General features: G+C 35.6%; 5 protein-coding genes across 15 annotated transcripts; 3 read left to right on the forward strand and 2 right to left on the reverse strand.

Moving 5' to 3' along the window:
• The first annotated feature begins 288 nt into the window (after window positions 1-288).
• Window positions 289-5,718, forward strand: LOC121319891 (U6 snRNA-associated Sm-like protein LSm8). The gene is made up of 4 exons (XM_041257830.1): window positions 289-463; window positions 1,803-1,843; window positions 4,839-4,966; window positions 5,163-5,718. Exons 1-4 carry the CDS (start codon window positions 433-435, stop codon window positions 5,251-5,253), a joined length of 291 nt encoding a protein of 96 aa, XP_041113764.1. The 5' UTR covers window positions 289-432; the 3' UTR covers window positions 5,254-5,718.
• A 103-nt stretch (window positions 5,719-5,821) lies between these two features.
• LOC121319890 (ankyrin repeat domain-containing protein 26-like) lies at window positions 5,822-40,619 on the reverse strand. Of its 8 annotated transcripts, none has more exons than XM_041257823.1 (44): window positions 40,387-40,619; window positions 39,784-39,923; window positions 39,182-39,552; window positions 37,657-37,771; window positions 37,215-37,388; window positions 36,952-37,058; window positions 35,394-35,531; window positions 34,105-34,265; window positions 33,189-33,239; window positions 32,846-32,882; window positions 32,681-32,756; window positions 32,510-32,570; window positions 32,190-32,410; window positions 30,184-30,340; window positions 29,597-29,637; window positions 29,295-29,394; window positions 28,285-28,389; window positions 27,813-27,932; window positions 27,624-27,668; window positions 27,254-27,274; window positions 26,693-26,998; window positions 26,240-26,341; window positions 25,570-25,646; window positions 23,873-24,751; window positions 22,338-22,597; window positions 21,872-22,021; window positions 21,496-21,526; window positions 21,228-21,369; window positions 20,814-21,027; window positions 20,048-20,231; window positions 19,007-19,153; window positions 17,953-18,921; window positions 14,552-14,704; window positions 14,214-14,389; window positions 13,840-13,933; window positions 12,759-12,836; window positions 11,950-12,084; window positions 11,565-11,677; window positions 11,289-11,424; window positions 10,353-10,625; window positions 9,426-9,661; window positions 8,141-8,399; window positions 6,834-6,879; window positions 5,822-6,609 (listed from the first exon to the last, which is right to left on the reverse strand). In XM_041257823.1, the coding sequence occupies exons 3-44, from the start codon at window positions 39,382-39,384 to the stop codon at window positions 6,461-6,463; spliced, it is 7,242 nt and encodes a 2,413-aa protein (XP_041113757.1). In that variant the 5' UTR covers window positions 39,385-39,552; window positions 39,784-39,923; window positions 40,387-40,619; the 3' UTR covers window positions 5,822-6,460. The 8 variants fall into 8 exon arrangements, with proteins under 8 accessions (XP_041113757.1, XP_041113759.1, XP_041113756.1 ...); XM_041257825.1 differs by having other exon boundaries at window positions 23,873-24,718; window positions 40,042-40,619; XM_041257822.1 differs by having other exon boundaries at window positions 40,042-40,619.
• Window positions 40,620-43,928: 3,309 nt separating this feature from the next.
• Window positions 43,929-47,215, forward strand: LOC121319892 (V-type proton ATPase subunit F). The gene is made up of 2 exons (XM_041257832.1): window positions 43,929-44,249; window positions 45,907-47,215. The coding sequence occupies exons 1-2, from the start codon at window positions 44,092-44,094 to the stop codon at window positions 46,106-46,108; spliced, it is 360 nt and encodes a 119-aa protein (XP_041113766.1). The 5' UTR covers window positions 43,929-44,091; the 3' UTR covers window positions 46,109-47,215.
• Window positions 47,216-50,754: 3,539 nt separating this feature from the next.
• On the forward strand, window positions 50,755-55,396 carry zgc:193726 (uncharacterized protein LOC561161 homolog). Of its 4 annotated transcripts, XR_005950762.1 has the most exons (5): window positions 50,817-51,043; window positions 51,390-51,440; window positions 51,576-51,629; window positions 53,886-54,002; window positions 54,396-55,396. XR_005950762.1 is itself a non-coding variant. In XM_041257833.1 (3 exons), the coding sequence occupies exons 1-3, from the start codon at window positions 50,946-50,948 to the stop codon at window positions 52,277-52,279; spliced, it is 282 nt and encodes a 93-aa protein (XP_041113767.1). In that variant the 5' UTR covers window positions 50,823-50,945; the 3' UTR covers window positions 52,280-52,589. The 4 variants fall into 4 exon arrangements, 1 of the variants encoding a protein (XP_041113767.1); XR_005950763.1 differs by lacking the exon at window positions 51,576-51,629 and having other exon boundaries at window positions 50,755-51,043; XR_005950761.1 differs by lacking the exons at window positions 53,886-54,002; window positions 54,396-55,396 and adding an exon at window positions 52,147-52,589 and having other exon boundaries at window positions 50,861-51,043.
• A 71-nt stretch (window positions 55,397-55,467) lies between these two features.
• Window positions 55,468-58,717, reverse strand: LOC121319894. Its single transcript, XM_041257834.1, has 6 exons — window positions 58,517-58,717; window positions 57,889-58,074; window positions 57,621-57,764; window positions 57,277-57,381; window positions 56,857-56,948; window positions 55,468-56,685 (listed from the first exon to the last, which is right to left on the reverse strand). Exons 2-6 carry the CDS (start codon window positions 57,919-57,921, stop codon window positions 56,592-56,594), a joined length of 468 nt encoding a protein of 155 aa, XP_041113768.1. The 5' UTR covers window positions 57,922-58,074; window positions 58,517-58,717; the 3' UTR covers window positions 55,468-56,591.
• Between the last annotated feature and the right edge of the window lie 12,683 nt (window positions 58,718-71,400).

The raw sequence follows: 71,400 nt of genomic DNA on the forward strand, positions 1-71,400 counted from the left end.
TGACAAATTAAAACTAATCAAATCCAGGACATGTTTTGTCAAAATGAAAAACAAAAACTAAGAGTAGCCCACAGCAGCATGCTGCATGCATGACTCACCGATTAATATTCCAGGACATATTTTGTAATGAAAAGCCTGTACTAAAAAAAGATGACACATATTGAGAGGAAAACAAAGTACTGTACTTTCTGAAGAGTAGATTATCTTAAAACGATACACAATTCCGTTATTAAATCGAGCGGTTTCTGCTTGTTTGGTCTAACATATGTAAACTACACACAGCTGTGATCTTCTAGTTAGGTCTGTTCTTGCCTAGGCCTCTACGACGGAAGTGTCTCTCTCTCTGTGTGTGTATTTCGTTGGAGGAACTACTTTTTTCAAATTAAAAAAAAAAAAAAAACAGTCACGTAAATAGCAGGTAAAGACAGCACCATGTCTACAGCACTGGAGAGCTATATCAACCGTATCCTTTCTCAATGTATTTCTGTTTGAATTAATGAAAAAACGTGACGGGCGCGTAACTTAGTTCAGAACTGCCGCTGTGGTTAAGGCCTATTGTGAGATTTATTAACTGTCCAATGGAGAATATATATATATATATATATATATATATATATATTATATATATATATATATATATATATATATATACACACACACACACACACACACACACACATACATACATGTGGTTAAATGCAAATTTTATTGGAATACAAGAAACCGTGTATAAATAATGTATAACGTTTTTTTTTAATGACGGTACTTCCAGTGCAGCATCCAGAGAGCATGTACCGCGTTTAATAAAATAAAAATACGCGATGTGTATACACTTTACCAAACAGGCATTTTTGACCGAGACAGTGTTTTCAGATCGATATAGCAGATACTACACGCAAAAAGATAAATAAGTTGCACATCGTATGTCGCCTTCTTCGATATATATATATATTTAAAACAGCAAAAAAAAAAAAAAAAAAAAAAAACTGGCTTTATTTTAATATTCTTTAATAAAACCAACTCATTAAATAAATCTTGATTTCAGTTGAATATGGTTTATGTGTGTTTTATATATTTCAACATTTGAAAAGTTGAATTAAACTCCATGGATTTTGCATTCAATTTTCGTTCAGTGTTGCCACATATCCCATGTTTTGTAACTACTATCGTGCTTCTAAGCCGCTGCTGTCCTCTCTGTGCAGCTGTTACTTATCTGCCACATTTTTGCTCCTTAATCTTTAATAGTCAATTTTTAAAACAAAGTGAGAAAAGTACAGAAATTACGACTATTTATGAAATACACGTGAAAACATTACTGCGTATTACCTTTAAGTTCAGGGCAGTTAGCGTTGGATGTAATAGTAGCCACTAGAGGTCGCAAATTAACTTAACACAACACAAAAACAGCATTCTGCCAAATTTCTCATTCTTGACCTTTATTATATTAATTTAAATAAGAAACATGCGGAAAAGAAAATTATAGTCGAAAACTACAATTCAGCAGCAGAGCTTCCCATACTTCGCCAAACGCCTGAATCATCTAGCCATATGCTGGGTCTTGATTTTGTTTCCAGCTTCAGGTTGCTTTTCCATGGTTTTATTGATTAGTATTGCATGTATTTCACCGGTTGCTACGCAAAAAAAAAATAATAAAAAACCCTTGAGAGAGAGAGAATTTCAAGTGCGAGGTTCATGAGGAAAGAGGAGGCACAATATTATCCTTGCTACCAATTGTCTTTTAGTTGCCTTAAGCACATTTGCATTTGGAACAAAGCTAACATTCCTTAACTCTTGGACACCAGGTACTGTTGCGATTGTTACATCTGATGGGAGAATGATTGTGGTGAGTATTTCAATGCATTCAGTATTTTTGTTTAATTTCACATGTGTAATCTAATTCGAATTAAAATTCTCAAATTCAAAGTTATTAGCGTGACCAGTATTAAGTATTGATGACAATTGGCATGTTACATACTGGTAACACTATGTAACACAATTTTTGTTCCTGGGTAGTAAGTGTTATTTCCTAATTGCTTATGCCTCAAAAGTATAGAAAATGGCTATTATTCCCCACAAACTTTGCTTTTGTGACCAGGGCAGTGATATTTTGAAATTTACCTATTTCCAATGAGAAAACGGGCGAATTTGTGTCTTTTCGTTCACATAAAGTCAGAAAAAAACAACATATGAATCCAAATTAACATGTATTTATACTAAAGTAATACAAAAATGACTACAAAAGATTTAGAAGTGAGTAGTTTTTCGAGATTTACGATTATACTGTAAATCACTTTCACGAATCAGCTCCCAAATGTAGTCTCCCATCATGTTCTCGTTATACTGTCCTTGGTAGCGGCATTCAAATTCCAGTATATCCTGGTGATAGCGCTTGCCTTGCTCCTCCGAGTACGCTCCCATGTTCTCTTTGAATTTATCAAGATGAACATCAAGGATATGGGCTTTGAGGGACATCCTACAGCCCATTGTGCCGTAGTTCTTCACCAGAGTCTCAACCAGCTCCACATAGTTTTCGGCCTTGTGATTGCCCAGGAAGCCCCGAACCACTGCGACAAAGCTGTTCCAAGCCGCTTTCTCCTTACTAGTGAGCTTTTTGGGGAATTCATTGCACTCCAGGATCTTCTTTATCTGTGGTCCGATGAAGACACCGGCTTTGACCTTTGCCTCAGACAGTTTAGGGAAGAAGTCTTGAAAGTACTTGAAGGCTGCCGACTCCTTATCTAGAGCTCTGACAGATTGTTTCATAAGGCCCATTTTGATGTGCAGTGATGGCATCAGCACCTTCCGGGGGTCCACCAGTGGCTCCCACTTGACGTTGTTCCTCCCCACAGAGAACTCGGTCCACTGTGGCCAGTCCCACCTGTGGTAGTGCGCCTTGGTGCCCCTGCTGTCCCAAAGGCAAAGATAGCAGGGAAACTTGGTAAAACCGCCTTGGAGACCCATCAGGAATGCTACCATTTTGGAGTCTCCTGTGACCTCCCAGCCGTACTCATCATACTTCAAGGCGTCCAGCAAGGTCTTGATGCCAGGGGAAGAGACTGGTATTTGTTACCATTATGGAGCAGCACGGCTTTGAGGCTCCGGGATGAGCTGTCAATGAAGAGGCGCCAGTCATTCTGGTTACAGGCGATTCCCATTGCCTCGAACAGACTGGTCACATTGTGGCAGAAGCAGAGCCCATCTTGACGGGTGAAGAAGCTGGAAAAAGGTTGGTGACGCTTCCTCTGATCTGCGACTTGCACACTTTCATCCAACAAGTTCCACTGCTTGAGCCTAGATGTCAAAAGCTCGGCATTGGACTTGGTGAGACCAAGATCTTTAATCAAGTAGTTGAGGTCTTTTTGGTTGGGGTAGTATGGATTTCTCTCCTCAGCTCCACCTCTAAAATTGTCATCTGGATCTACAACGTCTTCCTCGCTGTCTGACTTGCTGCTCTCTTCTAAAGACGGCTGCTCTCTCTCCGGAGGAGTGGGTACGGGGAGCTCATAGCAGTGTGGCACCGGGGCGATGGATGAAGGAAGGTCCGGATACGTGATAGCAGGTGCATTCTTGCCAGTCCGACATTTGGAAGGGTCCACCATGCAGAAGTAGCAGTTGCTTGAGTGGTCAGTGGGTTCCTGCCAAATTCTTGGGATAGCGAACTTCATGGCTCTCTTTTCCCCTCTGTACCATCCTACAAAAATACATTTATTTCACCCATGACTAATGTGTAAGAGATTCTCGCAACATTTTTCATATATGATATATTTTTTCAGTAACATTGAAAATTGTAAAACATTTTAAAATGAAAAACTTTTACAATTTTAAAAATTTTAACAAATTTTATAACAAAATTCCAAGCAACAATTGTCCATCTTACCTTCCAGAGTTTTTTTGCAGTGCTCGCAGGTGAAATGAGGTGCCCAGGGTTTGTCTTGATCCCCGACAGGCATGCCGAAATATGCCTTGTAGGCCTCACACATCTTAGCAGATGCTTCCATGGAGTACTTTTTCGCTCTTGTCTTGATAAATTGGCCGCAGACATAGCAAAATGCGTCTGCCGGATGCTTGCAGCCTCTTGATGGCATCTCAGAAAAATGCAGATATGTATCCACTTAGGCAGCTTGAACTAAACTGAACTGGTGGGCTTAAGGCCCCTGTATTTAAACTACTATTTATATTACTGGAAAGTTCTAGAAGTTACTCCAAGTTTACTCAGCACTGAATCTATCTGGAATGTTCTGGAAAATGGGTAAATTTCAAAATATCACTGTCCTGGTCACAAAAGCAAAGTTTGTGGGGAATAATAGCCATTTTCTATACTTTTGAGGCATAAGCAATTAGGAAATAACACTTACTACCCAGGAACCAAAAAAAAAATGTTACACTGTGTGTGTAATCACCACTGATTCGTTCTTAAAATAAACATGTAAATAGATCGAATTTGGTGTACAAATAATGTCAGCATAATTTTCCCCAGGTGGTTCGACAATGAGATATTAAGTAATCAGCGCTAAATATTTCTGTATGTGTTTTTAGCCTAATTATGAGAATGAGAAATGTGCACATCAGGTGGCAAAACCTACATAAAATATGTGCATTTATTTAATTATACGACAGCTATGTCATAATGTTAACTGAAACTCCCATCTTTTTTTTCTGTGTGATTCACTGCTGAGCTGTTCATGTTGGGTGATGGGCCAACTTTCATGCTACAGACAGTTGTGTTATAGCGTGAGAATATGCAGTTTATGGTTCCATTTCTTCTAGTATCCACATCAAGATAAAGAAATATTGGGCAACATAAGATTTATGCTCTATATAATTTTTTTTTTCAACAGGGGACATTAAAAGGATTTGATCAGACTATTAATCTAATCCTGGATGAGAGTCACGAACGAGTATTCAGTTCTACTCAAGGAGTTGAACAAGTGGTGTTGGGATTGTATATTGTTAGAGGAGATAACGTGTAAGTATGACAGGAAAGTTCCTTACAATTTTTTTTTAATTTAGTTATTTATTAGTACTGTTTTTTTTTTTGTGAACAAATGTCATACTTTTTACTGGGATAGATACAGTACCACTGTAATGCGACAGCCATATCATGTGTCTGATGATTATTTATGCTGCATTAATACTGTGCATATGTTTTTTTTATTTTGCAGGGCAGTAATTGGAGAAATTGATGAAGAAACAGATTCTGCTCTGGATTTAGGAAACATCCGTGCTGAACCCCTGAATTCAGTTGTACACTGACATCTTGAGTCAGAATTAAGGACTTGTCAGATTTATTTTGTTCTGCAGATGTTGTGGTTTGAGAATCAATTTAAAAAGACTCACTACTTTTTTGGGACTGTTTAGTGAGGTTATTTTTTTATACACACACACACATTTGATGGAGATTGAGTTTGTATTTGTTACTCATTTTATGCCAGCATGGTCTGAAGGATGAAATCTTATCTACTTTTAAATTATTATCCATGTAATAATCTTTATCTGGTTACAGAAATGTGCAAACAATCTATATGTAAGGAGTAATGAGTAGCAGCTCTCATTTTAGCAATATCTTCTTCAAAATCACGTGGCCATGGAAAAAGCCAATAGATCATCTGCATTGTTGATGTTCTTTGTTAGTTGTAACACTGCAGTAGATTTATTATTTGGGCTACTCGGCTATTTATTTCACCAACATTTATAATTAAAGTACCCTGTTTTTTTATAGTAATGTGTCTTGTTTGACACTGAATTATTTAGTGTTTGTTTTTTTTTTTAAAACAGCTTCAGATACAAATTGCAATTTATAGGGGCCAGTTTGTGAACCAAGGTTATCAAAAGCCACTCTTCAGTGCATGGAAGTGACCTATATTACATACATCCAAAGGAAATGAATATGTCAATCTTTCTTCTCTGTAAAATAGTTAAATTGTTTTAAACAATGAAAAAGAAAAGTCTTGTCTGCAGTTTCCTGTTAATAAATTGATAACTAATCGCAGTCAGACCGAATACCATCATTACACCAAATGTCATAAAAGTTTTCAAATAAAACCCACATAAAAACAAAAATAAATGATTGTTGCACCATTTAATGGAATGTACAAAATGTAGTGAGTCTACAAATACCTTGGCAAGTATGCATCTAATACTGCTTGGAAAATGGAAGAAACCGTAAAATACAAAACAAATATTCCATTGCATAAAAATAAAATAGGGTATACATATAAAAAAAAATTGAAGGATGTGGTGTTTATTACATAAAAAGTAGCCTGGAACAGTTGAATTACAGGTTTATATCAGTAATGCTGATTTAATGAAAATATGGCTCTACATATGAAGACACTTAAAAACAACGTTTTTTCCCTGTAATGATTTTGTTTTCTATTTTTTACATTCAATATTTGTTTTAAAATATTATTCACATTGAACTGACATTTAATGTAAACATGGAACATGCATAATCTTCTATTTATATCATGTAGTTTTTCTTTAAGACTTCTAAGTATTGCTGAGTCGCTCTGGCAACAGGATCCTGGTCAAGGTTTAGGCTTTTTAGAGAGCCTGCAGCTGATCCAACAGGAGACATTCTTGTAGATCCACCGTCCAGATCAGCTGTGGCTGTAAATAGATGCCAAAATGGGATAATGTAGAATAAAAGATTTCTTCTGACTGATATAATATATATATATATATATATATATATTATATATTATATTATAGTGTGTTGATCACACACGCACTTATGTTAAATTAGTGTTCACACATTAAATGTTTGTTGTATGTTCCAAAGCAAGGAGACACTACGAAAATTCAATATTACTAGGGCTATACAAACAACATACCATGGTCTAGTTCCTTTGTGATGCTTTTCTCCAATTCATTTTGCATCTGAAAGCAGAATTTGAAACAAAATTAAAAAAAAAACAGTACAAGAGAGTTGAGGGAAAAGGGGGTGTTACTGACCAGACAGGTACTGGAGCTGAATACGTTGAGATCTTAAATTCTGTCCAAGAAATCCCGCAATGTGTTTTTTTGTTTGTTTTGTTTTAAATCTTTAGAATTGGTTGCACTAGTCATTTGCATTATATGAAGTTATTCAAAATGATCGTCTTTCTTTTTCCCTATGAAATTCTGACTACATTAGATAAATTGTGAAGGTTAAGGTTAGCGCATACAGCTACACACCTTGTCATGTGTCAGGCTGAAGAGAAGAAAACAGACTTTTGAGCTAGGAGCTGAAGGAGTAAGAAACAAAAATAGTTATGTACAAAGTTGTTCTAGAATCCCACACTAAAGGAAAATGGAAAAATAGAGGGAAGAGGAAATCGTCAACAGGTTTTTAAAAAAAAAAAAAATTGTCTTGAGGATTCAAACAAGTGAAGAATAAGTTTGACAGCACAAGTGCCAATTTCAAGTAGACAACCTGAACTCATGTTGGACACCATATAAACACTGAAGACCAATATTTCAAATTCTATACAGTTTTTCTGGAGAACATTTAAGCTCTTGATGTTTTTTACATTTGAAAATGACAGCTTAGAAATTAAATATGTAATTATTTTTTCACAATTGCAAAAAAAATCTCAATATAATTTATTTTCAAATTTAAGACTACAACACAATATAACTTTCAGTCATCTACCAAGAGAATTTTTTTTTTTTTATTTTTTTTTTTTTTTTAAATCACTGGTTGGAAAGTTAACAAGTAAGTTGAATCATAAGGCAAGATTAATAAACCGTAATGTGCCTTTCAATGTGGTGTTAGTCTACTTTTGAAAAACGAGTTTCTGATCTTTAATATTTTTAATATAGCTGTTTAAAAAACAAATACAGTCATAACAATAACGAAGAAGCTGTTGATTTATCTGCATCTGTCAATATATTGTTTGGTTTTTATCTACCATGTTCATTGGCATTAAAAAATTGTCACCAACAATAATGTATATACCTTAATATTGCTGAGACTTAATTTATTTGTGAGGTGTAAAAAACAAATACTGTCAGCAGAGACATTTTTTTCAAAACAAGTGGGGAGTACTGACAGCCAGGGAGACCGATCTGGTTATATCAATATACGAGCCAATAGTTATAAAATAATCTTTAAAATATTTAAAACTTTTATATTATTATTATTATTATTATTACTAACCTTTGCTATGTAAGCATCCATGCTGTTTAGAGACGAGCCATCTCCCACTGGGTTCAGGAAACTTCCTCCAAGCCCTAGATTTCTATTAAGGGGGCCCAGAGTGCCACCAAAGTTTCCGATGCTGCCCTGAAGCCGATTCATGTCAAGGACAGGACTTGCAGTCAGGCTCCCGTTTACAATGCTGCTAGCTATGAACGACTTGTTGCGCTGACGCTCATTCAGCAGCTTAGTGTTGGCTTCAGCCAGCCTCTCATTCGATCTGAAACACAAGACGACCTTTTTATTTAGAACATGCTGAAGCCACAAATTTGTATATATATATATATAGTTTAACAATTATTTTGTAATGTACAATTAGCATACAGCAAGTATCTTTTTGGGTATTCCAATTAACACATCACTAAATCAGCAGGAATCCTAGGAACCAGTTTGCTGTGAAATAACACAGAAAAACACCTTCTATGCTGTCAATTTTTTGTTTGTTTTACACTTACAGTGGGGCAAAAACATGCAAGGCTTTCTTTGTTTGATAACTAAATCAATACAATTATCATACATAATCATCAACAGAAGTAATTTTGCTTTAAATTTATGTAAACATACTTGTTCAATAAAAATGCTTCTGGTGTACAGAAGTCAAGGTTGAACAAGGCACGCTGTCACATGATGGAATGTAGCTGCAGTTTACTTCAGTATCCAGTGCGTTGTTACTACTGAACAATCTGTTACAGACGCCGAAAACGATAAAAAAAAAAAAAAAATCACCCCTAAGATCGGGTCATCCAGATGACAAAACAGCAACTCTAAGATAAACTAATATGAATACTATTTTTTGGTTTTTACTACTACTACTACACAGAAGTATTTGTAATGTCTAACGTAAAATGGCAAGTTTGTTTATATTACTGATTGATGACACTGGTGAGCTTGTAACTTCCTTTGAATTTAAAAGTGTATAATAAATACTTCCTGTGTTAACTGTTATTCAATAGTACTGTCTGTATATTTTATAATGTGATGGGGGGGGGGAGGATGACTCGATTTTAACCTTTTATTTAATTGCGGAATAGCTGTTTTTTTTTTTTGTATTTTACCTGGATTTTTTTAAACTAGAATCCCTGCTAATCAGAAATGTTTACATTAGCCTTACAATATTATTAATGACCATATAATTTCAGAGAGTGACTGCACAGCAACCTCAGTACATACTTCAGTATTTTAAGCTCTGACATTTAAATGCCAGACTAATTTAAGGCACATGAACACAACTGACATGCAGTCTTACCTGTCTAGTTTGGCTGCCAAGGACTTGCGTAATATTAATTCTTGTGAATAAAGCTCCTTGTATCTCTCCAGCTCGGTCTGCGTTGAGTCCCGCTGGCTCAAGCTGTTCTGCTGTGTACTCTGTGCTCTACTCAGCTCTCCCTCAAGGTCTCGTATTCTTTGTTCCAGCTGGTTTCTTAAAGTTGCTTCATTGGTGGCTTTTATTTGTTCTAAGGCTTCTTGAGAGGCTGCCTGTGTCTTTAAAAACATAGATAAACAATTACAACAAACATTTCTACAGAATGATTTCATTTTCCCTATTTTTGAATTTTAACTTAAATGACACAAAAATTGGCACCTTACAGAACTTGTAATTGGTAACAAGAAAAGCAATAACAGCGACCATATAGCTACAATTTATCCTGTATGCAGTCTTACTTGCATGGAACATAAATGGTTCCAATAATTTTCTAGTATTACTTATTTCATCTGTGATCCAGGGTCTAAATAATCATAAAGCCTTAACCTGACAATTGTTTTGTATATGTTAATTAAATGAACCAAAAAGTTAAATATGAACAGGTTAAGATACAGAATGGGTAAATGAGAAAATATGTTCTGAGACTCATAAATCACCTGGAGAAAACGATACATCTTGTCAAGATCCTAAGATCTCAAAATGTCATATCTCAATTTATCTTGTGATCTTGACAATCTTTTTTTTTTTTTTTTTTTTTTTTAAATGTTCTTTGTCCTGAGTGGGCCACTGTATGTAAGAGGACACACTCCTGCCTAATGTATCCTTGCCGACGGGATTTCTGTAAAAACATTTTCAATGTGTTTCATTTCAACTTTGTGGAATGAACAGTTTCCTGTTTTTCTCCACAGAAGTTTTAGTTTTTTCAATTTTTCCACGTAGAATGATGTATTCAGGTTAATCAACATTTACCTGCAAAAACAGATTGACTTCTTCAAGTTTTTGCCTTATTTCCTGTCTAGCCCTTTCCTCGGCCTCTCGTCTGCATTGCTCTATCATTGTTTCCATTTGGCGATGAACACTTGACAGCTCCTCTTCAAGTTGCCTCTTGCTCCTCTCCAGCTTCTCATGGCTTTTGCGCAGTGCTTTCATTGAAGACAGTTGTTCCCTCAAATCACTGTTGGTGGATTCTAGCCTTGTCGATTGTAAGGATTCTTTTTCTAATTGCTGGGAGAGTTCATCAATCTGTGTAAAGTCATTTTGAAAGAAAAAAATATATCTATTTTACATAAAAATTTGAACTATTTACTTTATTTGGTCTACAAAAAAAGCTTTGGAGGCAAAAGTCAACAGTATTCTTTTAAAATACCCCTTTAACACCTAATGATCATCGATTTTCCATAAAATGAAGTGTAAAAATTAAAAGGCAGTTTTCATTAATTTTCGTTCACATAAAGTCAGAAAAAAACAACATATGAATCCAAATTAACATGTATTTATACTAAAGTAATACAAAAATGACTACAAAAGATTTAGAAGTGAGTAGTTTTTCGAGATTTACGATTATAATGAGGCATAATTGAGGCATAAGCAATTAGGAAATAACACTTACTACCCAGGAACAAAAAAAAAATTGTTACACAGTGTTAAGACAAGTGCTCTGGTCTTTACTAGGTCCTGGGTTTTAATTTAATAAAAAAAAGGTAAAATAAAGGTCAGTTGTGTGTTGCTTCTGGTCTTGTCTGACTCCAGATGTATCTGCCACTCAGCAACAGGTTTGCTTTCAATTTGGAAGGTTTCTTTATTGAAACTGCACAGGGTCCTGTTATCTAAAAAGTTAACAGAATTTGGAATACCAATGAAAGAGAATGAGAGTTTCCACTCATGTACTAAACAACAAATTCTTACCTTAGACTTTAATCTAGCATTAGTCTCCAGGTGTCTGTTATCCAGTTCCCCCCGAATGCTGCCGAGCTGGGATGCAAACTCTCCAGTGTCTTGCTGCTTCTGCTTTTTCTTGGCGGTTTTAACAAGTGTTCTCATCCTTCAAAATACACAAGAATAGAAAATAAATAAGTTAACTGTGTACTAGAACAGGCTTCCTGTGCCTTGAAAATATGTCAGCCTATAGTTATATTCCACACATTAATATAAACAAAATATGCAAAACAGTCCATGAGACACCTGTTCATTTCCTTTTGAAGTTCACTGTTTCTCTTCATCTCCTGGTCAAGCCTTGCCTCTGTAGATCGCTTTAGCTCTGCTATCTTTTTAGTCTTTTTCTTTTCTGTTTCCATCTGCAAGAAAAGTCACAACTATAAAACAGGACAAGTCTACTACAAAATCACTGCTATCCATGTTTTTAAATGAAAACCTGTGCTTTTTGTTATGTATTTATTTTATACAGTAGAATGCAAAATGCGTAGTCTGTAGTGTGGTCAATGTGCATGAAAAGGTAATACAGGGTAATCCACAATACTGTAAAAAAAAACAAAACAAACAACAAAAAACATAAAATTACAGCTGTGGCTTAAGAACAAAACTTTTTTGCAGTACTTTTTGCATTTACCTGGCTTGTCACTTCAACTTTTTCTCTTTCTAGCTGAGCCAGTCTATGCCCTAGTTTGGCTCTTGACTTCAGTTCTTCTTCCCAGAGGAGATGCGAGTCTTGTGCATTATGCGACAGCATACTTTGTTTTTGAGCCTTCAAGACAAACACACATTTATTTATTTTAATTTTAAAATGTAGTTCTCACACTGTGGATCCACATTGAAGCCATCAGACCTATAGTGCCAGAGAACAACACAGATCTGAATAGCTCCACTGCAGACCTGCAGACGCTCTATCAGCCACAGGAGTCACTGCTGCATGGTGAACCGTGGATTGCCCTGCCAACAAGCCCTCCCTACCAGGGCGGCGCTATGCCAATTGTGCGCTGCCCCCTAGGAACCCCCGGTCACGGTCGGCAATGACATAGCCTGTATTCGAACCTGCGATTTCCATGCTATAGGGCACATCCTGCACTCCACGCGGAGTGCCTTTACTGGATGTGCCACTTGGGAGCCTAAGACAAACACAATTAAAAAAAAAAAAAAAAAAAAAAAAAACACGAGTCTGTTTTGAACCTATACCCAGGTTAAATAAAAAGAATGTTACAAAAGCAGATGTGTGTATAAAATGCATTCAGAACATAGGTAATGGAACTTAACTGGGGAAAAAAAAACATAGAAGACAGGATGTGCCATGGTAACAACAAAACTATTTTGTAACTATTTTTTTTTTTTTTTATCAATGTCTCACTTTTTGGACTTCTTTTTTTCTATAGAGATAAATATGATAAATATGTAAGTGCAATGAAAAAAAAAAATTAGACCAACCTCTTGATTAAGCTGCTCTTCTAAACTGATCTTGGCTCCTTGTAAATTTGTAACCAAATCCTCTAAACGATTCCGCACCTACAGAAATATTAAAAGGAGCAATTAAGGCAGTTTTGTCATCTGTACTTAACTCTGAATTTAACGCACCCATCTACATAAAAAAATAATACAACTAAATTTAAAAAGGCTAAACTCTACAAAAGATAGTCTAATAACTGAAAAGATAAAACATACTTCATGCAGTTTCAATAATATTCATTTTGTTCTCAAAAGTATAACCCATATGCAGTAATAAATCAGCTATATCTAATGTTTTTTGGTGTCTTAAAACAAACAACATGTCCATCTCATTGATTAACTATGAGTACAGAATGCAATGGTGAAAAAACAAAAGTTATCCAACAAAAAAGGAAAAACTAAAAAACGCAGCACCACCAGAAAAATATTTTTTTTAAAAGCGTAATTGTTATCATCAAAATCACATCTTAAATACCAACCCCCATCTCATCTGGTTGATCTGACGTCTGAAAAAAGATTGAATTACGCTGTAGTGTAACTCCAGGTAGATAAGTCGACATTGTTTCTTAATATTAACCTATACACAGAGATCACATCATTTTGATAAATCTATTACTACTACAGCTCTACCGAAGCCCACAGTTTATTACTAAAGATTAAACAGAAGGCTTCTTATTTAGGAACCCTGTCTGTCTACTCCAACCCAGATTCACAGATAAACTGTTTAACAAATTGGGTTAATCAGGATTTACAGTAAAATCACAAAGTTTAAAAGTTGAACAGGATTTTTACTATAGGATAAATTATTTCTTTAGAACATTTAAATGAATTACAGGGCTTGAAATGCTGTTTTCCTGCAACTTCCCGAACAAAAATATTTTCAGTAAAATTGATAAATAAAAGTACAATGAATATATAAGGCACTCCAGTTGATACAATTATGAATTGATAAATGCAGTGTATAAAAAAAGGATTTTTTTTTTTTATGAAATGAAACAGCCTCTACAAATAAATATTTAACGTCATGTAATTTTTGTAAAAAAAAAAAAAAGTGGGAACTTACCGAAGCAGACTCTTGCACTTCTTTTTGCAGAACCTCTATTCTATTTGTCTGCTGTTTGGCTGTAGCCTCCAATCTGGCATTTTCAATTTCAAGTCTAAAAACAATGTCACAAATCACAGTTCAGAAAAGACTTGAATTACAAAATACAAAAGTACCATTTCAAAGGGTACGAGGGCACGAACCTCTGTTCTAGCGATTTACCACCAAAACAAAGAATAGTCTACAGACTTCAGTCAACTTAGTAAGATGTCACCACAGAAGTTGGTGAAATAAGAGACATACTTTGAATTTAAATTTTAAGGACTTATTACAGTTGGGTGCACGTTTTTCCTTATATGACTTATTTGTATTAATGATTTCTAGATAGTACACACCTTTGAATATGTTCATCCAACTGCTTGACTCTCTTCTCTGTTCCAGAGGATGCAGACAGAATCTCCTGCAGCTTCTGTGAGGAGGCAATAACCTGTCGCTCTTTGTCATCCAGGGCATTCTTTAATTCGTGAATCCGACGCTCTGACTGAATGAACTGGTCTTCCATTTCCTGTAGCTGAAATTCACATACCTTGTAATTAATGCACTGATCTGTTGCTATGAGATACGTTTTCATTGTGACAGAGTGGAATTTGTTTGTTTTATAATTGGAATGGCGCTTTCATTAAAAGTTTGTTCTTATGTTAATTTTAAGACTGTCATTTTAAAATTACAATACCTTTCCTTTTAGCCTGTCGACATCTTTCTGAAAGCGAATTTTTTCTGCCTCAAGATCATTGCGATAGCGAGTGTTGACCTCCAGTGATGCCTCAGACATGGACAATTTCTTCAGAGCATCAGCAAGTTCCTGCTGTAGTTGCCTTAAAGCAGCCTGACAAACACAAATGAAAGATGCGTTTCAAGCTATAGTGCATTTACAACTTTAAAATAAATAATTATCAACCAGATAGTAGATCACAGTATATTAAGTGAACCTTCCACCAAGCCTATTGTACAGGGTGGTCCACAAACTTAATTCAAATGCTAACTGTGTACAATAAGAGACTAACAATGTGAATTTCAAAAGAAGCGAAATCAGAAATGGGTTTTAAAATACCAGTAGTTTTTAGAACTCTGTCTTGGTCACTGAATTATTGTGTGTGTAATTTAAAAATAAAAAAGGGGCCAAGTTGTAACCAACCAACAACATTTTCTATATATGTCCCTTTTAACCCTTTTAGTGAGTTTTAGAATGTTTTGATGGGCCCACTGGAGTGAGTTTTTTTTTTTTTTTTTTTTTTAATTTTACATAATTTTTCATATTTACACGCCTCACATCGACACATTTGTTAGTAGGCGTATTAGCAATTTATTACACAATGAAAATATGTAAACAATTACTACTTATAGTAAATAAACAAAACAAATAAATATTAATTGTTATTTTGTCATAGCGAAAGGTTTTGACAAAAATAACAGGTAATCAATAAACAACGATCAGGATCCAAAAAAAACAAATAAATAAATAAATGAGAGCGAGAGAGAGAGAAAGATCACATCCAGGTAAACACGTTGTGAGGGTGAATGAAGAAGGCAGTGAGGAAAACGTAGGTCAGTGATCCTTGTCACGTGGTGAGGGTGAATGAAGCAGGCAGTGAGGAAAACATAGGTCAGTGATCCTTGTCACATTGTCTGAGCTTGGGCCACTTGATGAAAGTAAATATTCTTCACTGATGTTTTCATTAACATCTGATTCAGTAGAATAATTTAAATGTGAATCGGAATTGAATATAATTTCTAGTACTTTCCCACAGAGCATTTCTCGCCGTTTTCCAGACGCTGTTGACATTTTGCAACTGGGTTTGTTGTAATTCTGCAAATATCTGGCAGATGGCGCAAGAGACCACTACAAGGTTTTACAGACACCTAGAGTTGCTATATCAGATTGTCAGAAGTTTTGTAGACTCAGTAATTCAAATTCAAAGTTCAAGTTCAAAGCTCAAAATGTGCAGAATGTACCGGTACGTTCGTACTCCCTGGGAAGCATTAATTCAATGACTTACCGGTACGTTCATACTACTCAAAGGGTTAAATACCCCACTCTCTGTGGTCTAATCAGGTTTTTAAAAAACACTTACCAACCTAGTTCATATTTTGCTTCTTTTGAAAATTACAACTCACTGTATAGTTAAAGTATTGAGTCTCCTTTATGCCCTTTTACTCGTACATTATATAAAAGGATACTGATTTATTATTTTTTTTAAATGACACTGTCTAGGTTTACCACAAAAATAGAGAAAATGATAGTACTGCTATTATTCCTGAAAAAATCCAGTTTACAACAAACAGTGTCGCATCAGTGGGTGCAAATTTATGGTAATTTAAAAGGGGCAAAGCTAATATTTCTTATGGCACGCAACATGAGAGCCATGCCATTAATAAACACTAATAAATTACATTAAAATGGGTGTTTACAACGACTATAGCATTTTAGGTTTAGGCAGATGTAACTAGAATGTTCTATTTGTCATTCTTTTTTTTTTTTTTTTTTAAATCTGAGGATGGGTAAATGTATTTATCCGTTAATAAATCCAAAACATTGTTAATGTGCTGTGCAAAAGGTGTGCCACAGACTACCGCTACTACTAATACATCCATTGTCAATAACCGCTTAATCCTCTACAGGGTCGCGATGAGCCAGAGCCTAACCCGGCAGACATAGGGCGCAAGGTAGGAATACACCCTGGATGAGACGTCAGTCCATTGCACGGCACACACACACACACACACACACGCACAAATACTCACACAGAGGGCAATTTAAAATGACCAATCAACCTGAACAGCATGTCTTTGGACTGTGGGAGGAAACCGGAGTACCCAGAGAACAAAATACACTGGTATGAAGGTGTGTATATCTTGACTTTATACTGTATTTGTTATTTATACAATGTACAGTAACAACCAGAGAAGTCTGTTGTGAAATTCCTAAGAATGTACTTTTGACCATGGTGTCCTTTCCATGGTTGCTTGTTTTTTATACCGAGTTTCAGGGGCCTTGCGTTATTTTTTCTGAAGTTGTGAGATAAGCATTTCTTAATACAAGACTTGCAAAGTGATTACAGGAGATAAGGAAGTGTACTTCTGTCCGTAATGTAGATTTTTCAATGTGTCCCTTAAATTTGCTGTATTTTGACCCATGCAACCATACCAAACTGGCACTGGCCTACCCCCTCTAGGCATTACACACTTGGAACATGCATTTCACAAGTCTAGACAAGTGTAGTAGGATGCGGTGTGAAGACATCAAAATCCTGGAAAAATGTTTCATTCTGGATGCCAAAAGTTGCTGTAAACACGGCTACTGTTATTCAACATGTAATACAGGTTTATAGCTCCAGATGGACTGTCCAAAGCAAGTTATTTTTAATATTTCAATGTAAACAATATTTTCAGTTTTCCCAATAAATAAATATATATAATTCCCAATCATTTTCTTTACACTGGCAGACAGTGTAAAATCTCTTAAACAGAGGACAAAGAGGAAGTTAGTATTACTGAAAGTAAAACAGCCAAGCTGGTGGTGAAGTGGTACACTTTGTATTATATTCTTGTGATCGAAGAATGACTCGTGCACTGTGATGAACTGCATTTAAGATACGTTAATACTATAGGATAGAACACTTCAGAATAATCTGTAGAACATATTTCTTATAATTTTAAATGCCACTTCCACTGAACACCCAATTATAAAGAATGCAGTCTTTGGTGTGTAAACAGTTTTGTTCCGCATAAATTCAAATGGGACACAAAGTAACAAAGTCCATTTACTGTATAAGCAATCTTAAAGGGGTGTTGACCGAGGATGTTGTGTATTTTAAATTCAGCACATGCTGGTATTTTAAATACAGCGATAAAGCTGACCATTTGCTGCGGTTTACTGGTTCCTAATTACTTAAACTGGCTGCCATCAGACTGACCTAATGCACAGGCACCAGGGGTTAGCAGTTTATCTATTGCTAACTACAATACCCCATGAATGTACATGCGAGTATCCTCTATTAATGTTCTATTTTTTCACTATCTATGCTCTAGTTATTACCAGGATTCATGCAATGCAAAAATAACTTTGACATCTACCTCTCTCTCTGTTTTTTCATTCTGGTGCTCATAGACCTGCTCCCTGAGTTCAACGTTTTTGGCCATAAGTTCCTTGTTCCTGTCTTCCACAATCTGAACCCTCCCTTCACTGTCTGCCCGCAGGTTTGTTAAGATGTCATTGAAGCGTTCCTGTACGTCGCTCACTGTCCTCTCCTTGATGATTCCCTTGTTCTGCGCCTCTTCTAGTTGCTGACGCAGTAGTATGTTTTCACTCTGCGCCTGGGCCATCCTTTCTTGCATGGATTCCTGTCGAACTGAGGACTTGCTTGTCTGTTCTTTCTCAGCCTGCAGTAAGCTCTCCAGCTCTTTCAGGCGGGACTGGGCTTGCTCTCGCTCGCGCTGCATGCTTTCTAATAGGAGCGATTTCTCTGTGTTGGACAGAGTGGCACGGTGACACTCATTCTCCAGAGAGTTAGCCTTCGCTTCCGCTTTGCTGAGCTGTTGTGACAAGCTGTTAAGGGAATCCCGCAGGCTTGTGGTCTCATGAGTGCGCTTTTCTTGCAGGCGCAGCCACTCATCTCGCTCTCGCTGGAAGGTTCGCTCAGCATCCACTTTGCCAGACTGACTGCGTTCAAGCTCCTGGAGTGCTGAGGTCAGTTGTGTATGCAAAGACTCCACATCTGCCTCTAGCTTGTCTTTATTTTGCTTCTCCTGCTCCAGTTTGGATGTCATTATGGTGCTTTCTGTCTTCAGAGCATTCAGCTGTCCACTGTACTGCAAGACAGTCTGTGCCAGGGCTTCTTCGTTTAGTTTTAGATCTTGTTTCAAATCTTCAATTTTTTCTTTCAGAGCCTCATTCTCCTCAAGGTACCGCCCCTCCTCTTCCTGGCTACGGGCTCGAACCCGATCCAGCTCCAGCTTCAACACAGATATCTCATCTTGAAGACTGCGGTTCTGCTGAAGCAGATCCTTTTCTCTGTCACTCACTTCAGAGAGCTGGGAAAACACCTTTGTAGTACAGAAAAGATAGAAGTCAGTCTAGGTTTCCCTCATTACCACTCTAAACAGATCCTTGTTTTAAATAAACCAATACCTCTGTGCTTTTTGTGACAGTCTTTTTGTTTTCCTCTTCAATTTCCTTTTGTCTATGAAGGTGGTTGTTTAGTATTCCTTCCTGCAGAGCCCTGGCACTGCGTTCCTGAGACAACAAGCGTTGCACTTCGTTCCGCTCATCTTCAAGCTAGCCACATAAAAAGAACATTGTAAGAAACTAGAATTATTTGGAAAATAATATCTGATAAGATATCTGATGGACAATATTGACAATGGATTGAAAACAAAAATTGGATTTAAAAAAATGGTGAAGGCTGTGGAATTAAAGATAGAATATGTATATTTTATTTCAAGATAATCTTTTCATACTTGGAAATCTATGTATGTTTTTGTTTTTAATCCCGGACAGTCATTTGTCTAGATATAGATCATCAAATGCATGATCTAATTTGCCTAATTAAACATGACACTTTAAAATAAATTTGATATATATATTGTTTTATTATTAAAAAGCACTGTAATTTGAAGCAGCTTAACTTGAACACAGCTTCATATATATTTCCATTCAAAATGAGCATACATGCAAGTGCCTACATGCCCGGGACAGCCCGATACTTATCCTTTGAAATTCTTCACAGCTAGTCTAGTGTGTTAATTCTCGTGCTCCTGACCCTCGTGCCTGCCTGGCAGGGACCGTGTTCCCATCACCAGACCTCGGTTTATTGACATTTGTCATATCCAGTCACATTGTATAAGTGTATTGTTTCCTCACTGCTGCCGAAACATGATTTGATGTGTATGACTGAGTATGTGGGTTTGTATAGCATTTGCTGGTCACAAGAAGTGTAGTGCTAAAGATTCTGAGATATAAAGTCGGGTCCAACAAATTAAAATGGTATTTATCAAGGCAACCCCCCTCCCCCCAAAAAAGTGCTTGTTTAACAATGACTGGTGTAAAACTGAGGGGGAGGGGTAAATCTACCATTTAAATGATAACAAGTGTTTGCACATGTGTTTTTATGTGTATGACCCCCCCACTGAACAGTTTCCAACTGTTGGTATGAATGACTAGTTTTCACACCTGCTTCATGTTACTAATCAAGGCTCTCATCTCCATCTCCAGGTTCCTCAAGGCTAGCTCCAGCTGCTGTTTTGCCTCCACCTCCTTGCGGAACTGCTCCTCTTTCTTTCGCAGTTGCTCTCTGCTCTTCTCATACAGCATTTCAGCATTCTTATGCTTCTCCTGCTCCTGTTTCAGAATAAACCTGGAATTAAAAAAAAACAAAAAAAAAAAAACACAACAACACGGTTAAGTCACTGGCTTATTTGAAGTGCGGTACACGATTACTGAACATGATAGACTGCAGATGCAGGGCATCCAACTGGGTCTTGAACTTTTTACCAACCATACAGCATTCCAGTGCTATTACAACAAGCTGCTAATGGGTGAAAAACATGTAACTGGCCATACTGCTCCTGTTATCTGGGGCTTGGAAATTGGAGCTATTCTTTTCCATGTCTTTGTTTCAGGTTCATTGTGTGTATAGTACTGTACTTGCACCAAGTGCAAAAATTCAAACAGGAAAGTGTTACACACAGGAAGGCATATTTTACACGAATATTTGTTCACCTAAAAATATACAACATATAACACAAGGATTTGTTTTATGCATAAAGCATTCTATTACCATAGTTAACATAGTATATATTTTTCATATTAGTTATATATGTATATTTTAGAGACAAGTGGTAGGAAACAAACCATTAAAAATCACCAGTATGAGCATAAACAGCAGTGGTGTATTTTGTATTTTTCAAATAAAAAGACAAGCAAGAAGAAATCCTACTTTTGGGTGTTAAGATCAGTCTCCCATTCCACCTGCTGGTGTTCCAGGGTGGACTTCACTTCCTGGATATCCTCCAGTGCCTTCTGTAGTTCTTTCCTCTCTTTTACTTGCTGAGCGATGTTATCTGACAGCAGACTATAGCGCCCTTTCTCTCTCTCAATGGTGCGCTCATATTCATGGAACATGTTCTGAATTTTGACCAAAGTTACAGAATCTGGAATTTGAGAAAAGGTATCTGTGGCCTGGATAGAGTTCTCTGAATCAACTTAATCACCCAAGTAAATCTGGTACACCACAGTGTAACCATTAAACTACCCCCCTGCAAACATTTTTTTTTTTTTTAAATCCACTAGGGGCAGAATGTTTCAGGTTTCTGTGTTACTATTTCTGTTAGTAGCCCTAAGTTATGTTTACCTATTGTACCAGTTTCAAGTTGCTTAATCAACAAAGACGCATTTCTGTATCCTAAGGTAGGTGATTCCATGCTGTCTGTAGCAGTGTCAGAGGACTGGGTGAAGTCATCAAAGTCATCTGCAACTTCCACTTGTTTATTGCTCTGCATGGAGTTAGATGATAAAACAGGATTATCCCAATGCAATTATGCATATACTGTAAACTGGTATAAAGATTTTTTGTGAGAAGCTTATACCCTTATGCAATGATCTACTGACTTTTATATTACCTTGCTTTTCCAATTGTGGGGTATTGTTGGCCTAAAGTCAAGCAAAAATATATGCTGTCAGGATTGTTACATCAGACCCTATTAACTTATTCAAAATTTTCTATTCAAACTTGACAGTTATACAAACAGGTTAAAGGTTTATGCACCTACAGTATTCACATTTCATAAAGCTGATGTTAGATCTCGTAAAAAGATACATCCGTGTGTGAGTTGACAATGATATTTCACAAACCATATTTATAACATGCTCTCTCAAATGTTTTTTATATATAAGCATACAAGTGTACCAGACCTACATAATCTGAATATAACTGAAACTACCACGAAAATGTTTTTGCAACATTACAAAAAAAAAAAAAAGTATATCTGCTTATACCTTCCTCCATCTTCTGACATCTCACTTAAAGTACTATCATCAAATACAGAAAGCTGATCTCCATTAACAAAGGTAGCTTGCTGTGGCTGCCTGCCAGCTGTGTTCAGTTCTGAAATCCGTTTATTATCCTCATCCGAGAAAAGGTCATCTCTAAAAGATCCAGGATTTCACATTAACTCTTTGGGTACTACAAAATGTTACAATTGAAATGCATCCCTTTGTTTCTGCATAATTAAATTTAGATTTTTTTTTTTAAATCAAATTTTAGATTATTTTTTTTTTTTGGTATACCTGTATCTGTTTACTGTACATTAAAATGCAACTCAAATTAAAAATAAATAAATAAAAAAATAAACACATTTCAATACTGTATTGAGAAATATTTAAATGCAAACATATTTGATCTTATTTAAATGTATAAATATGAAAGCATTGATCAGAATGCATAACTTATCAGAAAAGTTACCTTTTAGCTTGTGTTCCATTTGCTCTTTGTTTAATATTACTCCTTGGGTTGTAGAGCTGCTTTTGGTCCTTTTGATTACAAGTGTCTAGTATTTCAGAACCTTGCATTCTTTTAGGCTGTAGTCTTTGCATGGCTTTGTGCTGTATAATCTTCTCTGTTTCGTCCCCAGTTTCTCCGTTTACATTTCTTGGTCCCTCTAAACTCTTAATTGCATTTGATTTTTGCATTCCCAGGAGTTTCTTTTTCTTTTCTCCTTCAACCTGCAAATACAAAGAAAATGTATCTAATGACAACCAAGCACAATGTGATCGATTATTGTTAGCTGTTCAAAAAATAATAAATCTGAAAGTCGTTCAGTTAATTTGCAGGACAACAACTTATCTAACACATTTAGTTAATTATGCATTTTTTTTAAACCATAAGATTTACCTTGGGTACAGGCATCAATGTGATGCATAATTATATATCCCCAAATAAACCAAATTCCCTCTAAAGTTAGTACATTTACAGATTTTAGTAGGCTAGCTGTTAATATAAAAAAAATATGCACAACAAAGTAAAAACAGAAACCCGATGACATTACTCTTCAAACAGGCAATCTTTAGTCCCTCTTAAAATGAACTGAAATATATAAAAACACAGTTTTTACAGATTTAAATAAGAAAACAGCTACCCAAATGATAGCTTCAAATTTACAAATACATGTATGAGCACAAACCATGACCAGTAAAAGCATTTAGATTGTATTTAATGCTTTCCAAAAATGTATGATCAAACTATCAACAAGACAAAATTTTATCATTTTCAGAACATAACTCAACTTGAGTGTCAAGGAAAGGCATAATTGATAATATGAAGCAGCTGCTTTATAAATTATTTGCTCAGCCAATATACTTTTTTAAAAATTTATTTCTACAAGCCACAGCTGGAATACTCATCAGGCACGTGGATGGGCAGCTCATTTGGCTACAGAAAGAAAGACAAGGAGAAATTGTGCAGTATAAATAACAATTAACACACACAAATGAGAGGGTCCACAGGTGACAAAATACTTATGGATGACATGTGGCATGGACTGTCAAGTATGTGGACAGAAATTGGGCGATTTGGACACAGAAACCCCCCTGTTATGAAATTAAATTCAAAACAATAAGGAGGAGGGACGTGAAGTAAATGCAGTTGGACAAACAATTGGTGATACTGCTGCCTTTAAAGTGAAACATACAGAATGACAACATGAACTGCAGCAAACAAGAAGAAAAAAATGTTTGTGGAAGAACATGCAGAAAAAACAACAGTGAGTTCAGAAGATTAGGCAGGTAAATACAAATGTAATAACACAATTATTAATTTGCATTTATCCCTCTGCTGCCCAAACAGGTACACAATTTGGAACTGGCCCTTTCTTGCACAAGTAGCTGAAGTATGCCAGGTGAAGACAAACTATGGAAATGGACTGGAGAATCCTCTACCTCTTTCTGTAGCTGCGCTTTTTCTTTCTCCAAAGCCAGGAATACAACCTTCAGCATCCCTACCTCATTATTAAACCTCTGCATATCTTCCTGAAGCTCATCATCTGATGGGTATTTAGAAGCTGGTGCACAAACGGATTGAGAGGTGGGGGTCAGTTCAAAATCACCTTCAGGTAATGGAGTTTTCTTCTGACCAGTATTCACAAAATCTCGGTATTTGTCATCGTCTCTTTCCTTGGAGTTTTTACTATGGCCAGGGTTTGTATTGTTTTCAACAGAACCACTTCCATCAAGGCTGCATTGCTCAGAACCAGAGTCCAGGTCTGTGTCATAGCCAGCAATATTGTTTTCTCTTTTTTGTACTAATGGTTGTATTTCATTCTCATCTTCTTTAGAGAGATATTCAGCTTGTTTGTTTGAGTTTACTGCTTTATCTGGTATTTTACTACCTTTCAGTTCTGGCTTAGAGGGTTCTGTAATAGATTCTTCTAAACTGGACTCCTGTTCTAGAATCGGTTGCAATATTCCACTTTGGGTCTTTGCCATCTGGTGTACAATCTCACCATTACTAGAATCATCTTCATTATTAAGATCTACTCTTAAATGTGTCGATATGGAACTTGGCTTGCTGGATTGTTCCAAACAGATCTCTCCAAACAACTTCTTCAACTCAGCTGCTACATCCTTGTAATGGGATTTTACTTCTCTTTTTTCGTTTTCTACCCAGATTTTTTCATATCTCTCCTCCCATGGCACAGCAGAGCTGGCTGCAGACAGATACACTGTATCTGTGGTTTGATTTTCACTTCCTTCTTGGTTCTGCTGTTTGAGTAGGTTATCTGCTTGGTCTGCCCCGTCAGGAGTTGTGTTAATTAGCACTGCCAAAGGGGTTTCTAACTGTTCTTTGTCCTTCAGCAGCATTGGTAGACACATAGAGAAAGACTATCAAAAAAAAGGCAGCATCAGAAGGTTCAAAAGCACAAAGCAATTATTTTAAGCAAATAAAAGTAATATCTGAGAAATTAAGGTCAGATTCACTCAGCTTATGCACCAAATTTTCCCAAAAAATTTAATTAAAACTAACATTAAAATTATCATCCTTAACTAATACTCAATGTTAAAACATTAAATTTATTTTCCCCTTTGATCTTTTAATTGATTCCTCTGCATTTCAACTGAAAGTTGTGGTTATGAGCATTAAAATGTTTATTTTCCTTTTTTGAAAAAGTGGTACAAAATTTGCAGTAGAGTTAAAGCACCTGGCCTGATTATATATATATATATATATATATATATATATATATATATATATATTTTTTTTTTTTTATTTCGTATGTTCACTTAAGTAGTAAGTGACTACATTTTAATATCCATTGGCAATCTATATTAGGTATAATTTATGCAATGCTGAACGTTCCAACTGCAAAACACATAAATCATATAAGATATATGAAAAGTTAAATAAACAAAAAATGTTTTCTATGGTTTAAAATTACACACTTACTAAAATATGTGTGAGCTTTACAAGTGACGTAGCCAGAGGTCTATGCTGTTGCAGTTAAATGTGTAAGCCTTTCACCTAGGGAGGCCTTGGTTTAAATGTTGTTTAGTTCACCTGGTCCTGGACACTGGACAGCTGCAAACATCTCAAAACCACCACACAATTTAGCAGGATTGGCACAGAGCACAAAAAAGGCACATCCTTCCAGGGGAGGCTTAAGGCATGTGGAGAATATCCGACATTTTAATTGTCAGCCTACCTGTTTAACTTCTTTTTTTAGGTGAGCACTGTTTTCATGGTCGTCTTCTTCTGAGGACAACACTTCATCACTAGGTTCTGTTACAGGGTTGTGGAAAATTTAAATGTCAAAAAAATTGTAAAATTACATACACTGCATCAAGCTAGCTAAATGATTGTGCACACATCTGTAACTGTGGCTTCTCCCCCACTATTATGAAGCTGTATTTGAATGTTCTGAGCAATCCAACAAGCAGTCAGAAGTTACAAGATTTCATAGAAACAAACATCAAAACAGCCCACAGCTTACACACATCATTTATTGTTTAAATCTAAAACCTTTAATCATATGTTGCATGCTGCAAAACCAAAACAGCAAACAGTACAAATCCAATTAAATGTATAATAATTTATGTCTATCCAGCTGAAGTGCTAAATAATGTATTAAAAGAGAAGCATAAAACATTTTGATGAAAACTGCTAGGTTTTAGAGTTCTTGCGTTAAGTTATTATCAATAAAATCACCTGAATGCATACTAGTATTTGTTAAATACTTTGCACTAGTGAATTTGTTTTGCTATTAAAAATATAAAATATTTTGTTACACTCCGACCTGCAATTAATCAGATGGTTAGACAAATACATTACTACTGACTGACAATGCAAACAAGACAAATGTTTTTTTTTTTTACCTGGCATACTGGTAGCACAGTTTTGTACTGGAAGTTTCGGAAGTCTCCCAGACTTTTCTTTACCAGATGGAACACCACCATCTTCTGAATCCCAATATGAATCTAAAAAACAGCAAATATCTCTGCATTTAGTTGTGTAGCAGCATAAACAAAATAAGACATGGTGACATCATTTATCAGTTAAAATATGATCCAAAGAGAATAAAACTGACAATAACTTAAAATGTGAATTAGAATTGACAAACTTCCCTTTAAACATGCATCACCCCAGCCTCACATAGTAGCTTCTGTTTTACAAGTAGGGAAAACAGATCAGGAGTATGCAAGCTTCTCCAAGCCCAACCTGATCCAGCAGTTTGGTAATTCAATTCGATGAAAGGGTTTGTTTTAAATGGCTCTATTTTACTGGAGTACTTTTACTGGAACACATTTCAATATTCAATGTAGGTTTACCTTCTTCGCTATCTGTTTTTACAGCTAATAACTTAGAACATGGTAGCGGTTGTGCTTGTGGTGGTGGCTGTGTCACAGAACGAAAGGATCTTGGCGGTGGAGGAGAGTTTGAGGGAGACAGGCTCTTTTCAGCAGTGGTTTCCTGATCTGCTTTGGCACACTGTACTACATTTTGGGTCTTCCTTTGTGGTGTGGATAACTCTGGCTCTGACAGTTTTGCACTTATTTCCTCATGAACTGGCGACGTGATTTTACAGCCAGGCAGATTTCTACTTGCAATGCTAGCAGAGTCCCAATCTGAAGCATCTGCAATTGCAAACATAAAAATAAAGAAATTGAAGAAAACAATACAAAACTAGGCAATCTCAGACTAATTAAAGTATTTCAAAACAAAAATGAAAAACTACAGGGATCAAAGCTACTTTGTGTCTACGTTGTAATATGACTAAAAGGTAGAATACATTTATTCTATTGTTGCCTTCTAAGCAAAGAATTTCAAGAACCAAAACAGAAAGCCTAAACAAATCAAAGCAAAAGCACACATACTGGGATATCACTGACCTTTAGACAATTTCTCATGTTCTTCAAAGGGTAAAAAGAAAAAAAAAATTAAAAAAACACATAAGCCTATTAAAAAGTCACATTTAGATCTTTCATTCAGATCTTGAGACTGCACCTTTGTGCAAAAAAAAACATTTTTGCATAATGACCTGTGTACTGGCAAACAAATGTGTTGGACCCATGTTGTGTGAATAAAAATCAAAAAATGTAATTATGGTATTAATTATATTGCAGTTATGCAGACAACACAAGATACAGCAACGATAAAGTAACACATTGCTTGTAAACACTGAAGGTGTTCTGTAACCCTTTAAAATCAAGAAAACGAAAACACCATAGTGATATTTTTTCTTTTTCTAAAAATATCTACCTTCAATATCATCTGCATCATCCAAACCAAGTTCCTCCATGAAGTCTGTGAAATAAATATACAAAAATAACTGCATCACGGGTGAAAAGCATTCTGCCTTGTGTGGCACCAAAATAATTCACTGGTAATGAGAATCAAGAAAAATAATACAATATTATTGTCAGTAAGGTGTAAAATATAAATATATACCAGTCTTCTGCTTTTCTCTTGTCTCTTTGGATAAAGCTAGACTGGAAAAAATAGTCTCTTTGATTTTCAAAGGGGTCTTCAATACATCTTTCTGCTTTTCAGTATAATTTCTTCCTAAATCTGTAATAGACATTGTAACAAATTTAAATCCAGCACATAAAAAAGTGCTAAAGAATTATATTTTTTTATGTGTAGAATAATAATTCTGTAGTTTAAAATCATGCACCACTTATGGCATATGCAGCATAGTACAATGATCCAAACTAAATGGAGAGGTTATTTTTAACATGCGAATGCATGCTGGACTGAGAGATCAGTAGTGGGGATGATTTTTTGCGATAAGCCCTATCAGGCACCAAAGACATAGAACATCTGAATTAAGGACAAAACTTCCTGGTTGACAAATCATGCTTTTTTGAATTTCTAAAGCAAAATTTTGCGAAACACTAATTGCTAAGAGCGAGATCCATACCCAATCTCAATCGGCTCACTGGCCTGCCTAGACTCCTTGAGTCCTCTAGCACAGCCATCCTATAGTCTCTTGATCCTCTTAAGAAAGAAGGAATGTAAAATATGTCTAGGGAAGGAATTTTATAGATTTAGTTTTTAACTTAATTTTAACAGAAATATTAGCTAGGAACGTTATAGATACCGTTACAACATTCACACAGCAAAATGTAACTAAGGTTACTAGTAAAATTAATTACTGATAACATATACAGCAACAGAATCTTTTCAAGCTGCACATACTCTATGTGTAAAGGTTGGGTAAAAGGTGTGGATTAAGACACCTAAAAACAATCAAAAAGCGAGAACCACTAAAAGTACTTGCAAGTACTTTTAAGCACCAACTTATAAAAATACAATCTAAAAATTGTAAAATGTGCAGAAAAAAAAATGTGCAGAAGTGATTTAATGGATATGGTAAAAAGCGCAGTTTTTTGTAGCATCCTGAAGTAGGAACTGTATTGGGAACAATACAAATCAGGCTATAAATTTCTTTGGGTTCACTAGACTCGGGCTATTAAAGACATGAAAGAAGATTTCAAAATAATCAAAATAATCTCAGTCAATTACATGTCAGAACTGTGAGAAGCAGTGTCCTTGTATTCACTACTTTATGTAACAAATGTCCAACCCGAAGAAATAAACTTCATTAGTAAACACATAATGTGTATCCATAAAAGTTTCCATTCACCAGACATAGTTAAAAAAAAAAAAAAAAAAAAAAAAAAAAAAAAAGACATTCAGGCATATTTTAAGTATGCGAGTCAGCGGGACAGGCACCTTAAAGTACATTTTCCTATTATGCAGTCATTATAAAACTGTTTCAAAGGTAATTGTATTTCTCCCAAATCACATAATCTTCACCTATAAAACCTACTGAGTAAAGCACGAAATGCTATAGTTGAGATGATGTCATGCAAATCACTACTAAAAGCTGGTACAGAAAGTCTGCATTTTGCTGCAAAAAAAAACTACCTTCATTCTTCTCTTCGGAAATACTGTGCATCACTGTTTCTGTCTTAACTGCAGGGTTTAAGGTACCACTCTGTTGTTTCCTTGGACTACCAGAAGCAGACTATTAAAAAAAGTGTATATTTAGAGAGGGATAACACAACAATTATTATTATACAGACGAAAAATTATTCAAACACATCCAAACTGTTCAGACTGCCAAAAATGCTATCTAATCAGATGCCCCCCCCCCCGCATCTACTTTACAGTATATGATATATTTACAAACAGTTCATGTAACTCATAGCGGTAATCTAGCAAATTACCTCGGAGTCCCAGGGAGAGTCTTCATCCTCCTCGGCTGATTCTAGCCCCAATTCAGACAAAAAATCTGTGTTATAAAGTTTAGTTTACATAAGCACAATATGACATACCAATGTATTCTGAATTGGGGGTGTACTGTACAATATATGTTGCATTTTCCTTTTTTTAAATTGTGGTTATCTATTTAAACTCTGGAACATGTCAATTATAATTCTAACAATTCTTCAAATTAACCTGTTATCCTGTAATGAACTAAGTTATTGTATTGATATTGTATGTTTAATTGTTTTTCTTTTTTTTTTTTAAAGTCAGTGTGTTTGAATAAGTTATTCAAGCAAATATGATTGGGACAACAGATCAAATCTAAACACAAACTAAAGTGCCTATAATGCAGTTTCTTAAAAGCTCTGGGAGATTTTATATCTATTTCACACTACATGACCAGAAGCACAGTAACAACTCAAAGTAACTATATTAGGAACAGCCACCAATTAGGTTGTTACAGATATGAAAAATTTAATAAATAAATAAACAAACCTCTTTTTATTTAATCACATGTCATATTCAAGTTCAAATGGTTACAATTTACCTCTTTTTATATTTTTTGCAGGAATTCCCTTTTCATCGAAATCATTCTGTGGAACAGCACTGCCGACTGTGCCAGATTCTTTTCGAATTTTCCCAGAAATATGAAGATCTTCACATTCCTCCTCTTCATCTTCTTCCTCCGCTTCTGAATACTCCTCCTAAAGGTGCAACAAAAAAAATTATAACACGTTCTACACGTGCTAAATTGAAAACAAACACATTTTAAACAGTATATAAATCAAAGAGTTTAGTACTTCCATTTTTAACTATTGGATGCAACTAACTGTTCTTTTCACCCACCATTTCAGCACCCAGTTTTAACAGTTTAAAATCTTCACTTTGTCTTCTTTTTCTGTAGTTCCGACCACCCTGTTTTCCTGGTCCATCTGCAGTGGCTCAGGGTGAGAAGTCATGTTTACATAAAAAACAAATAGTTCTTGGGGTCAACCTGAACGTTCACCCCAGGTAATCTCTGATTTTGAGTGATTTTGTTGTAAGTGTATCGTTACATTCCCTTTCTCTTCAAAGCTAGACTCTAGGAGATCGTCATCATCATCTTTTCTCTCTTGGTTACTTCCCTGCTTCTTTACACTGGTGGTGTTTGTCTTCATCCCAACTTATTATTTCAGAGTCTTCAATTTCATTAGAATCCTTTTCTAAACTTTTGTTCACATCCACATCATTTGTGTTTGAATACGCAACCTCATGCCATTTTTTACTGCCATGCGACAAGTCACTTTTTTCTTGACAAGATTTAAAATCATCCCCTTCCCTATCCATATGCTGAACTAGCTTTTCACTACAGTTCTGGATTTCTTGATCAGTGTCCCAGGAATCCTGTTCATTTTCAGATGGACTTGGTTTTAATGCCATTTTTTCCTTGCCATTGATATCCTTTCTACTGTTCATAATATTTGCCTCAGAGTCTTCAATTATGTCTGACCAATTGTATGTATAACCTCCAATTTCATCTCCTGTACACTTTCTTCAGATTCTTCCCCACTTTCCTTATTGTCTTCCTTGTGTTTATAATAGCTCAAAACAGAGCTGCTGCAAACTCTGCTTTGAATACCTTGGATTTCCAGATCAGAATTTTGACTGACTTCCTCATTTCTACTGTTCTCTTCACAAGCAATGTTTTCAATTTGATTGTCTATTTGGGACTCTTGTGCTTTACAGTTTTTTTCTTTCTGTCTCATTCCAAGAATTTGCAGTGGTTATATATATCAAATGCACCCTCATAGTGCCCAATAATTAATGAAACAGGGACATCATTAGTCTCCTCCATTTTCTGCCAATCAGCTTTAGGCTCAGGGTGTTCATCTTTAAAGTCATCTTCTTCCTGTCAGGGCTCTTAGTATTTCCATCATCATTATGACATGACAAGCTTTCATGACACACAACAGCATAGTGAACTACTTAATTTTCTTCAATATCTTGATCTTCTTCAACAAGTTGGTCTCCAGCTGTTACTTTAACTGCTGCACCACCTTCATTTACTGAAACACCGTACTCTCCAACAATATCTGCTACAACTTCATTTATTGCCACATTTTCATTTCTTCCTGCTACTATTTTTCCTGCAGTCACTTCACCTTTTGCAACAGATGTGACTAGCAGCAGTTTCATCCAAGTCTCTTGAAATTGTCTCTTGTCCTTCAATAGTTTCACCTACTACACTGCAGGGATTAGCCACTGTTATTTGAGTCCTTTCATGATTTTCATGCTCAAGACTTGCTACACCTCTGTCATCATCTTCACTTGCTTCCTTCTCATCTTCTAAATCCTCCTTGTCACTTTCTTCCTTATCCCCTTCGTCGTCCTCATACTCCTCTTCTTCATTCTCGCTTTCATTTTCGTCCTGCTCAGCACTACTTTGCCTGCTTGTTGTGGCCTTTTCTAAAACACCAGGTTTATCATACACTGTTCCTGTCCTTGGAAAATGATGGATGAAAAAAAGAAATAAAAAGGAAATTATATTAGTTGAGTTATTAACAAACACTTTACCTGTTTGGCGTTTTGGAGAGGGGTGGAAGTCATCCGAGGAAGTTTGGAAAAGGAGGCAGGTGAAGGTTTTGCTGGGTGAAGGGAGGTGGGAAAAGCCTTAGGAGGGGAATGGTCTCTCTCATCTTCATTCTCACTCTCTTTCTCTGTATCTCCTTCACTTCCTGATATAGAAGGTTCTGAATGCTCTACAGGTTGGGGTCTGGCATTACGATTCTCATTAACTACATCAAAGCAGAAAAAATGATTTAACTTAAATAAATAAATATAGAAAAGCACACCTCAGTTAATAATTTACGAGGAAAACAAATCAATAAAATCACCATTATTCTTGCTCTTCTGGGAGGCATTCATTAGTTTTGTCAAGCTTGGCTTTTGTAGTTTCTGTAAAAATGAAGCGATTATAAAATGAGACAATTGATTCACCTTTAAAAATCCTGATGTTTGTTATACGATTTTACAGTTTTGGATATACCAGTATTTTAACTTTGTACCTTTGGGCTAAAATCCAATTCTTCACCTTCATCTGATGAAGGCCAAGAGTCTCCTGTCCCATCCTTCTCTGATACCCTGGAAAAGAAAACCAATACACTGAATAAGTTTGGTGCAAAGTTTGACAATTAAAACAATTAAATTAAGGCCTAATTTTCTTTTCTTACCTACTAACGGATTCTTCTTGTGAAAGACTGTCTCCAACTACATGGAACAGAGAAAAATGAAAAAATAATGTACATAAGTGAGATTCTACTGTGTCAATTGTTTGTCCTGCCGAAAAATATACGCAAAATATTAGACAACTGAGCAGAACACTATATGGTCAACTGCAGATGAAAACAACACAAATCACTAAACCACAACTGAATCCAACAGCATTACATCTTGGTTATACAAACTCACACAATTAACATTTGAAATGAATAAAACTAGGACTTCAGAAGACTAGAATTATGAGAGCCAAGGTGATACTTCATGTTTTCTAAACAGCTATGATGACTAGTATACCTTTCCCTGAATCACCTGCTCCTGACTGTTGCTTTGCAGACTGTTGAAATTCTAGATCCATTCAGAGGGAAAGGCATGAAGAGATGAAACAATTAAAATCAGAAAATAAATGTACAAATTAATGAGAAATAAAAACTCAATAAATACAAAAATGGAGTACAATAATGACTTTTCATTCTTAGTTTGAGAACAAACAAATGTCATTATTTATGCCGCTCTTTTAAACGTATTTTAAAGGAGGATAAATTTACTGCATAATTTAGGGTCAAGATTCCTCAATGTGCCAAAATGATGATAACCTTACTGAAGGCTGCATTTAAAGGAATATGTATTTCTTGTAACTGTCGAGTCTGGTTTATAGTATACTGCATGTTGAAAATGTAATCCATCAAGATAAGATTGTAATCTGCAATTTATTGGGTCTTTGATCATTATGTAAACACATTTATGGAATAACAATTTTTCATGTTATTCATGCTTTGGTGGTGGTGCACCTTAAAGCTAACAATCCACTTTATACAGCAACTATTTCCCCTATGTAGGATTTTTTTTTAACAGACAAATCAAATAAAAAAGCTGCATAGCATGGCAAGGATCATTGTCTCTCTGTGCCATTCTCGCACAATGGTTTTTATTTATGATAAGATAATTAAATAAAACAAAAATTAAAACCTGCACAAACATAGAAATATGTTTCACTGCTCTATTTGAAAATGTATCCAGGTATCCAACTAAAAATAAAAAATTACAGTATTGCATGCTGCGTAAATAGAACTTTACTGCAAAGACTTATTTCTCATAAAAACAGTTCTCCATTAATTACTTATTTTAGCCCATTATTTCCATTTCCCTTTAAAACAAAAAAAGCTGTACTTTAGATTGTACAGAAACTATCTAGACCCTCCAGTTACCTCACCTTCTTTATCTGTAGCTGGTCCACCCACAGCAAAACCTGACTCAGTACCACAGATTGGACTGCTGAACACAGACGAACCCTTCACTTTACTAGTACCATAGAAATGAGGGGATTGGGGTGGTCTTTTCTTTGCTCCATGCTCAATTATTAGATGTGAACAACTGAAAAACAATTAGGAATTTAAAAACGCATGTTTGAAATACACCATCATAATTTAACTAAAGCAAAACATTTTCTAAATGTTCTTTAGCAATTATCATCCAATAAGAAGATACTAAAACTAGGTGGTCTGTTTATTGGTAAATATGTGACACAAGAACCATTTAGACAAATAATGTATACCGAGCATCAAAAGAAACTTAACACTATTGTAACACCTTTATTTAAACAAATAAGGTATATAGGAATGATGGACATTAACGAAATATTTTTGGTTTCTTTTTAATCATTCGATCATTCATCCTTGACCATGACACGCTTGTGTGACTATCACAGAAGCATATGCGCTTAGTAAGACAGTTGATTGAACACTGGATATGGAGTGATTTTAGCTGTTGAATTGAAAGCTTTAATAAAAGCAATAAAGAAAAATCACAGAAAAAAACTATATGCCACATCTATCAAGAGAGCAGTGCCTTCATGCATTCGGCATGTTGGAGGCTGGACTAGGGCAGTGTAATGTGGCTTGCCACCTTGGGTGCTCAGTCAGCAATTTCAAACTTGGCGAGATGGTATAACCAGACACACACTGTCAATGACAGGCCACGAACTGGGAGACCAAGAGCCACAACACCTGCCCAAGATCGACAGATCATTTTGCAGCATCTTCGTAATGTCAATTGTTAATCAGCACAATAGTCACTGCACCTGCTCTGAAACAGAGTTTGTCATTTTTTGATCACATCTAGTGAATTTTTTCCAAATATAAGTGATAAGTTTCTTTTGATACTCAAATATAAGTGATATGTTTCTTTTAATGCTCAGTATACTTGCTTAAGTGTTATGTAGATACAGTAAGCATTTTGTTATTAAGATGGATTAAAGACAATATTACTGGTATGCAGTTTAATAAAAAGTAGGGTGTCTGACCTGTTTTAATTTTTCTAAAATGCTGTGAACAACTAACCAAAAACAATTATAAATCATACTTTATCAATTTCCAAATACTCGTTTAAAATTAGAACACATCCTTCTCCGAATACAGTATGACCAGAGAACCACAGAATAGTTACACTTTAAAATATTTTTTAATTACAGTTTCTAACTACAGTATGTGGTATAATACTTACGCGTGGTGTCCATTCATCACTGCATAGTCATCAGCTATCCAACCTTTATCATCCTTTATGGAAATATCTGCATCGTACCGTAAGAGCAACCGAACCAAACTAATTTGCCCATTATTAGCAGCAATCATCAATGATGTCCTAATAAAAAAATAATCATCCTGTTAGAGATCTACAGGAAATAGATGTATTCAAAAGTGTTTATTATTACAGTATTGTGATGTCAATTAATACTGCACAAAGCAAACCTATAGACCAGAGCCATACAATCTCAATATAAATTGAACTAGAAATGGGATTGTGAAATGTGAGAGACTATCGTTGATATATCCAGAGGCTAGAAAAAATTTGGCAGTGAAAACTTTAATTTCTACTGAACAAAACCTGTAGTTGATGGAGAGTATCATACAGTTTGTAAAGACAGTCTGAAATCAGGTGATCTGAAAGGGCTGATGTTCATTGGATACAACAAGTAATGTAGTGATTCTTCACTGTGGGCAAACTGCCCATACATTTACTATGGAGGGGACAATTTTCCAGTGAATATCCCATAGTGGAAAATATAGGTCCCTGTATCATTGACTTGGCCAGAGGTTAAAGCAGTGCAGCATAAGAGGGTTCATTTTTACTGGATAACACCGATAACAGAACTTAAGTAAGAAAATCTAAAATCACAACTTGAGTACTAAACATTAAGACAATAATAATAAGTGAACTGTATCTATGCAGCTCAATATGGCAGCATTATTACATCAGAGGTCAATCTCATGGTAGGCAACACATTTAGCATGCAATGTTTATACAACCCTGCAGATCTGAGGTCACTACCTCAAATGGTTTATGACTAACAAGGCTTTGACATTGTGGCAGCATGAGCTTTGCAAAAACCATTTTGTGACAGTTTAATGTTTTCATGAATGTCACCCACAATTAAACTTGACCTAAGGAATCATATGTATACCAAGTATTAAGCTAATACCTCGAGCATTAATCAGATGGTAGTCATCTTACGCCACAGGCCAATAATGGTGCTGTACATTTTGCCGGAGGAATCTAAACAACACTGCAGGTGTCATGGCAGTGGTGGAGCCAGAAGATTTGCATACTAATACAAGCTCCCCTTACATGGATACTTAATGAAATGTAACAAAACATTATAGGGAAGTAAGTAGTGACTGCGATTTGAACCTTGGTTTTGAGATACAGTCACCAATGAACCATCTTCTATGACTGGGTACTTAAGTGTTGTCTCTCTGACCTGCATAATATTCTACTCAGCTCAGTCTGCTGCCATACAAGGCACAGTTCATCACAATCTCTTTGGTATCAATTCTGAACAACTGGGAAAAAAAAAGTTCCAGCAGGGGGCATACTGATTGCCACCCAGGATCAAATATTCATGCTCCACCTTTTAAAAACAACTTTATTATTATTATTATTATTATTATGATTATTATTATTATTATTATAATAGGACATTATTGCAGAACTAAACTGTGTTTCAGCAGATAGCCATTTCTAAGTTACTGGATGTAATAAATGACAACATTAATATATTTACCGTTTTGATTTGTCTTTTGCATCTACATCAGCTCCTTCTTTCAATAAAAACTCAACCATCTCCTGATGATTTTCTGTAGCAGCCAAAATCAGGGGGGTACAGCCTTCCTAAAGAAAAATATAAAAAACATAAAAAAATATATAAAACCACCATATTAAATAATATGAATAGCATGTGCTAATGGATGCCTTTAGAAAGTTTTATTAGAATTGGACAGTTTACTACTGTAGTCCTGTGTAAACCTTGCCATGGATATGCCTTACCTTGTTTGTAGCATTTACACATGCATCATGATCCAGCAACTGAACGGCCATAGAGATGGCAGGGATGAGGGCAGCGAGATGAAGGGCAGTATTTCCATTGATATCAACAAGGTTTGGATCAGCAGAATGTTCCAGAAGGGTAATAGCACAGCGTTCCTGTTGGCACTGTACTGCCTAAAAATGACAGCATAAAGAAAAGTTATCAGCGCACAATTCCAGATGTCTTCCCTGATAATGCAGATAAATGACTCACGTTTCACTGTTGTGATATACAGAAGTCAACTTATTTTCATATGTGCTCCATTATCCATACAATTTAAATCAATGAAAAATGAACCCTCTGCTTATAAACGTTTCATGTTGCAGGACGGTCTGCATGTGTAATGTAGTGAATCACGGTGTCCCAGTTCAAGGCTTATCCAGGCATGCTGCACATTTCTACCTTCATTAATGGGGAACGGTTGTCGTTATCACAGAGGTTTAGTTTGGCCTTGCTTTCCGTCAGAAAATGTACAACATCAGCATGCCCATAAGCACAGGCAAGATGTAAAGGCGTTCTGAAACAGAGGAACACACAAGTGCAGTTTAACATCCATCACACGGCACTGGCACTGGTACCGTGCAACACTTTATTTAGTCTTCAAGTAAAAATATATATGAAAAATAATTTCATAAAAAAAGGCATTGGCATTGCGCAGACGCATATCTTTGGCTTTATCGAAAAGAAGAGCCAAATGTCAAACAATAGTTTCTTCAGAATACTTTCATTACAATGTTTATAACAATTCAGGACATTTCTATTTTAAAACAAGTACTGTTAGGAACTACATCTCCCATCAAGGCTGCAAAAAAAGAAGCATCACGTTTTATCACAATTGAAAAAAAAAATAAAAGTTTTCTAACTATATGTAGCCTAAAACTGAATAGTGTGACAGATACGCCTCCACTACTGTATATAGTCTACCCCTGCCACACCAATAATATGTCCCAAGCACTCTCTGCCACACACTTTTTCACACTGTTTTTCCAGTTTCAAAAATTTATTTTGGGCACCATTAGTTTGCAAGCAAATAAAATGTGTTCATAGCATGTAATAAATATCTTTGAATTTAAGCCTCTAAAGATCTTATCAACCAATCTTCATATTGCATTTACCAAGGACTGCAGTAAATTGCTATAGCAAAACAAATCAGCATAAACTTTTATAAAATCAAGGTGCATAAAATAGCTTGAATACCGTATTCATGTACCTGAATGAAGAATATATCCTATGGCTACAATAGTATGCTCTAAGTCAGGGCTTATAAAACAATAAAAAGTCAAAGTAAAAATAAATCTACATAAATGGATTAAGTGATTATTATTTTTTTTTGCCAAATTCTTATATAGCGTAATAAAAAGCAATACGCCTATTACATTAAGCAACAGATTGTAATGGACATGACTTGACAACAACAAGGCCTGGTAGCCTTCATCTTTCATCCTGTTTATGCAACAACTGAGTCAGCTTGTCAAATAAATGAAGTCTACAAAACCAGCACCATTTTAGACTCTTACAAAATGTAATGCAATTGTCCACTGTTGACAACTGTAATGCAGAGTAATACAAAAAAAAAAAAAAAAACAGTACAAAATAAACATATTGCAAAACACATGACCACCTAACATACACCCACATACAGCATGGCACTTCAAAAATACTTTGATGTATGTTGCTGCCATGTGTCCTGCAACTGTGCAAAGAAATAATGTACTTAGCTTCTGTCACACACCTATATTATACTTCTTATTTTATCAGGTACATTTGGTAAGCTGCAGACAAAATACCTTGATTTACCTTTTTGCTTGATATTTTCCTGTTATGACATGAGTGACCACTTAAATTTTTAAATAAGCTAAACCACTACACGACATCCTCCACTAGGGGTTTATTAATGGCTTTCAACAAAACCATACACACTTCTTACCTGTTTTCTTTGTCCAGCTGGCTAAGGTCATGCTTCTTTCCAAGCTGTTTCAGCTTGGAAAGATCCCCTGTAGAAGCAGCTTTGTGTAGCTTTCCTAGATCTTTTTCCTTAAGCTCATATCCAGCAGACACCACACTGCCAGTATCAGAAGTATTGGGAGAAAATCCTTTATTTTTCTTCCCAAAGCTAAATAGCTTTTTCATTGTGAATTATTGCCGTTGTAAACTGTTGTAAACGTCAAGCATCATTGTCCAGAACTGCCCATATGTCAGTTTCACGGATTTGTGAACTGTGCATCAGATCAGGCGTCTTTTCCACTCCAAAAATAAACAGGCAAATCAGACAGGGCTAATGATGTTAAAGGCATGATCCTAGTGACAGGGAGACATATGAAAAGCCGTTTTAATATACTGGTAACTTGCCTTAAAATACACGGTACAATTTTAAAATGAATGTACTTAAGCACGGGCCATAATCTTATGCTTTTCCGGTCATTGTAGACATCAGGTCATTATTCTGTATTAGCTGCATACAGACATATCTAAAATGGAGCACACATTAATAATAAATATTTGATTACACAACTTTTTAATTTTCCATACCTTACTTATTTCGACGTTCCTTTTCGTTCCCTCTCATGTTGGTACGTTTAGGTTTACCCAGGAGCAGGAATTCTGTATCATCAACACAGCAGCAGCTCAATTTACAGAGTCTGTTACCTAGGCAACCAACCCTGCTGTAGCTGCAAACAGAGCAGAAAATAATGTCAGTCTTTCAACATAATGTCTATTTGTATCTGTATCCCTTAACTCCATTTGCCACCAATTCCAAGAATACTGATCAGATTCATAATGAATTACCATGCAATCTGGCTGATGTCATTAGCATGCTCCTTTCAGCTGTGGTGCAGAATGGTATGCGCGTCAGCTTTGCCCGCGATATTTAAATTAACTTTAAGATTTAGGTAAAAACACATAATTCTAAACTAATATAAATAACAAATGTATGACGTGGTAATTTATGATTGCATTATCAAACTGAATGCAATAATAAATGTGCGTTCATAGTAATCGCATATGGTATTAAGTTATCTATTACTTTTTTGTCTTTAATTTGATTTAAATGTGTGTATGGTATAATCTTTTTTAACTAAACATATTGTGTAAGGATTAAGCTAATAACAACTCTTGTGCTATATTACATACACGTCCTTTTTATAAATGAATTCCTAGCCAGCTCCCTCAGCGTACACCAGCGCAGTCATTCCAGTAGCAGAACGAAACAAAAACAAATACAAAAACACACTAAAACTGATTAAAAAACAAACAAGCTACAGTAGCAAAACAAAACACATGTATAACACATAGCAACTGTCGTTTTTTCGGCCCATTCTGTATCTTCTTAGTGACCTGTTGCCGTGAGTTACGAAGGAATCTATGTTTAGTTTGTTTCAGTGATTGACGTTTTCACTGACCAAACCAGTTGCAATACTGGAGCTAAATTCGTGTACAAGCAAATAGAAATCTAGCAAATGGGAGGGGCAAATAATTTTTACATTCAAGTGTGGTTGGCGTAGCAAAACCTCAACCGTTTGCTACACAGGGACAGAGGTTGAGCAAGAGGGAAGAAGTGCAGAGAAAATAGTTAAAAACATAAAACTGTAAATGTGTTGAACATTACAAGTATTATTAGGCATTTAGTAGATTAACTTCTATACAACGTACCAATGGTCCGTTGCCAACAGAGAGGCCTGTTTGTGAAGTCTGAAATGAAACACCCGCATTGGCGTGCCAGGATTATATAAATGAAATTCTTTTCATTCCAGTGGTTAGAAAAAAAAAAAAAACTTTTGCAGAGTTTAATTATTTATCATGGCATGAATTTATTGTACAGTTGCTACATTTTGTATGTCTTTGCTGTAAATAAGTGCTAAACTGACATTTTTTATTATTTTATGTATTAGTAGTATGTATCATAGTGATTGAAGGATGCAAGCAACACACACACACACACACAAAACCTGGCTAAACACGTATAAAGCTGCACTAAACGGCTTGGAAATGCGTGTCAGAGTTGTAAAAAAAATCTGGGCATGATAATACTTTGACAACAGAATAGTAGACGCCCATACAACTACTGTACATAAAAGGCTAGTCACATATATAAGATCATACTGGACTTGTAGGTTTAAAATGTCTGTTTCGACTAACTGACTCTATTGTTTAAACATTTAGTGCTGAAACTAAGGTGGAAACTTGATAGTAATCATTTTCCCCAAAGTTTAAGCATGCATGCAGTGCAGTTTTGGGAACATGTCTTCTAGCAAGTGTTTAATACTTGATGTTTGTGTCAAATTAGTAAGAACATTTAATGCTTACTTTTCACTATAACAAAGATAATAGGTTGTACCTATTAAATAATTTAACTTTTTTCATTCTGCCATATTTTCTGTCGTATATCTTGAAAAAATAAATAAAAGATTGTTTACCGGCATGCTTGGTGAACAGGTAGCAAGATGTATAGCACTTGTTGCATCTATTCATTGCAATGAAACCACTTCCCTTGTGTAATTATCCTGAAATAAGGCATGCAAAATAATAAATAAATAAATAAAACTGAAGCAGACATCATTTGGAGGGTAAAAGCAAGTATGTATTTTTCTAATGTGAATTCCTGTAAACAAAGTGACACACTTGAAATAACAGACATTATTTTTTGCTTCATAACTGCATGTTAATTTGCAGTATTTACTATAAACTATATTCTGATTTAGTTGTCTTTAAAACACAAACATGTGTGTGTGTGTGTGTGTGTGTGTGTGTGTGTGTGTGTGTGTATATATATATATATATATATATATATATAAAGCAATATATATTATATATATATATATATATATATATATATATATATATATATATATATATATATATATATATTATAAATATTATATATATATATTATATATAATATAATTATTTGAACATGTAGATCTATTAGAGTGACAATCTGTATCACTGTAGGTGGTTGTCAAGATCACCACATAGGCATTTACACAAACTGCTCTGGTCTCTGTTGTGACTATAAAACATTTAACAGACACAGTATCATTTTGACAGGCAACTCCATCATGGTAATCTGGAGTCCAAATGTCAGCTACAGCTGTAGCCCCACCATCCTGAGAGGTATTAACGTGGGGATTATTGATGAGTGGGGATTATTGATGAAGTGTAACTATTGCTTCCTAGTTCAAATAATAATAATAATAATAATAATAATAATAATAATAATAATAATAATAATAATTAGACCTGCCAGGCAGTTTTACGGCTTCCAAGCTCAATACCAGTTGGAAATTTTGGCAAGCTGTAGCATTGCAGCACAAATGTCAGCAACAGATCAGTTTTATTCAGCAGTTTCAATTGAAAATAGTGCATTAGTTCATTATCTCACGATGCTTTATAACTTTAAACACCATAGTAACCATGACCCTGTCTGCACACTGTAAGGAGTTATAAGCTAATTTTACATTTAACCTTAAGGAGAGGTCAAAGGTCACGATCAAGGCAATTGTTGAATAGAGCATGTATGGGTTCCTAAATGTGTTGTATATTAACCATAACCCTATGTGCACTGTAAGGAGTTTTACGCTAGTTTTACATTTGACCTTAGAGGTCAAAGGTCACAGGCAAGGTGATTTTTTTGGATTGAGAATATATACGTTCCTATCTCTGTTCCATAGTAACCATTACTCTATATACACTGTAAGGGGTTATAAGCTAGTTTTACATTTTAACTTAAGGAGAGGTTAAAGGTTGCAGGCAAGGTAATTTCTGGATAGAGAACATATGGTTTCCTATATGCGTTCCACAGTAACCATTAACCTATCCGCACTTTGTATGGAGTTATACACCAATTTTACATTTGACTGAAGATTTTGAAAGGTTTTTAAAAAATGTGTCAGGTGGCCATACTGATTTATGCACAAAAACAATTTTTGAAAAAGTAAATTGTATTTACACAGGGATGATGCTTATCAACTCTGGAGTTAATCAAATAAACAATTTTCAACTGAACAGGTTTTAAATTTAAGAAGAAAATGTAGGTCTGGCGGTCATCTTGTTTTACAAAAGAACGCCATTCCTCCCTATCTGAATTCCGTTGTCCCCAGGATGATGTCTACCTAGTTCAGAGTTAGCTGGTTAAACGGTGTTCAGACAGAAGCAATTTGATATTTGGGGCACGTTTCAGTGAATTTGCTGGCAGACATGTTAAAATGTATTGCAGCAACTTCTGCTTCGTAAATTTGAAGCGGGTTTGGCTGCTGATGACATATGCAAAGTTTCAGATCAATCAGTTCACCGGTTCCCAAGAAGATTTTGAAAGGTTTTTCCAAAAATGCGTCAGACCGCCATCTTGGTTGACGCAGGACTACAATTATCTTAACTATGGGGGGGATGATACCTGCCAAGTTTTGTGTTGATTGGTTACACCATGTGTGAACTGGCACAGTTTAAAGTTTTGGCTGGAAAAACGAAAAAAAAAAAAATTAAAATAACAGTAGGCTTCCTAAACTAGCTTGGAAGCCTAAAAATAAAATAAAAATAAAAACATATTTACAATAACAATAGGCTTCCCAAGCCTAAACACATATGGCCCTCATCAGCGTCACTAGTTGCATAAAATGTCTTCTGTACGCACGTGACTTCTCTGCGGGGCGGATGTGTTTATCTCGCTACGGCGCATGCTTACCTGTCCCGTGACTGTCAAAGAGGAAGCATCGGGGTCATTTATCTGATACAGTATATTTCAAGTGTATATAGTATTTACCTTCACAACAAAATACTACCAAGACTCCAGATTGTCTCCTGCAGCCTTTCAGCAGAGTCTCATTGTTATATTTGTCCGATATGGCTGGACGAGGTAAGCTGATCTCCGTGATCGGGGATGAAGACACCTGCACTGGGTTTTTGCTCGGAGGGATCGGGGAGCTGAATAAGAATCGCAAGCCCAATTTTCTGGTGGTTGAGAAAGATACCAGCGTTACGGAGATAGAAGAAACCTTCAAGTAAGTACGATGCACATACAAATATATAGAACATTTATTTCTGAAAGTATACATTTTCTTTTATCAGTCTTAAAAATAAATAAAAAATGTAACAAACACATTTGGATTGAGGTAATAAAATGACGAAGGGCGATACCGCTGGGGTACTGCTGTGCATCTAGAGAAATACACGATTTATTGGAAATTGAACATGTATAAGAGTGTACCTTTTTACCAGTGATTTGTATTATGCTGTCGTCTTACATCTATTTTTGTTAAGCTTACTGACGTTTTGCAGATACTAGTTTACATTTAAATTCACCGAAACAAGATTATTGTTTGTTTGTTTTTTCACAAATTAATTTTACTAATTCGTGCTGCTTACAAAGTTGAATGATTTAGGTATTGCTATTAGTACATTACACTGTGCTTTGGTTGCACTGTACTATCGTTGCACAAATGTGGAATTCTGACTGTAATTTCATGGTCCACAGAATGCTGATTTTTTATTTTATACCTTACAATTTATTAGCAATATCACATGAAATGCTGCTTTGGAAACTTATTAGATTAAAAGATTCGTATAATGTGGTTTAGATCTGCAAACTGCGAGGTGATTCGACATTTAGACAGAAAAACACATTTTTGGTTCTGACGGCTTTAAATCAGGGTTATATATTAACCAATTGTTCTCATATTTGATCTCGTACAGGTAATAATGGTAAAATCCTAACGTATGAATTGAAAGTACCCTTCCTGCGTTTGGGTTGTATTTGTAAGTCTACATTCTATCAAGCATTGTGTTTACATTTTAGCCCTGAAATGGGATTGTGCTCTAACTTCAGTGTGTGTGTGTGTTCCTTAAATAAAACACCCCAATAAAAAGTTAGGTCTCTGATGCCCGGAATGCATACTAAACAGAAGACAGCAGCAGATGCAAAATTATTTGACAAAGCTTTGTCTCACATTTATCCATACTAAACTAAAATAATTTAAGTGGTTGGTGCCTATATCGAGTAGGGCACCATAATAAATAGTTTGCATTATGATTAATGTGTATAAATCCTTCGACAAGATCATGTGTGTTAAACACAGCTCATTCTCCTTTTAAAATGACAGAGGAAGAGGTTTTTTTTATTTTTTAGAGAAGGCAGATCTAAACAGATTATTGATTTTTATAACCTTGGTACACAAAGGGCCATATATTAATTATCTGAACAGTGGTGATTTAGGTCTCTTGTTTAGGTTGACTGAATAAGACCCCAGTATTTTTAGTAAAAACAAATTGTGCATCATGGAACGTTTGGTAAACAAACTGTCCTGGGGGAACAATGATCCACTGCTTGTTCAGACTGGATTTACCCAAGATGACCAAATCCCAGAACTGGTCCAAATTAGTTTGTGGTTGTCCTTTCTTGCATTTTCAGGTAGCTCCCAATAAGAAATGTAGTAAGGCTCTTTGCAGCCACTGGCTAAGCTTTATGCTGGATTCTCTACTTTCTTAAATCATATTGTTTTGTTTAATGAATGGAGAGCAGAGTAAGTTGGCAAATTGAAGCATACAATTGGCCTTCCAAATCTAAATGTTCTCAGTGGTATTTAGACGCATGCTTTAGAAATATATTCATGTTATTGTTTTGTGACGCTTTGTTTTTTTTTTTTATTGTTTGTTTTTTAGGGCTTTCCTGGCCCGTGATGATATCGGAATAATTCTGATAAACCAGTTCATTGCAGAGATGATCCGGCATGCCATTGATGCCCACACACAATCAATCCCAGCTGTGCTAGAGATCCCGTCCAAGGAGCATCCCTATGATGCCTCCAAAGACTCCATCCTGCGCAGAGCTAAGGGCATGTTCTCTGCTGAGGACTTCCGATAAATCCACATGAAGCACTGCAGCAGGCTGGGCAGGACTAGTTTAAGTTAAATGTGGAGGAGGAAGAAACAGTAACTATGTGACAGCCATTTGCCTATTTGTCTCTTCCAGGTGTCATTCCATAAAAGGGTAACTAGGGATTTGGTGTGGAGGTTGACATTTCAGCATAATTTATATCAAAGACCCAAGTTATGATTTTCGTTTTTAAAGTCTAGATCATAATGCATGCTACAGACGGGTGATCCTTTTTCACAAAAATTCAGGTTCTTTAGCTTAAACAGGTTCTGCTTCATCCACATGCAGTCCTCTGCCTTGTATCTTTCCTCTAGATTGTCTTTCTCCCAGCACAGGCAGCCCACAGAGAATACCTGAACACAGATACCCCTCAGGCCAGCACATGCAAGCAGACAAGGCTACAAGGACTCACTGAAGTGGTTTACTGCTCCCAGAATGGAATTGCTAGCAACATTACTGATAAGAGGAAGTCTAGTCATGAGGTGGAAAATGATTGTATTTCTGTAAGAGTTCCTGTTCTAGCATGGGCAAATGGGCTGGTGAAGGAACTCATGAATTGCCACCATTCAATCTGTCACTACCCTTTTCGTCATCGTTCCAACATTTGTCTGACTTTATTTTCACAGATAAATTTGAGAAATGACCATGTATGTTAGATCAAAAAATGAAAAATAAATAAATAAAAAACCCAGTGGCTATATTTACTAAGCAGATTTATTCTGAATAATTCAAATGATTATAACATTATGTTTGCAAAATAAACTGGCATGTCTAGCATATTTGTTCTTACTAATATTAAGATTTTTTGAAACTTCAGAACAAGACATTGTACAAAGTGATATACCATCTTACAGTGCATTCACTGTATACATTTTGGGTTTGCAGTTACATGGCTGAGGTTGTTTGTATTTTCAGACTTTAATGAAGGGCTGCCTGTCTTTGAAGACCCCAATACAAATAATTTATTCCCTTAAAACAAAAGATTGATGTTAAAAATAAACCTTATTGAGTATGTTGTGTTGTAACTGAGTTTGTGTGGTTGTTACCATTCCAGAAAATGTTATTTTATCTGTTGATAAATGACTAGAAACAAAATCTTTAAGCGTCTTTTTTTACAGTAAAATGTTGTGTGAAAAACTTATCTGGCTGGTGTTCAAGTATGAGTCTTTTGGGGTAAGTATGTACCAGTTTTGCACACAGTGTCGGAGTGATTTTGGCCCATTCTTCTTGGCAGATTTGCACCAGGTTGTTCAGGTTGGTTGGACGACGCTTGTGGAGTGCAATTTTCAAATAGTGCCACAGATTCTCAATGGGATTGAGATCAGGACTTTGACTGGACCAGTGTAGGACATTCACCTTTTTGTTCTTGAGCCATTCCAATGTTGCTTTGGCCTTGTGCTTGGGATCATTGTCCTGCTGAAAGGTGAATTTCCTCCCAAGCTTCAGTTTTTTAGCAGACTGAAGCAGATTCTCTTGCAGTATTTTCCTGTATTTTCCTCCATCAGTTTTTCCTTCAATTGTAACAAATGCCCAGTCCCTGCTGATTAGAAGCATCCCCACAGCATGATGCTGCCACCACCATAGGGATGGTGTGTCCTGAGGCATGGACAGTGTTAGGTTTGCGCCACACATAGCGCTTTGAGTTTTGGCCAAAAAGCTCCATCTTGGTCTCATCTGACCACAAAACCTTTTCCCACATCGCAGCTGGGTCACTCTCATGCTTTCTGGCAAACTCCAGATGTGCTTTCAGATGGTACTTTTTGAGTAACTGCTGCTTTCTTGCCACCCTCCCATACAGGCCAATGTTATGCAGAGCTCTTGATATGGTTGACTGGTGCACCATTACTCCACTCCCAGCTACAACTCTGTAGATCCTTCAAAGTGATTGTTGGCCTCTCTGTGGCTTCTCTCACAAGTCTCCTTGGTTGAGCGCTGAGTTTTGAGGGACGACCTTTTCTTGGCAGTGCCTGAGTGGTGTGATGCAGCTTCCACTTGCTGATTATTGATCCAGCTGTGCTCAGTGGGATATCCAAACACTTGGATATTATTTTGTAACCTTTCCCTAATCTATGCATTTGTATTACTTTATCTCTAACTTCTGTAGAATGCTCTTTGGTCTTCATTTTCCTTCAGATTCACAGCCTTACCAATGATCCTTCAACAGTGGGGTTTTTATCCAGAAAATGAGACAACAACTTTAATGTTTCACAGATGGAGGCAAATGGTAAGGTAATTGTGTCCTCGTTAGGGCAATTTCTTTCATCGGTGCAAACTGGGAGCTTCCACAGCACAGGGGTTGAATACTTATGCAAGCAAGATATTTCAGTTTTTTATTTTTCTTAAAAATATTTCCCAACATAAAACCAATGTCACCTTACAATAATTGATTCTGAGTTTCAGTGTTTAAAAATAAAATATCAAACAGAACGAAATTTCAATGTACCATTTGTAATTCAGTAATATGAGAGAATTGGTCAGGGGTCTGAATACTTTTGCAAAACCGCTGTGTGTGTGTGTGTGTGTGTGTGTGTGTGTGTGTGTGTGATGTTATATATATATATATATATATATATATATATATATATATATATATATATATATATATGTGTGTGTGTGTGTGTGTGTGTGTATATATATATATTGTTAGTGACCATTTTTAAATGTGCACACATATGATAAAGGGGAACTTAAAAAATACCAATGCCATTTTGTTTAGCTTTATCTAAAAAGAATGACCAACAGTCAATTAAAAAAACAATAAAGAAACAAAGTAATACAAAGAACCACTGGTCTTGATCATCTAGTTTTCTAATCTATCGTCTAGTTCACCATCGAAAGATAAAAAAAAAACAAAAACAAAAAAAAAAAACCTTTTTGTTAAAAACAAATAAGAATTCCTAATAATTTTCTGTGATTTTCCACATCTGTATTCTAACATATAAAAATTTGTGTTAATTATTTTTTTATTTTTTTATTTTTTAAACTCTAGTCACTATGTACACTATCACTATGTACTGGTGCAAAAAAAGTTAATGGTTTTTATTTGTGGAAGTTAAGTTATGTTTTTGTAATATTAGCAAATAGCATTTTTTTCTGAGTCATACCTTTTTACCATAAAAAATGTATTTGTCACGATTTAGGCACAGTATAATGCAAAAAAATCACACAGAGCTGAAACAAGTTCCGGAACAAGATCAGATTGCCACATCTGAACTAATTCTAGTCAAGGACACTTTTTCATAAACAATAATAAGAATGTAAATGAATAACTCCACAGTATTCGAAATGCTGTGGCGTTCCTCTACTGCATTTGCATGGTTGTAACCTGTTTACACAGGTGCAACTTAACGTCTGTGTTTTGCAAATATTTAAACAGGAGACATTGCGTTGAAATCCCACATATTTGGCTTGTTTGACAAACCCTGATTAGCTCTAAGTCTGTGCTAAATAATGTTACGTTAGATAATGTCATCCAAGACTAGTCTTAATTGGGGTCTGAAACTAGCGGGGCAGCATTTAACAAGAAAAGAAAAAAAAGTCAAATTTCCACTACAAAGTAACACTGACAAAAATATTTGCTTTGTGTTTCTATAAGAATTTTTTTTTTTAAATTGAGGGCATAGCGCATTATCAACCTCCCAATACCATTACTAAAAGTACACAATCTACACGTAGAGTACATAGGGTCATTTACCGAGGCACTGATGTTAAAAGGATTGATTCGGAGTTTAATTTCAGAGCCTCTACATGCACCTTAGTTCTGTGATTCTGTAACCTGCATTTCAGGAAAAGCCAAGCTGTTACCGGGTTTGAATTATTTCCTCCTGATAGGACACTTCCTTATAAGAAAGAGTTTTTAAAAGAGTTTGGCATTCTACTATCTTGCTGCATTCTGAATAAAGTTCAACGTCTGCCATCAGTGACAGCAGGTTCAGTGTCCATATTTATTCTTTATCTCAAGCACATGGGCAAACTTTGGGTGCACTGAAATAACATACAGAGTGATTGTTGGTTAATTACTTATTTGATAAAATATGCCTGTAATGAATTGACTATAACATTGTTGTAGATTGTGTTTTTACTGAAAAACAGAGAAACACTAACCCTAGCCTCAAGCCTAACCTTAACCAAATCATTTTTAACAGCTATAACTTGGAAACCATGATATTGAAAATATTGAAGATTTGTATTCCATAAAAAAACATTCCTATTCTAGGACAGGTAGTAGCCTAAAGTTGTTTATGTATTGTCAAGAATTTGGGCTTTATAATATATCATCTTTTAAATATATTTATATAATTTTTTAAAAGATAAGACATCATTGTTTTTAATGCTTATTAATCCTTACCTGTAATATATATATATATTAATATATATATATAATATATATTATATATATATATATATAGATATATATATATATAAGTACACATTTTTCAAAATTGTATGGTACCAGATTACGGTTTCACATTATATATATGAACTTACTTGAATTTGTAATAAAACATGGTAAAGGCAATAATATTTGTTAATGCATACCCATGGCATAACTATGTAAAAACAACTGCACAGTACCTATAGCCATGGGATAAGCATGGTAAAACTGCACACATGTTGTGCAAATAATTGGATTCAGGATTAAATTGATTTTAAAGCTGTTCTGCCAGTAAAATCATAGTCCTGGCGCATGTTCAGTAGGCAAGAAACCCTGATAGCCTACTCTGTGTAAACAGTGCATGCTTTGAGAGACTATATAGGGAGAATAGCTGAGGATTTGCAGGTTTAAACTGGATTTATTACCAAGAGCATTCTTTTCACTTCCAGAATGAATGCTGTACTGTCTTTCAGTTTGTTTTTATTCAGCTGTGCTTTGGTGTTCCCTAGGCCTTTTGATACAATACAGGAGAACATTCCTACAAAAGGGTAAGTAGTCACTGAAATTACTATGTAACTATCATTGGAATATGTATCTCCATGAAAATGTAACATGTTTGACCAATACTGAAAAACAGCACTGCTGATACACAATTACCTATAAGGAGCATGAGATGTTTCCAATTCTTCAAAACAGATTTACTGTATGAAGGCTTTCTAACACACCTGATGTCTTTAAATTCCTAGCTAAGTCAAGTTTTTACCAGACATGGTAGCTTCTTCACTAATTCCTTTCAGAGCAAGCCCAATTAAGTTAGCTTTTAAATACACTTATATATGATTTATAACAAATATTTCTGGCACTAAGTAATTTTCTGTTTATTTTATATTTTAGAGACAATGAAGTTTACCTAGAAATAAACAAAACCGAAGGAAACGTCACAATGTAAGTATGTACAAGTTAAACACAATTGTCCTGAGAAAGCAATAATTAAGATTTCATTTAGAAATGTTTTTTTTTTTTTTTTTTATATATATATATATATATATATATATATATATATATATATATATATATAAGGAATGGAACTGCAAATGGAACAGTAAACGCCACAAGCCACACACATGACACAAGGTAAGTATTCTGTTATTTATATCCTTCTGGATTTTAAAACCAATCAAAAGGACAAAAGGTTGTTTGCCATTTTTGTAAGTGATCTTTGCTTTTAACAGTTAACACTAGCCAGTCATTATTCAATACATATACAGGCTGTTTAGTGTTCAAACTAAATAGAGACCCTTATGCACCGATCCTGTCCGTCCACATTACTGTCTGTACGTCTGTCACAATCTACATTTACACCACCTTAAACACATCAGTACTCTGGGTAGTGATTTAGCTGACTTGTACTGTGCATCGTCAGGGCACTCATGGTCAGAACGCATGAGAGCTTATATGGGAGATTATGATGTGTGCTCAGATGTCTTCAACTTGTTTTTTTTTTTAATCGCAGATTGCACATACCAGTTTTTAATGATAGGATTACCGTTTTCATTTTGATTTTCCTTTTGGTACACAGCTGTTTTCCTTTTTCAAATTATGTACATATATATATATATATGTATTTTTTTTTTTCATTTTATTTTTTTAGAGGTTTTGGTTCATACTGCTTGTTGCCGACCTGTGCCCTGGATAACCTTGCTCATATTCTCCAGACCGGCTCTGGCGATGAGTCTGCTGGCTCCAGTGTACATGACCCCTATGGAAATGGCAAGAGGAAATGAGGAACTAAAGATTACTATAAAAGTTGATTTTTTAAAAGAATATTGTCTTCCATATGCAATAGCAGACCTTTCTATATTACTGTAACTTAAGGCACTCTCATATATGTATATTAATACTTACTTTAACATATTATTTTATCTTTTTATTACAGACACAGTATTTAAAGTTAAATAGTAGTGTTAAAATGTTGCTTAATACAATCTGACGGGACATCTATAACTGTTGACGCTTTGTCATGAGTTAAAAAAAAGCACTGCAAAGAAATACAGTACAAAAAATGAAAAGCTTAATTAAACATGTCAACAAAAATAATGTTGTTTTGCCCACCTTAATTACTTTTAATTATGGATATGCGCAATAAACACATCCATATATATTTTTATTATATTTTTCAAAAAACACTATAGGCAATAGATCTGAAAAGTACGTTAATGGCTGTTGTGGATAGTGCTATGTGCTGGTCTCTGTGATAAAGACGAGTGCTGCATTGTACAATATAGAACAGCTTCATTTGTTGGGCATGTCAGGGAAAACAACTCACTTTACATGGTGGTTTGCAGCTCATTAAAACTGTATGATGGCAGGCATCTAAATCCCAACGTTTTTATTTCTGGCACATGCTTGTGTTTGAGTAATGCGATGGCAGTACTGGATTTTGCTGGAGCTCCTTGCACACTGTGGTACAGCACTGTATAGCCAAGGGTTAAGTAAATACCATTGTTGGCATGGTTTAGATTAAAACACAACAATAATTATCAAGGAGTTATGAAACCAAAATCAAATATTTATGAATGCATGCATGTATATATTTAAATAACACTTAATAATAATAATAATAATAATAAATAATAATAATAAATTTTTTTTAAGGTTTCTTAAAAGTCAGTTGTATTGCTACAGTGTCAAGGATGATGCTTGTGAAGTTTGGAGTTAGTCAAGTAAAACGTTTGTCAACTGAGGCAGTTTTAAATTTCAGATGTAAACGTACACCTGACGGCCATCTTGTTTTATAAAACATAACCATTTTGACATATTTGTATTCCATTGTTACTGGGAAAATAACTACCATGTTTGGAGTTTGTTGGTCAAACGGTGTTCAAATAGCAGCTGTTTGCTGTTAAGGGTGTGTTTCGATAAGATTCGTGGCAGCCATTTTGATTGGATTTAGGTCGGGGCTCAGACTGGGCCACTCAAGGACATTTACCTTTTTGTTCCTTAGCCACTCCAATGTAGCTTTGGCTGTGTGATTTGGGTCATTGTCATGCTGAAAGGTGAACTTCCGTCCTAGTTTCAGCTTTCTTGCAGAGGGCAGCAGGTTTTCCTCAAGGACTTCTCTGTACTTTGCTCCATTCATTTTCCCTTCTTTCCTGACAAATGCTCCAGTCCCTGCCGATGAGAAACATCCCCATAACGTGATGCTGCCACCACCATGCTTCATAGTAGGGATGGTTTTCATTGGGTGATGCGCTGTGTTGGGTTTGCGAAAAACATAACGCTTTGCATTTAGGCCAAAATGTTCAATTTTAGGAAGAAATGAAACCTGTTGACAAGCTTGTAGAAATTAGCCCAGTTTCTGCGGAAAACAAAGGAGGTGCTTTATCACAGGTTCTCCAAAGATGAGACGGGCAGGCACAAATACCTACAAAAAAAGAAAACTGAAGAAACCTGAAGAGAAGTACACCTTCCCACTGACCTCTAACTGGGCGTATGGCTGGGACCAAGGTAAGATTTGTAAAGTTTATAATTGACATGACATCCTGCATTCAGGGAATGAAGTTGGAATGATGCCAATTAGAAACCCAAAGACACTATCATCAGTCCTCACTATGCATTCTCTGTAGACTGCAGTTTAAATGAAAAATTATTCAATATTTGGACTATAAACAGTCAGGGAGTTGAATAACCTGGGTTGAAAAGCTGTCCACCATTTCATTAATGTGAGGGTTATGAATACATTGATCTTATTACTGAGAACATTAAGGCATTAGTGTCCCAATTTAAAATATTTTCTTCACATCAGTGCAGTGTATATGTCTAATGATTGCATGGTATAAAATAGTATTTGCATGTAAATTTGAAGTTATCCTAATGCTTTTATTCTATATTTCTTTTTAGGTTATATGGAAAAAACATACGTTCCACCCCACGGAAAGTCACGCATTGTTCAAGATACCTTTTTAAGAAAAAGTGGGGTCATCTCAGGATCTTTTTAGATGAACAGACTTTTCATAAACCATTTGTGTGGTACTAGCTAAACATTAAAGCCAGCTTCTAGTCCTGGAATCATATTGTTAATAACAGCGTTTTGGAAAATGCCATTACAGACATACTTAATGTGCCTCAATAAATACTGTAAAATCAGAAAATAAACGTTTACAACAGAAGCAAAAATATTTTATTAAAATAAGGCAATTCACATATTGTCCTTATCAAAATAATTCCACCAGTTTTGTATAACTTTTTTATTTATTTGAGAATTTCAATTTAGAACATACATGGTTCCATATTGAAATTATATTGTATGTTAAATTACATTTAGTTTTGTTATTCTTGTAGTATTTGTTATGGTGTTAAAACAATTCACCTCTAATAGAAAAACAAAAAGATGACGCACCGCCAAGCAGCATAGCTGAAGTGTCAGACGGTTCCGGTTCCACTATGAAAGGCGCTATATAAAATAAAGATTGATTGAAGACATTTAGTCCTTGGTATAAGCCTGTGTCATGGGTCTCATGGTGAGTGTCTCTTTGTTGCTGTCTTTTTTTTCTGGCCCTTTGGGTGTGTCGTTTCCATTTCCAGTAGCACAATCTTCAGGAGTACACTTTAAAATAGAGTACACTTTAAAATAGAGTACACTTTAAAATAGAGTACACTTTAAAATAGGTACCCTGGGTGTTTTATGTGTGTCCGTTAACCAATTGTATATAAAAAGGATCAGTACAAACTATTTATTAAATAATGGTCCTGATGGACACCCTGTATGTACTGTTGTACACCAGAATACCAGAGAGTGTGTACTAACAAACGGTTCTAAAGAGCATTAACATTAAACAAACTTTTAAAAAAAAAATAGTTTGTACATGAAGCCTTTATTATTTAATTTAATAAATACTGCACATGCAACAACCCACTTTGTTTTGTTTTAAAGATTTTGTGCACTATTTTATCAAAAGAAAAATACAAATGTTCGTTTCATCTATGTTTTTTTAGTTTTATAGCATTACAATTTTTATTTTACTGTCACAAAAATGGTTCAAATTGAAAAATCTGCTCCTTCATGTTTTAAGAAACGATCTGTGTTGTATAAACACTGAGAATCTGTTAACATCTGACCACATTTGTTCACTGGAATATACAGGTGGAGGCTGTTTCATTACTCCTGTGTTTATCCTTGGATAACTTACATGTAATGTTGACATGTAACCAAACAAGAGAACATGTTGCTGTGTACAAACCTTAGTGTAGGCTAATAATAAGCTAACATATACATAAGCCAAAAAATCTAATAGTTGTGCCTTTAATGATACACACACATTAATGTATGTCAGTCAAACTCAGGGCTCTTGAAACGTACACTATATGACTAATTGAGCTGTAAAATATTGCTCTTTGATTAAAAGGTGAAGTATCCCATTGAAGTTTTGAACAGAACAAATGTTTGCCTTTGGTTCTCATTTAGCAGAAAAGTGATGAAGTAATAACTTTGTTTCACTTTCTTTACTACAATCGAGTCAGGTTATTCAGTGTGCGTTGGGTCTTTTAAATGATGGACATCTCTGATATAGTTCATTCTGACAACACTGGCACTTAACCCAAGATTTATCAACTTACTACAGTAGCTAAACTGACACTTAACCAAATGATACAGTGCTTGCCTATTACAAACACAGAAAATTTGTTGTTTCAGGCCAAAATACTTTATGATAGAATCTATTCTGGTATGTCATAACCGCCATCTGCTTTTTTTTTTTTTTTAGTCTTCACAAATTCTTTGGTTGGCAGAAAAAACTTGTTTAAACAAATGATGCAGTGATTAATAATTAATGCAGTACATCAATAGTGCCATAGAATTCTGTAAGTCATTTCCTAAAAATTACTATAAAATTGCCAAACAGTGTGTGTCAAGTTACAGTCCAGTGTGGAACAGCCTGCAAAATAAATACCTGACAAATAGCATGTCATTGAAAATGGCATGTATACTATTACAACAGGGCAGAATAAACAAATATCAATCACTAAAGCCAAGGTTTTAGACAGAGCACAAAAGCACCTGCCTACTTTGTACTTGAAATACACAAAATGAATTTCTTATTAAACACTTTTTTTCTGTTCTTTAACATCTTCCTGACGTGTCAGATTACTGTGTACTACTGGATCCAAAAGCTCCTTAAACCCAGCTGTGTTCCTGCAGAGAGAAACCAAAATTGTGTTTCAAAAATAACTGGAGGATCTTAGTATCTCTATTCTCTATTGGGAGAATGAAGCCAAATACAAGTCAGGTGTTCTATGAGTTCTCCCATTATTAAGTCAGCTATTACATGTTATGTGATGTTTCTGTTTTAGGAGTTTATTTTACCTGTCTCTCTTTGACTGCATGATATGTGTCCTCTCGCGCCGTACTTGCTCCAGCTTCTCTCTTACTAAAGTTTTTTGACGGCTTTTGTCCTCCTAAAAAAATAAAAATAAATAATTGCATAACAATTAAAAAAATGTAATCCAGAACCTAAGGAATAACCACTACCAGAGTAAGAATGGATAGGGTGAGGATATGGCAAATTGGACTATAGTAATTACCACTATGGAGTTTTATTATTGCGTTTAATATGTAAGTGTTGATGGTCTCAAAAAGATAACTAGGGATTAGAATCCAGTCTAGATTCTGAATTTTAGGTCAATTTACATAACTGGTTAACAAGGAAACACAACTGACACTTCATCGAATGACAAATAAGATTATGTTTGTTTTTATTAGGATCTAGGGAAAACCAATCATTACCTTCTTCAGGTTTTCAGTGAGATGCTTGAGTCCATCTCCTTGCTTGTTCCCCAACATATCTTCATCAGATTTTCTATTTCGTAAAATGGACAAGCGCTCCTGGACCTGAAACACAGAACCAGAAGAGGAGGACAAAGTGAAGCAATTTTTGACACAGCTCTTTTAGAAAATATATATTTTGGATTCACATTATCAATGTTGATCTAACTGGCCACAGAGGTTAGCCACTTAACCATTTTATGAAAACAAAAACCACCACGAAGCAGGGGTATTTGTTTTTCCAGATTTGGTTTACTCACTTTAAATTGCAAGTAAAAACAGAATTAAATAGCAATATTACCTACCCTTAACATCTGTCTTTCCTTGTCTTTTTGACGCTTACTTTCAGCTTTTCTCTGTAAGTCCACCAGGCTTCTCATAGTTTCCTCCCTCTCCATCTCAGAAATGTGGACTATAGACCTCTCACGCTGGACACCACCGGGCCAAACCTTGGAGGAATCATAATTAAAAGTACATACAGCAGATTTAATGTTTCGAAACACATTCATGTAAAGTATTTCGTTGCACGGAAAGTGAGAGCTGTCAGTGTTGCTTTTGTACTTTCTGTCTTACTGGTTCAAAAGATCCTGCTTTTTTAATTGCCATTTCCTGTGCATCTTCTGCTTGTAGACCCCCTTTAATAAATTCAGAATTGCTCAAATTCCTTGATTCAGGAGCTGGCCCTTGCTTCTCTTCAGTGGGTAGTTCATTTGTATCTGTCTCTTTGGTGTCTTCAGTTTCATGTTCTAAAGTAGCTTTCTGTAAGAGAAATACATTGTTCAAATACTTTTTTAAATTGAGCCCAGCAAAGGTTACCATAGCATAAAAAATTATACTCAGAAAATAACAATTATGCAATGTTTAATGTTTCTATGTGGCTATAGTCTCAACATACTGTAACAAGGGCAGAGGCAATAGCATGTGGATATTGTTTGTTCTACCATATTCTTGAATTAGTGAGTTGTTTTAAAAAATAATTTTATTTTGTAAAATGCAAAAGTAAAAAGATGCCATGTGGCCAGAAATTTGAAGGTTGTGTCTTTACAAAGAGAAGGATATGTGACCTTTTACTGGACTAACTAAACCATAATAATCACAAGCCTTCAAGACCTCAAAGGTCTCTTCTTCAGGTGAAAGTAGAAAAGAGAGATTGATTTTATCATTGCACCTATCAAAGGCTGTAACTTCAATTCTGCATTACCTCAGTTTCTGTGGTTGCTTCTGTTTGTTTGCTCCATGCAACAGCAATAAGTGAGCCTTGTTTTTCATAGCTGCTGTTGTCTTCATTCTTCTCCACCTCTCCATCTACACAAATCTCATCTAATACATTCTGCCCCTTGTTGGAGTCACATAATACTTCTAAATAGGGAATTTCTTCAGCACTAAAAACATTTCCACATGCTAGTGAGAAACAGATGTAAATAAATCAAACATAAACATTTGAATTGTCTTAAGATTATGACGTTGCAACAGCAATGCATAGCTTATCATTTCATTCTACATATTAAGCGTTTACTTCCAATTTAATTGTAAAAGAAAAATGTTACCTACTCGAAAACTTAAAATCAAACAGCAGATGCTTGAGAATTGCAGGTGAGTGCACAGACAACTTATATCATGTGCTAAAAGGGTGGTTAAAAGGACATCAGCCTCCTCATCTAGCATGACAGTAGTGTGGCAACAGTTGGCTCTTTAGCTAGTGAGCTCCCTCTTCTGTTATAAACTCATCTTTGCAGAATGCATTTCAGATTTTTGCTATAATGTCATAATGCAATGGGAACTGGTAAAGTAATTGTAGCTAACAAAATAGTTCCATACATTTTTGTCCACCATGAACACTGATTTATTATTTAGCTCTCAAATGTGCAGTTTTGAAAGAAACACATAATTCAGTAAACATGTATTTGCATTTCAAAACACTAAATCTGGTACTTTACTAGGCTAAAGAAATATCTGTTTGCAAGCCATGCTTTTAGACTGTCTTGCACTTCCTGGGTCATTGCAAAAGTAGAGAGAAATGGTCCCTGCCCTTTCAGGGCCTTTTTACCTGTTAGCAACCAATATGCTTTTAACCCAAGGACACTGCTGACAGAATTTCTGGAAGGCAAAACTGAGAGAAATTTCTTTAATCTAGTGTGGTACCAAATGTCATGTTTTAAAATAATAATAATAATAAAAACACTGTATTGCTGTAACTGTGTTTCTATCAAAACTGCACATTTGAGACCTATGTAGCGAATGGAAGTGCAAAATGGGTAAGATTCATGGAATCACTTTGTTAGCTACACTTACTTTAAAATGACATGGGTGGTCAGTGAAAGTCTGATTAGCTTGGATTGTCTTGTTGATGAATCTCCCTTTAAATTTAGCATGGGAAATGTGTCATTCTGCAGTTTGCACCATGGTTTACTGTGCTAATGCAATACAAGTTCCTTATTTTACTATCCTTCTTTGTGCTGTTATTCAGAACTAAATAAAACTTAAATAGACAAAGAGGCTAATGTCATTGTCAATGCTTTACCGTGCTCTCATGTGTCAGTACATTTTCCTATGCTTTTACCAGAGCAGAGTTCTTTTCTTTCTAGGTGGAAGGAGTTTTCCTGCTTGTTTTCATTTGTCTCATTTGGAGTCTCCTGATTACCCATTGAATTGGGATCCATCACTCCATACATATCCTCACTGGAGTCACCCCCACCACAAATCTAGAATTTGAAAAAATCATTTAACTATTATAAAATAAAAACCCATTTCTTAGCTTACCCTATATTGTTTATGAATCATGCCACCAAAGAGTGAACATCTTTGCTAATATGATACTTTATATAGGGTATATAGTTTACTGATAGCAATTAAAATGGAAATGGGACTTTATAATTGCTCTCCATGTTGTCCTTCCAGTGGTTAAATAACATCTTTCCCAGTCTTTTTTTAAAATAAATGTTTGGCTGTCTAAAAGACTTCTTGATAGCTACAGGCATTGGCAGCTGTATCTGTGTTTCTAGTTGCAAGGACCTGGAAGTAGAAATTATCCTGTTAAATACCTCTGCGTCCTCATTTTTCCTGGCAGGTAAGGGCTGTTGAGTGAGCAGTGAGAACAATAGCTGCATCAGATTGGCTGATTGCTGGTCATGCAGCTCCGTTTCATATTGTTCTTGAAGAGAAAGTATGCTTGCTTCATTCTGAGATAGATGAGAGAGAATAAGAAGAATCTGAGGTAATTCATTTTGTATTTATATGTCATGTTCTTTTATATATATTATACAGTAGATAGATAGATAGATAGATAGATAGATAGATAGATAGATAGATAGATAGATAGATAAGCAGATTCCTGCAAGTTTCCGGTTGCCTGTAGTTTCTAAAATTGATAAACTTTAACTATTGCCTTTTAAGGTGCAGAATGATTAGTAGCACTTAATGAAATGTTTACCCTCCATTACCTACCATGTGTACCAGAGCCTTCATTGTACTGCTGAGCTCCTGTTCTTGTTGCTGTATTAGCTCAGTTAATACGCAGGCAGCACAATCTCCCCACATTGCTTCTTGTGCTGTTTCCTCAAGGGCCGACCTAACTTTTCTCAGCTTCAAGGCACACCCTTTTCTGAAGACTTCTGCAGATTCCAATAGGCTATCTAAAAGACATTAATGTAATCCAATTAGCAACAAGTCCAATCAAACAAATAACAGCAATTGTCAGCAACAGATATCAGAAAGAATCAAATACTTGTGTCACATACTGATCCATACTATAAAATGTTAGTTTTGAGAACATTACACATTCACATCCCAGGCTTTCTAGTTTACAGAACTCTACATGTTCCCACCATTCCCATTCCATGTTTCCTACCTCCAGACAGTTGAGATAATTCTATGAAAGGTTCAAGGTTCTGTTCTTTTGTATTTTGTGTTATCCAAAGAACCTCTGGGGTAATGCTGTGCAGTAGCTTTATAAGATATTCCCTTTCCCATTCTTGCCTGGCCATTAGTGATTCCAAAGCTGTTTGCTATTAGAAAAAAAAGTTTATTATAAATAATAAAATGACTAGATATACACAAACCATAACTAAGCAACAGATTGTATTTATTTATTTATTTTATTTCACCCCCCCGGTCTGGATTCAAACCATTAATCCCCTGCACTAAAGGCAGACAAGCTACAGGTTCACTAAAGGGGAAAAGTTGTTGTTAATGTCTTTTATACACATATAATGTGCCTATCCAGCCAGCATGGGTCGTTCCTTACAAGATAATAAAACAAATGATGAAACCATAACATAGCCACATTTAACTGACGCCAATATGTGTGCTGCTCATAAATCCTTTGCGGAAACACGTTTTGTCAACGGGTACAGTTATTTTAATACAAGAATCTTTTTTTAAGTGCTAGCATTCTGGGGAAAAAAAGCCCTCTGTTGGTGAAAGGTGATAAAGGCTTTCATCTCTCATGGTCACCACTAAATGCAGATGAGGAATTATTATGACCTCATTGCAATTTAATGGGAAATACTATATATCTTCTTGACCACATTTCTTTATTTATTTCTTTACCTGCATTGAGTATCCTGATTTTTTTTTACTCTTGTCCCAGCTTGGTAGACCCACCTCCATGAGCCAGTATCGAGCCAGCTCTTCTAGGTGAGACGATTTGACCTCAGGCCTACAAAACAGAACTTTTGTTGCTGATACTGACTACACAATCAAATCAGTGTGTACTGGAGAAAAGCAGATGTTTGCCTTTAGATATCAGAGGGGTAACTGAACAGCTGCAGGTTAAGGGCATTCGTGTTAGTACTTTGATGTATGTCAGACACTGAAGTCAGAATGTGCACAGACTTTTGAAACAGAGACATTTTCTACTGTGGTATGCTATTGAACTACTGCTATGGGCTATACTTTACAAGTTCTGCTTTTTACACAAGATTATGCTTTGTCCTCTCAGGATTCAATTAATGAAAGCACTGTTTAATTCAGAATTCACAATGGATTAGATCTAACCAGTCTCCTAGCTTTGTTGTTAGCGACTCACCATTTGTCCCAGCACTGATGCGATGCTAAAACAGCAGTCTGGAAACTCCTTTGTCTTTTTGCCTTCAAGACGCTTGCTTGCAGATAAAGGTGAAGCAGCGCCCAAGCTGACTCATCAAAGTTGCTAATAAATCGAAGATAAAAAAATGACTAACGTTGGTACATTTTTGTCATTGGTTAAAACACAAGTTAACTGGTATGTACTAAAGTGTCTGGAAGCACTCATCAGTCAGGTATGGATGCAAAACCTCACATTCTCATCAGTTTTAAACCTTTGTTCATTCAAAGGTTCAGTATTAGGATTAGGATTGTTGTGGCTTCAGGACAATGCTCATTCAGAACATAAAATGGAAAATTACTTTATGATTTCAGTCCAACGAAGAAGCTTCTTGCATCCAAACAATGTTATCTGCAGGCATTTGGGGCGTTGTATAACCATGGCTCAAGTATATACAAATGGAAGCGGGTTCAGTGGGAAATAGCATTTATATAAAGCATGGCAGGGTTCCTGTATATAAAATAAGCATAAAATGATACGTTCAAATTTCTGTTCCTATTTTAAATATTTCCTTTATGCAATGCAGTCTGTAAAGGTCCTGAGGATTTTAGATCTGATATTCCATGCATTGTGTTTGACAGATACATTTTTTAAAGACAGATACAAATTAGTTATGTGATTACCATATATAAATAAACAGTAAGTGTTGTTTTTGTTTTGTTCTTTAATCCTGTTTAATCAATAAATAACAAGGTTAGGTTGCTAGTCATGAAAAGTAGAGGTTTCTTGTGAAACTGTGAAGAGGGTTTGGAGTTCATTCTTGTGTTTCTATACACCTGCTAACCTTAAAGCAGTTTACAGACAAAATCCACCTCAAAAAACAGATGAGAAATGATAATGAATACAAAACCTAATTAACTTCATCAAAACAGACTTGAAGGTTACCTTTTAGACACAGTATAAACAAATAACACTTTCACAACATTTTCAAAATGGTTCCAGATGACTGGAATTGAATCTCATTTTAGAGATGCGGGAAGATAAACGGTTTACTTCAGACCTTTTGCTGTTGAATGCCAGTTTCTTCTTCAGAGAGTCCTTCTCCTCCTGGCAGTTTTTGTGAAGCTCCATGAGGTTGTACACGGCTGTCCATTCCAGTATCCTAGAGGAATCCACATTTTCAGGGAAGCCCAATAACACCAGTCTGTTTGAACTTCTGTGGACTTAATAAAAAATTAACTGCAGTGGCATTCGATCTCCCGAGCTGAAGACTTTGAACTTAAAATCTTAAGGTCGCAACTGGATTCCTTATGTGGGCTCAAGAGAACTTGGTGGAAGTTTGCTTGCCCTGTACAAATATAATTCTAATGCAACACATTTCTGGATAACTGTGCCTTACAGTGCAATTGATGATATGAAGTGATCAATAACATTTTTTTTTTTTTTTTTTTTGTCAATAGCTGGCAAGTAACTTTAACTGAAAGAAAGCAGTGATACACAAATGGCACAACTTAGATAACCTGTAGAAAATGTCAATTAGGAGTTCATTACCTGTAAAGTCTAAAGCCCCCTGGCAGCTTTGAAAGAGACACGCTGTCATTGTTTTTGAAGGCATGTTCCGTTAAAGCCTGCATCTCTCCCAGTTTCTCCTCTTTTTCCCAGCCTAACATGGCCTCCCATGAGGAGCAACCTGTACAGCCGCAGACAAAAAAATACAAAATATTGTATTAAAATGCATTCTTTCATCATGGTTCTTTATCTATGAAAATATTGGTAAGTTAATAAGTTAATTGGATAAAAAGAAATTCTGCTTCATTATATGGATAAAAAAGGGCATGAGCTGTCTTTTTTTGTTTTTTAAATTCAAGACCGATGTTAATAGAGTACATGCGTTACGTTTCATCTATTGTTCATTTTGTATACTGTAGCTTATTAGTATAATATCCTACCGTACCATAGTGGTCTTCCAGCATTTCTGTGTAAAGTTTTTGCTGCATAATTTCATATTTATCATCCACTACTCGAAGCAGGTCATGAGTTGTCAAATATTTTGTCCTCTTTATACTGTCTCCATTGTCACATAGGACAGCTCTCAGTCCTTGAACTGACCACCTGTCTCACAAAAAAGCTTTGTTAATTAATTTCAGAACAAAGTTTCCTGTGTTTTTTCAAACAAAACTAATTTGTAGAACACAAAAATGTCAGATTTATCATTTTTCATAAGCTGTTGTAAGGTTCCATTACAATGCAATACAAAACATCACCTATTTACTCATTTATGATGCCCAAGGCTGCAAGACTTTAACAAGTGGAGGATTAAAGTGAATAGCAGCTTCAATGATATTTTACACACTCTCCAATCAGTCAGCTGGTATTCTCCTTGGCCCTGAATATGAGGTGAACCAACCTAATGAGGTAAGTTTGAAGGCACAAACTAGAAAATCCTTGTAAAAATGAACAACTAGTACCGCTGGCTGTTAGAAAATATTCAGAGCTACTTGAATGACTTAATAGTTTTATTTATTAAAAAAATAATGCTGCTAACAGTAATATTTTTGAACACTTGATTGAGTTAGAATTTAAATAGTCAAACCTGTCACAGAGCATCCTTGCCTCTTTCTTTAATCTCCATAAATACAACTGTTTCTTTATTTTCTCAGATTGAGTTTGGTCACCCTACAAATAACAGAAAAATTATATGTAAAGAAACTGCAGTAGCACATAGCCACACTTTATGAAGATTCCCCTGTAGTGGTCAATACGTATAAAGCCAGGGTTAGGTTCTCTACCATTTTTAAACTGCAAGTGACAGCTTGAATGGATGCATCTGGCATTCAGCTTCAGCCTGGATTATGCTAGCCAGTGCCACTGAAATAAAATAAAATAAAAATCTGATGTATAATCATTCAGTATTGCTTGTGCTGCATAGGCTTTTGGTGCAGTGGTTTGTGAACTTGTGTAAATTGGATTTGTCCTCTGCCTTTGATCAGCAACCTTGTTCAATCTTGTTAATGGTTAAATGTGGATGTCTGTTTGTGATAGAGAGAGAAAGGATCGATGCTGTAAATCTCCCTCCCGATTAGAAAGGGCGCTGTGCAATGGGGAAGATAAACTGCCTCCTAGAGCTGCCACCTCTGTGGGAGGTGGAAACCGGAAGGTGACCATATTAGGAGGGGCGCGTAGCCGCAAGTACTCAGGACGATTTCATTGCAGTCAGCTGCGGGGCAGCCCTCTATTAGGGAAACCATGGCAACGCGGTGACTGCGGGGAGGAGTTTGCTGGGTACAAAGGGGAGCAGCTACGTCAAAACCTCCGCTTACGCTGATAATGAAAATAGATGGCCGGAGCCGGTATTGCTTTGTTTTTTTGGATTACGTGTGTTTTGTGTTGCAGAGGAGGAGCGAGCCGGGGACCGGTAAAACACAGAGCACGTCCCGGCACTGCACAGCACCACTCGGCACCACGCTTCTCAGCACCAAGAGCACTGCGTGAACGGAGAACGTGGGGACGGACAAAGTCCCGTTTTTGTTTACTTTTTATTTTTAACTAAGAAGAGACGCTGCGTACCCCCCCCCCCCCCCCCAATACCATTGCTGGTAAAGGGGTGGACTTATTTGTGGTGTTTTGTTATTATTTTTGTTATTGTTGTCATTAAAACAAGCACTGTTTTGGGAGAAAGATTGTGTGGACCTGCTTCATTCACTGCACCTGACCACACTGCTCTGTTAGAAGCATGCTGGAATAAACTGGACTCTCTATGAACCAGCTAGACCCTTCCCGCTAGTTTTCATCACTGTGTTCCTACCTCATAATCCTGCTGCTCTAGAGCCTGGTTGATGGTTCCCCCGTATGAAATAAGATTGTGGTATAATTTCAGGGCATTTCCACTTTCTAACAGAAGGGACAGCTGACTGGGTCTGTCGCCAGTCAAAAGTTGAAAATCCCAGTAGAGCTGAATTAAATTGAAATAAAAATAGACCAGTTTAGGCAAATGTATTTCAAGCTTCTTTAATATAAAAATTATAGACTAGAAGTTAGAAAGTTAGCAAACAGTAGTTTTTGGCTCTTGCATATCCCATGCTAGCATCATGTTGGTTTTCTAGTGTGTGAGTCACTCTCTGATGTTAGATAACTGTCTTACAGAGTTGATACTTCATACTTCTAGCAACATAAGGTACACCTATATAGAAGATACCTGGTCTTTAATAAAGTGCTGCCTTTCAATTTCCAATAGAGTGTCAAACAGATTCCTAGCATTGCAGTGTGTGCCTTCAGTACATCCACAAACCTGGTGAAAACACAAGACACAGAAGTACTGTATGTGAATGCACCATAAAAAAACTGAACTTAAACTAGTCTCATCAGCATAATTCATATCAGTTTATATAATAAGAGTAAAAAAGTAGAATGCAAAATGCCCATTTGTCCTTACCTTCATCACTGCATTGTGCACTTCCTCCAGGCGTACTGGCACGTGGAATACATTCTCGCAAAGTGAGCTTATCTCCCTGCTGGATAACTCATCTTGCAAGGATATTCCTAACAAGGTCATCAACTCATGCTCCATCATTTTGCACTTAAATAAGAACAAATATGCATAAAAAGCTATAGTACTTTGATAGTACATGCATTTATGGAAAATACATTGAAAGCTTAATGAACACTATAACAGTGATTTGGTTGTATTTTAAGTGCAGTGGTACACTGAAACTAGTAATACTTAAATACAAGTTCACTGTATGATAGTAATATCAGATATTGCATTGGGACACGCAGGGCTTCTGACAATCAATTATTTTTTCAAACATTGCACTACAAACAGGGTTGAACTGTGGTCTATTGTGAGAGATCAGATTGTGACGAAACCTACTAAGGACAAGATTTAGCATAAGTATTGAGAGAATCAGATTGTATATTTGGCACTGTCTGCCTGTGTATAGTCACACTTACATTTGTATTACATGTATTGTACAATATCCCCACTATCCGGTAGAGCTCAATCTGATTAGTATTAAATGTATTGCACAATATCAGCACTATATAGTAGAGCTCAATCTAATTAGTATTAAATGTATTGCACAATATCAGCACTATACAGTAGAGCTCAATCTTATTAGTATTAAATGTATTGCACAATATCAGCACTATACAGTAGAGCTCAATCTGATTAGTATTAAATGTATTGCACAATATCAGCACTATACAGTAGAGCTCAATCTGATTAGTATTAAATGTATTGCACAATATCAGCACTATACAGTAGAGCTCAATCTGATTAGTATTAAATGTATTGCACAATATCAGCACTATCCAGTAGAGCTCAATCTGATTAGTATTAAATGTATTGCACAATATCAGCACTATACAGTAGAGCTCAATCTCATTTATCTTTGATGTATTTAATTTGTAACTATAGTAAAGGCCATAGAAATATATTCATGCCAGCAGCCCCCATGGGAGGATTAAGCAGCCTGGAACAGTGGGAACCAATGAGAGTCCCCTGTCACAGTTATAGGGTTCATTTACAGTAGTTTCTAATTCTTTTTTCTAGTAAAATAGTCAGTTAATGCACAAATGTAGATTAACAGATTATGATGAAGTACTTTTTTTAGAGTTTACGTAAGAATTCATTGGAATTGTTTAAACAAAGGGTCCATTATTATTATTATTATTATTATTATTATTATTATTATTGTTGTTGTTGTTGTTGCAGTTGCTGTTGTTTTACATTTTGGATGTATAGAGAGAAACTGTCTGCCCTTACAAAAGGTTACACATTAGAAGTTAAGCATAGTGAAAGCCTGCTCGGTATAAGTGCAAAGCCATGGTGAAGCCTAGTTTCATAGTGCAATGTACCCTTGGGAAACTGCAACATTATAGGGGTGTGGGATCAAAACAGGCATGCTTGCACTTATGAGATGATTAAGGTCCCTCTACTGTTTATACAATATATAAGACAATATATTCCTGTTATGGGTTTGCTGAATAGTAAAGAATAGGTTTTGAAAATCAGGTTAAACTGTATATAAAATTCATTCAAAAAGTTGTTTTTATTATAATCAACCTTACCTTCTCATTGAAGCCGAAGTCTGTTGTTAAATTATGCATGTGCTGAGAGTAGTTACATCATGGTTTCCTTGACGACAGGTGGCTAGGGTAACCTGGATTTAAAAACACACCAAGATCCTGTCACAGAGAAGTGGTCCAGAATGTAGACTTGACAAACATGTGTTTGTCTTACTTACTTACAGCTTTTCTGTTTTATATGTAGAATCCATTACTTCTCAAACACAAACAGAAAGACCCAAGTCATTTAGACTAGTATTTTTAAATGCAAGACTAAGAGGGAATTGTGCAAAAAGCAAGATTTATTTTAATGCAACTTTATTGTTGACTTTCCAATGCAACAACTCTTATACTGATGCCACAGTTCCAGATCACACCCACACCTATTCTGAGCCAGGCAAACTTGTAAAACTCACATTCTCAATATTGGATACCATATCATTAGATTTTTACCCCCCTTATAAAATCCACATCCAGGTGATGTTACTGAGATATGAGCTTTATAACTAACATGAACGACTGAAAGATATTTAAAACAGCAAAAAAAAAAAAAAAAAAAAAAAGATTACAGTAAAGGGCTACAATTCCAGAATGTCTAATACAGAGTACATATTTACCACCACAAGGGGTCATTGTGACATCAAATTAACTGCCAGTTGAGTAAACTACCAGTATGTCACAAAAAACAAAACCGCAATGCATAATTAATATTACTGTGAATTACTGCCTGCTTAAAAAATAAATAAATAAATACATAAATTAATCCTGGTCTCCATTGTATATTTAGTCAATTTTTTAAGTCAAAAGTGATGTAGTTGGCACAATTATTTGGATCTCTGCAATGAAATCTGTATTCATTTGTAATTTTGAAATACATGGTGAGACAGTAACTTAAAAATGGGAACTACAGCAAAGTATAATGTTTTTTTAACTGTTAAATGGTAAACAAAAAGATATAAAATATAATAAAGTCAACTTTAAATAAAAAGAAAAGATCTTCTTTCTGGCAGGCCCCTTACATGTTTAACCTCTTTCAAATTATTTATGCCATTTTCCTGCTAATTTTTCCTGCTCTCGCTTCTTGAGTCATCTCTGTCGTTATGACAGGTTTGACCATGTGGTCCATTGCTGCCAATGACAACCTAGTAAGCAGCTAGCAACAGAGCTGGAGCGAAAATATATGTGATGCTCTGTGATCTCGTGGCAACCATTAATTGTAACCTTCAACAGGAGAACTGGGATTGAACTGTGACGCCTCATTAGACCTTGAGATATCCTAATAGTAGCAACGTAATTTAGTCATGTCCTTCTCTGAAACGAAAACAAGGCAGTTTGACAGAAATTAACATGCAGCCCTAAGTGCTATTACTTGTATCATAGGCTGGGAATACCTCTTCAAAATATTGATCCAATACTCCATACCAGACAAGTGAAAAACATGTTATTGAGTTGTCCAGACAGTTTGAATATGAACCATGCAAAGGTTTGCACATGCTACTCAAATATCATTAGTGAATATTTAAGTTGGGAAAAGACAATTGAAAAAAATCGAACTGAAACGGTAGTTATGTCTTTGCAAAGTACATTACACAGAACGCAAACATTACTGAAATGTAGGATTTTAAGACTTCACTGCAGCCAGATAGATTCCAGTATGTGGTGGAAGGTAGGCACTACTCCCTTAAAACTATGAAAGGGCATATGGGTCAAAAGTAATTTTATTAAGTACATGTTTGAAATACTTTCTGATTTGACCAATCAGCACAGTAGAGCGAGCAAATAATACAACTGTTCAATGCAATCAATATATTTTAAATAATAATAATAATAATAATAATAATAATAATAATAATAATAATAATAATAATAATAATATAATATGGAAGATGCTGGTACAAATAACACTTGCATTAATTACAATTCAAACATGAACTAAATAATTTTTGATGACCTGCTGTTACAGATTCAGACTTCTGTACTGTTGGTGAGACAAGGTTAAAAAGGTCTATAGCTGCTGGGTTCCTTGGAGTTTTGGACTACATCCCCATTGTAAAAGGAAAGCAATAGTTAAAAAAATAAATAAATAAACATTAAAAAAATTGATGCAAACTAGGGAAAACGTATATGAGCAAAAGTGCTTTTGGGCCTACATAGGATTCAATACACATGGAAACAATAGAATTTCTGGCAATAGACTAATAGTAATTTATGCAACTATACCCTATGAGTAGTTCTATTAAAGGTGAAACAACTTCCATAGTAAATATTTTATTTTTGGCTGTCACTTGTAATAAGAATTCCCATCTTATTGACCCTTGTCCGCAGTATGCTTCTTCGGGCCACAGCCAATGAGAATGGTAGTGCAGTCAAGATTCTTTTTACTGCTGATGTTAGAAATAGGAATAGAATGAAGGCTTTTTGTACCATGATATTAATTTCAATTGCAGTCTGTCACAGGTTTTTTTTTTTTTTTTACTGCCCTGTCTGCAAACACAAACAAAAAACTGCAAATTCCGCTGACACGCCTCTTGTCATTTAAAAAAAAAAAAAAAAAAAAAAGATATATGAAATAACCTGCATTCAATTAATTCTAGAACAAATATTACAGAGTGGGTACAAAGAGAGCCCAGACAGAAAGGGCACTTGTATCATATTTCATATGTCACTTCAGTGATAGGAACGAAATTGCAAAAATGGTCTCCACAGATGCCTAACAACCGAAGGCAGATGTGATGGAGTCTCTAGATAACAAGGCATATTTTGCTCACACAGGTGTTATTTGTTGAAGGATTAAATGTTCAAATTGCTTCTAAATTAGTCAATTTTTTTGACAAAAAAATGTTCATTGAGTGAATGTTATTAATTTGTTATGTATCATTCTAAGCTTAATTAATAGGGTAAACAAAAAACATTTTGGTCCTGGGCAAAATGAACAAAACTGTTACCATACTAGCATTTTACAATTGCTTTTTGGAGTAATGCAGCAATAGTATTTG

The sequence above is a fragment of the Polyodon spathula genome, chromosome 8 (assembly GCF_017654505.1).
Source record: "Polyodon spathula isolate WHYD16114869_AA chromosome 8, ASM1765450v1, whole genome shotgun sequence".
Classification (NCBI taxonomy): domain Eukaryota; kingdom Metazoa; phylum Chordata; class Actinopteri; order Acipenseriformes; family Polyodontidae; genus Polyodon; species Polyodon spathula.

What these genes read in the sequence shown, in the direction of transcription:
- LOC121319891 (XM_041257830.1), top strand. Translation starts at nt 433, where the DNA reads ATGTCTACAGCACTGGAGAGCTATATCAACC. An exon ending in ACTGGAGAGCTATATCAACC is followed by an intron (nt 464 to 1,802) that starts GTATCCTTTCTC and finishes CTTGGACACCAG; the next exon opens with GTACTGTTGCGATTGTTACA. An exon ending in ATTGTTAGAGGAGATAACGT is followed by an intron (nt 4,967 to 5,162) that starts GTAAGTATGACA and finishes TTTATTTTGCAG; the next exon opens with GGCAGTAATTGGAGAAATTG.
- LOC121319890 (XM_041257823.1), bottom strand. Translation starts at nt 39,384, where the DNA reads ATGAAAAAGCTATTTAGCTTTGGGAAGAAAAATAAAGGATTTTCTCCC. An exon ending in ACCAGCTACAGATAAAGAAG is followed by an intron (nt 33,240 to 34,104) that starts GTGAGGTAACTG and finishes GAATGGATCTAG; the next exon opens with AATTTCAACAGTCTGCAAAG. An exon ending in TCGACAGGCTAAAAGGAAAG is followed by an intron (nt 14,390 to 14,551) that starts GTATTGTAATTT and finishes TGTGAATTTCAG; the next exon opens with CTACAGGAAATGGAAGACCA.
- LOC121319892 (XM_041257832.1), top strand. Translation starts at nt 44,092, where the DNA reads ATGGCTGGACGAGGTAAGCTGATCTCCGTGATCGGGGATGAAGACACC. An exon ending in GAGATAGAAGAAACCTTCAA is followed by an intron (nt 44,250 to 45,906) that starts GTAAGTACGATG and finishes TTTGTTTTTTAG; the next exon opens with GGCTTTCCTGGCCCGTGATG.
- zgc:193726 (XM_041257833.1), top strand. Translation starts at nt 50,946, where the DNA reads ATGAATGCTGTACTGTCTTTCAGTTTGTTTTTATTCAGCTGTGCTTTG. An exon ending in GAGAACATTCCTACAAAAGG is followed by an intron (nt 51,044 to 51,389) that starts GTAAGTAGTCAC and finishes TTTATATTTTAG; the next exon opens with AGACAATGAAGTTTACCTAG. An exon ending in ACCGAAGGAAACGTCACAAT is followed by an intron (nt 51,441 to 52,146) that starts GTAAGTATGTAC and finishes TTATTTTTTTAG; the next exon opens with AGGTTTTGGTTCATACTGCT.
- LOC121319894 (XM_041257834.1), bottom strand. Translation starts at nt 57,921, where the DNA reads ATGGCAATTAAAAAAGCAGGATCTTTTGAACCA. An exon ending in AGGAAAGACAGATGTTAAGG is followed by an intron (nt 57,382 to 57,620) that starts GTAGGTAATATT and finishes TCTGTGTTTCAG; the next exon opens with GTCCAGGAGCGCTTGTCCAT. An exon ending in ATGCAGTCAAAGAGAGACAG is followed by an intron (nt 56,686 to 56,856) that starts GTAAAATAAACT and finishes TTCTCTCTGCAG; the next exon opens with GAACACAGCTGGGTTTAAGG.